Source organism: Anomaloglossus baeobatrachus, chromosome 11, assembly GCF_048569485.1.
Source record: "Anomaloglossus baeobatrachus isolate aAnoBae1 chromosome 11, aAnoBae1.hap1, whole genome shotgun sequence".
Lineage (NCBI taxonomy): Eukaryota > Metazoa > Chordata > Amphibia > Anura > Aromobatidae > Anomaloglossus > Anomaloglossus baeobatrachus.
In genome coordinates this window covers 122,851,565-122,914,687 of record NC_134363.1, presented here as the reverse complement: position 1 = coordinate 122,914,687, position 63,123 = coordinate 122,851,565, and the positions used below count along the sequence as shown (strand labels likewise).

Sequence of the window (63,123 nt, the reverse complement as noted above, 5' to 3'; positions counted from 1 at the left end):
CTGGCCCCTGCTGTGAGGTCGCCGGTCGTTGCTGAATGTCCTGGACCATTTTTTGGTCGTTGCCCTCCCGCTGTGAAGCATACGTCGCTGTGTTTGACAGCAGGAGCCAACGATCTGAATGTGCAAGGAGCAGGGAAGCAGGCTTCTGGCAGCCTGCGGTAAGCTGGTAACCATGGTACATATCGGGTATCCAAGCAAGGCGCTTTGTTTAGTAACCCAATGTGTACCATGGTTACGTGTGCAGGAGCCGGCTTCTGGCAGCTGCGGACGCTGGTAACCAAAGTACATATCGAGTATCCAAGCAAAGCGCTTTGCTTAGTAACCCGATGTGTATCATGGTTACCAGCTTACCGCAGGCTGCCAAAAGCCGGCTTCCCTGCTCCCTGCACATTCAGATCGTTGTTACACAGGTGGCTGATCTCTGATCGCTGTGGAGATCTGTCTGATTCACAGCTCACCAGCGACCATGCAGCGACGCACCAACGATCCTTGCCAGGTCAGATTGCTGGTGGGATCACTGGTTGCGTCGCTTAGTATGATGGTACCTGTCACGCTCCCCGGGTTCCGGCGCCGTCTGTCACTCACCGCTCCAGTTCCCGGTCCTCCTGCCCGCGGCTGCTTCCCTCACTCTCCCTCCTCTGCATCCTCCGTGCCTCCTGCCCGCCGGTCCCGGCATCTCCCCGCGACCCAGGACACTTTGTCTGGTCCCCCTGCATCTCCTGCACCACTTCCTGCTCTGGTCTCCGGCACACAAGCCTCGCGCATGCGCATTAGGGCACGCATACGTTCACTCACCTCTTCTTAAGCGTCCCGGAAACAGGATATGGCCAATTATAGGTACAGAGTATATTAGGACTTCCTTTCAACGTGGGTGGTGCCTGATCAACGCGTTCCCATAGCTAGGTGTTCAGGTCCCTTTATGCCTTGTCTTTGTTTAACTCTGTCACTTCCGCAAAGTCTGCCTGCCACCCTAACCCGGTCCTGACGGCTGATTCCCCAGGAAGTCTCCTGGTGACTGTCTGCTGAGGATCCCACCATCTCCCATCAGCCTGAACCCATCACCGATCCCCGACTTCACCCTGAGCCCGTCACCGATCCCCGACTTCACCTGGTAACATCAGCCTGCACGTCTCACTGGACCCAGACCCCGTCTGCTGTTCCTACCCGGCACCTGAATCCGGTTCCAGTCATCTGTCCTGCCTATGGTGCCCATTGGACTCAGAGACATTCCTGTACAGATCCCTGAAGGACTCTTACCCCGTACCCCTAGTGTTCCGGCTACCGTGCATCTAGGCCCTCTGGTGGGGTGATCGGACAGTCCCTGTATAGGGGTTAGCTCCGGGTTGCCTCACTGGGGGAGTCCGGTGCACGGCCCAGTGAATCCACCTCCAGGACGTTACAGATTGATCAGGCCATGGATTCCGCCGAAGCACTAGCGTCCCAGCTGGCCGGATTACAGCAAGAACTGGTACGACAACGCGAGACCCAATCTCGCATGCTGGCCTTTATGTCTTCAGTGGACACCCGCCTGAATACTCTTCAAGCAACAGCTACATCCCTGTCGACTCAGAACACGGCAGTGGCTTCCGTAATGGCTTCCACTGCGACCTCGAAACTTCACCTGGCTTCTCCGCCCCAGTATGCCGGGGACCCCAAGACCTGTAGAGGTTTTCTAAATCAATGCTCACTGCATTTCAAGTTGCTTCCACACCTCTTTGCCTCTGATCAAGAAAAGGTAGCCTTTCTGATGTCCCATCTGGAGGGTGAAGCATTATCCTGGATAAATCCCTTGTGGGAGAAGGAAGATCCTGTGATTACCGACATCCGAGGATTCCTGAAGGCCTTCCGTAACACCTTTGATGAACCTGGATGCACCTCCACAGCCACCTCTTTGCTCCTCCGGCTATACCAAGGGACTTTAACGGTTGGCCAGTACGCCATCTGGTTCCGAACGCTTGCCTCTGAGCTAGGTTGGAACAACGAGGCATGGAAAGCAGCCTTCTAGGAAGGGCTCTCCGGCCGCATCAAGGATGAGTTGGCCGATCGTGACGTTCCTCCTACCCTGGATGCTCTGGTCTCTCTAGCAACCCGGATTGCTCTCCGTTTCCAGGAATGGTCCAAGGAAGTATCCCGGGAGAGGCGACCGACACGTCCCGCCTCCTCTCCGCAGAGGTCCACCGCCCCTCAGTCAGTGCTGTCCGGCACCTCTACTCACGAACCTATGCAAATAGATCGACTGGGACAAACCGAGCAACGCCGAGCAGAATGGCTCACCAACGGTCTGTGTTTCTACTGTGGAAACGGTACCCACCTGCTTCGTTCCTGCCCCGAGAAGCCGGGAAACTCCAAATCCTTGGGTTGGTAGGAGAAGCCACTCTAGGTACCGGAACCCTCTCAGACCCAGTTACATGGACCGTCCAAGTGACGACGGAAGAGACCCGGTTCACGGCAGAGGCGTATCTTGATTCAGGGGCAGCGGGCAACTTCATCCAACAGGCTACGGTTGACAAGTACCAGGTACCTGTCATCCCGCTTGCAAAACCCCTTGTGATTGCTTCTGTGGATGGGAAACCCCTATCCCACTCCATGTTGTTTATCACCAAACCCGTGGAACTCCGTATTGGTGCTCTGCATACTGAAAAGATTGCTCTATATGTCCTCCCAAAACTGGCTCACGCACTCCTGCTGGGCCTACCCTGATTACGAGTACATGAACCTGTCAGTTGGCGCTCTGGAGAGATTACCCGTTGGGGCCTGTCTTGTCACGAGAACTGTCTGCAGTCCGTACGACCCGTCCATCAGCCTCCGGCACCGGAGTCCCTACCGGGACTGCCTTCCGCATATTGGTCATTCGTGGACGTTTTTGACAAGAAGGAGGCAGAGGTATTACCGCCACATCGACCCTATGACTGTGCCGTCGCCTTGCTGTACGGAACTACTCCTCCTCGTGGACGGATCTATCCCTTGTCCCCTGCTGAAACACAGGCCATGTCAGACTACATTGAAGACAACCTGGCAAGGGGGTTTAGCAGGAGATCCTCATCTCCTGCTGGAGCAGGCTTCTTCTTCGTCAAGAAGAAAGAAGGTTTCTTATGCCCCTGCATCGACTACCGGGGCTTGAACCAGATCACCGTGAAAAATAGGCATCCTCTACCTCTGATCCCAGAGCTATTCGATCGGCTCAGAGGGGCCTGTATATTGACCTTCGCAGAGCTTACAACCTGGTCCATATTCGCCCAGGAGACGAATTGAAGACGGCATTCAACACCCGTCACGGACACTACGAATACTGTGTGATGCCCTTCAGTTTCTCTAACGCCACGGCTGTCTTTCAGGAACTGGTGAATGACGTGTTCAGGGATCTTCTTTATGTCTGTGTGGTCGTATATCTGGACAATATCCTGGTCTATTCCCCGGACTTGCCGACCCACAGAAGGAACGTACGACTCGTTCTTCAAAGGCTTAGGGAGAACCGCCTGTACGCTAAGTACTAAAAATGTGTGTTTGAATGGATGTCCCTTCCCTTTCTGGGCTACGTGATCTCCGACACGGGCTTGCAGATGGATCCCGAGAAGGTGTCTTCTATCCTCAAGTGGCCCCCTCCTTCCAGACTGAAAGCCATCCAATGTTTCCTAGGCTTCGCCAATTATTATCGCCAGTTCATCCCTCACTTCTCTGCTCTGACGGCACCTCTCTCCGCTTTGACCAAGAAGGGGCCAACCCGAAAGACTGGTCACCTGAGGTTGACGCCGCTTTCTGTTCCCTGAAGCGGGCGTTTGCCTCCTCTCCCGTTCTCCACAGACCGGAGTTGAACCGACAATTCACCTTGGAGGTGGATGCCTTCTCCTCAGGGGCTGGGGCCGTGCTCATGCAGAAGTCGTCCACCGGGAAGATGGTCACCTGCGGCTTCTTCTCCAAAATCTTCTGGCACCCGAACGCAACTATACCATTGGCGATCGAGAGCTCCTGGCTGTCAAGCTGGCTTTGGAGGAATGGCGTTACCTCTTGGAGGGTGCGGTATACCCGGTTATCATTTACACCGACCATAAGAACCTGGAGTATCTGCGATCCGCTCGAAGACTGAACCTGCGACAAGCCCGTTGGTCTCTGTTCTTTTCCCGGTTTGACTTCCAACTACATTTCCGGCCCGCGGACAAGAACGCGCAGGCTGATGCCTTGTCCCGGTCTTTTGTTCCGGTAGAACAAGAAGAAGAGACGAACCAGTCCATCATCTGTCCCAGTAACGTCATTCCGGTGGCTCCCGTCACTTTGGCACAGATACCCCCAGGGAAGACTTTCGGCATGGAGAACGATAGACTTAAAGTCCTTCAATGGGGGCATTGTTCGAAAGTGGCCGGACATGCCGGTCAGAAGAAAACGTGGAGTGCTATCGTCCGTTACTATTGGTGGCCGTCCCTCCATAAGGATGTCGTCTCCTTGGTCTCCGCTTTGTCCATCCTGTGCCCGGAACAAGACGCCCAAGCACTTGCCCTATGGCCGTCTCCTGCCTCTGCCGATTCCCTCCGTTCCATGACAACACATTGCCATGGATTTTATCACAGACTTGCCTTTGTCCTCTGGACATCTGGGTCGTGGTGGATCGTTTCTCGAAGTTGGCTCATTTCGTCCCCATCGTCGGACTGCCCTCTGCCCAGGACCTTGCTGATGCCTTCGTTCAGCATATCTTCCAGCTGCACGGCTTTCCCTTGCATATAGTGTCTGACAGGGGAACTCAGTTCACCTCGCGCTTCTGAAGGGAAATCTGTGAACATCTGGGAGTATCTCTGGACTTTTCCTCGGCCTACCATCCCCAGTCGAATGGCCAAGTGGAACGTGTCAACCAGGTCCTGACTTCCTTCCTTCGACACTACGTCAACGTCCATCATGACGACTGGTCCACGCTACTCCCTTGTGCTGAGTTCTCCCATAATCATCACGTCAGTGAATCCTCCTCCAGCTCTCCCTTCTATGTTGTCTACAGTCTTCAGCCTTCCATTCCATTACCAGTATCCTCGACTTCTGATGTTCCCGGTGCAGATGCCCTGTCCCGGGACTTCACTACTATATGGAATTCTGTCAAAACCTCCCTTGAACGTGCTTCCGTCCAGATGAAGAAACATGCGGACAAGAAACGCCTTGACCCTCCTCGCTTCTCTCCTGGGAATTTGGTATGGCTTGCCTCCAAACACATCCGGTTAAAGATTCCATCTTACAAGTTGGGTCCGCGGTACATCGTTCCTTTCAAGGTTGTCAAACGGATCAATGAGGTCTCATACAAACTGCAGCTTCTGGCCACGATGCAGATCCCTAACTCCTTCCACGTCTCCTTGCTCAAGCCTGTCGTCCTTGGTCCCTTCTCCTCTGAAGCTGGTACTCCTCCTCCTCCCATTGCTGACAACGATGTGTACACGGTAAGAGATGTAGTGGCCATGAAGACTGTGCGGGGTAAGCAGTTTTTCCTTGTTGACTGGAAGAGCTACGGTCCTGAGGACCGGTCCTGGGAACCCCGGGAGAACGTTGGCACTCCTCTATTTCGCGACTTCTTGTCCCGGTTGCAGGGAGGGGGGCATGAGGGAAGGGGTACTGTCACGCTCCCCGGGTCCCGGCACCGTCTGTCACTTACCGCTCCAGTTCCCGGTCCTCCTGCCCGCAGCTGCTTCCCTCACTATCTCTCCTCTGCATCCTCCGTGCCTCTTGCCCGCCGGTCCCGGCGTCTCCCTGCGACCCAGGACACTCTGTCTGGTCCCCCTGCATCTTCTGCACCGCTTCCGGCTCTGGTCTCTGGCACACGAGCCTCGCACATGCGCATTAGGGCACGCGCACGTTCACTCACCTCTTCTGAAGCATCCCGGAAACAGGATATGGCCAATTATAGGTACAGGGCATATTAGGACTTCCTTTCCATGTGAGCGGTGCCCGATCAACTTGTTCCCATAGCTAGGTGTTCAGGTCCCTTTGTGCCTTGTCTTTGTTTAACTCTGTCTCTTCCGCAAAGCCCGCCTGCCACCCTAACCCGGTCCTGACGGCTGATTCCCCAGGAAGTCTCCCGGTGACTGTCTGCTGAGGATCCCGCCATTTCTCATCAGCCTGAACCCGTCACCGATCCCCGACTTCACCTGGTAACATCAGCCTGCACGTCTCACTGGACTCAGACCCCGTCTGCTGTTCCTACCCGACACCTGAATCCGGTTCCAGTCATCCGTCCTGCCTACGGTGCCCGTTGGACTCAGAGACATTCCGGTACAAATCCCTGAATGACTTTTACCCCGTACCACTAGTGTTCCGGCTACCGTGAATCTAGGCCCTCTGGTGGGGTGATCGGACAGTCCCTGTATAGTGGTTAGCACCGGGTTGCCTCACTGGGGGAGTCCGGTGCACGGCCCAGTGAATCCACCTCCAGGACGTTACAGTTCCCTAACTCTTTCCAAACGAGTGATCAGAAAAATGATCATTACTTGTGATGAAATTAAATGTATCATGATTTATTTTAACAATGATTTTAACCCCTTAGTGACTGAGACGATTTTAAATTGGCTCCTTGTAGACCAGTCAATAGTACAAACAGAGATATCTCAATCTATACTATGTACATTACAATCACTGTAAAATTTCTAAAGCTGGGTTTACACACTGCAACATCGCAAAGGACATCGCTGTAACGTCACCGGTTTTGTGACGTAACAGCGACCTCCCTAAGTCTCTGGTGAGTCGCTGGTGAGCTGTCAAACAGGCAAACCTGGCCAACAGCGCAACAGCGATCCGGACCTGCAGAGCGACCTAGCTGGTTGTTGGGGGCGTTGATAAGCAGCTTTTTGAAAGGGAAGTTGCTAACAAAGTCGCTGCAAAGTCTTTCACACACTGAAACTTTGTAGCGATGCTTGCTGCACAGCGGGAAACAAAGGACCTAGGAATGGTCCTGAACGATTTGTAGCGATCAGCAACTTCACAGCAGGGGCCAGGTCGCTGATGTGATTCACACACTGCAACATCGCAAACAACATCGCTATTGGGTCACAAAACCGGTGACGTTACAGCGATGTCGTTTGAGATGTTGCAGTGTGTAAACCCAGCTTTAGAAAAGTTTCTTTGACTTAGTACAAACATTACCCTTAACATTATGGAGACCATAAAGCAATGTAGGAAGAAAAGATAATCAAAAATAGGGGTCTCCATGCCATTTTTAGAATTACTTAAATAAATAATTTAATAAAATGGTGTGGTGTTCCCTATATTTTTGATAACCAGCCAAGGTAAAGAAGACAGCTGCAGGTTGTAGCTCGCAACTGTCTACTTTATCTGTGCTGGTCATCAATAAAAGCGGGAACCCCAAATCATTTTTTTTTTACATTTCTTAATTTTGTTCTTAGCAGTGTACAGGCATCTTCCCCAAGCTGAAAAGCTTGTTACTTAGCTGCGCTGCAGACTTTCATCAAAGTACATTAGCATACAAACACAGACTTCTGTGAAAAATCCATGTTTGAGTTCAAGCTCTGGTACAAACCCTGAACTTTACCGTTTGGATTTGCTCATCCCTACATGTCACACACTACGTGTCCAGAGAAGGTAGTAAAACATTACATTTACTGGTGAATATTATGTTTACCATTGAAAGCAATGAGAAAGAACAAAAACTTTACTGTACTGTAATTCTTTACTAATCGGTCTCCCTGTTAGTAAACTCTCCCCTCTCTAATCCATCCTGAATGCTGCACTCAGGATGATTTTCTTCTCCGGCTGCTTCACCAATGCCTCTGCTCTGTGCCAGTCATTGCACTGGCTGCCTATCCGTTACAGAGTCCAATATAAACTTATCACTCTCACCTACAAAAGCTCTCCACAGTTCCATACGCCCTACATTTCTTCCCTCATCGCTGTTTATCACCCCACTCGTGTTCTCTGTTCTGCTAATGACCTAAGACTGACATCTTCAATGATTCGAACCTCCCAATCCCGTCTTCAAGATTTCTCATGAGCTGCACCAATGCTCTGGAACCCACTACCAAGAACAATTCGATTAATTTCCGACATCCACACCTTTAAGCGGGCCCTAAAAACGCATTTCTTTAGACTAGCCTATCACCTCATCGCCCTCATCTAATCTAGTCCCTTTCTGCCCTTCATAAAATTTACTTCCAATTCTTGTCCCCTTGTCCTTCTGGTTCCTTTCTCTTCATGTACTTCTTTACACTCTATGTATAAATTCTGGCAGACGATTTGTTCACAAAGCTGGTTTTGAATCCCCTATTAAATCGATGACTGTAGCATATATGACAAGCTTTCTCCCCCCTTCACCTTTTGTGCCTCCCCTATTCCGTCATAGACTGTAAGCTTACGAGCAGGACCCTCACTCCTCCTGGTATCTGAATATTCTAATTTTGTATTGTTTCATATTGTATGTACATCTCCCCTCTGAATTGTAAAGCGCTGCGGAATATGTTGGCGCTATACTGTATAAAAAAAAATTATTATTATAATTATTATCAATAATAATAAAAACATAATAAAAAGGCTGCGTGTGAGCAAAGCATAAGGCGTGGAGGAGACTTTTCTCTCTTTTTTTAATTTTCCTCTATACAAGTCATTATACAGGAAAGATTACCTAACATTTTTTCCTGTAAATCCATTCTTGTTTTTGTGTGTTTTTTTGTCAGTTTAGATACATGCAGTACAGCCGAAATAGCTCAGTTGGGAGAGCGTTAGACTGAAGATCTAAAGGTCCCTGGTTCGATCCCGGGTTTCGGCAGATTATTTTTTCTTCACCCGTTAAATTTAAAGTAGAAAATAAATGAAGCATATGGACTGATAATATAAATAAGATGTAAAAGGCATCAAAGTTGTACAAATATGAGATTCTAAAGAATAAAAAAAGTTAGATGCAAACTTGTAACTTCTAGAATCAACGTTTTGTTAATAGTGACAGCATCACAAAAAGCGCATGCAAAAATAGTTATTTTAATGAGCACAAAAATAAAGAGAAAGAAAGATCCCTCCATGTTATGTCCTACAAGTGATAAAAAAGACCAAGACCGCATGTTATCCTAAATAAAAGAAAACATTGATGTCAGAAGTGGGATTCAAACCCACGCCTCCAGAGGAGACCGCGACCTGAACGCAGCGCCTTAGACCGCTCGGCCATCCTGACTTCTGTTAAAGACTTAGGATTAACTCTTTCCAAGCCAGTTGTCAGAAAAATGATCATTACTTTTGATAAAACAAAATATATCACAATTTATTTTAATACTGATTTTTAACACTGTAGTGACTGAACCAATTTTAAATTGTCTCCTTGTAGACCAGTCAATAGTGCAATCAGAGATATTTCAATTTATAGTATGTAAATTACAATCATTGCAAAATTTGTTTCATAGTTTCATAGTTTTCATAGTTTTTTGTTAAGAAAGTTCCTCTGACTTAGTACAAACATTACCCGTAAAGGGGTTGTCTACTGCTTTTACATTGATGGCCTATCGTTAGGTTAAACTAGAAAAATGACCGGCACTTCCTAATCTCATAATCTGAACTGGACAGGAGAAACAAGAAGCTTGACCATAAAGGCACTCACTCCACAAGGTATATAAAGGGTTAAAAAACAATTTTATTTGTGTACAAAATATTAAAACCAACAATAACAAACATGATAAAGTGCACAAAGTGTGATAAAGCACCAAAGACAACAAGCAATACCCAGTTGGTCTTCCTATAAAATTATTTATAATGAATTTTCCATAAGGTTCAAAGGGATTGGATCTATATAAAAATTTGAATATCAAGCCGTTTACTTCAAATCAAAAAGCACTGGAATTCAAACAATACAGTACAGACTTAATAACCTAATCATCAGAGGATAATATAGTACACTGATACTAGTACCTATAAGTCCTTGACTGGACCCCAGTTTGAGGCAGCAGCAAAAAAAAAAAAAAAAACAAATCCTGACCCAGTAGTCAAAAGATCCAGATCCACTGATCTAAATATACACAATCCCTGTAATGATAAATGCTTATAATAAGGAAGACTTGGCCCAACGCGTGTCGCTTAGAGCAGCTTCATCAGGGGCAAGGAGTGTCATATTTTGCTTGACGTGTGCACCCCCACTTCATGATCATTATCTGAATTCCTTGGCTGTGCATTCTAAAGCTGTTGTTTTATAATCTGAACTGGTGCAAACTAAACATGACATACAATATTCAAAATAGCAGTTGCACTCAAGTAAAGGGAAGGAGAATAAACAAGGATGTAGATGGTGAACATTGGACTATGAATCTGCATTACTGCCAAGAAAACATGAAATCATTTTTTTGAAAAATGATTTACTTAGCAAATAAAGGTGGCCAAATTTACTTGTGCCCAGATAGAGTAGGACCCAGATGAGACTTACAGCTTGACGTGGTATCTGAGCACAAGTAATTCAGCCACCTTTATTTGCTAAGTAACTCATATTTTTTTAAAAATTGTTTTCATGTTTTCTTGGCATTAACGCAGATTCACATTCCAATGTTCACCATCTACATCCTTGTTTTTGCTCCTTCCCTTTACTTGAGTGCAACTGATATTTTGGATACCCTTAGGTTAAGTCATCAATAGCTGATCGGCCTTGGTCTGACACCCCGCACCCTTGCCGATCAGCTGTTCTCAGTGCTGGAGGCGGCAGCAGGAAGCCAGAAATGCTCAGTTCCGGAGCTGCTCCATATAATGATAGTGGCCACAGCCGGGTACTGCACATCCCCCACCCATTGCCTCAGCAGTGTCAGCTGATCTATGACAGAAATATTTACACCCGCTATCTCCTCTGGCCAGTGCTGATTATTTTCACTTGTGCTTGGGTAGTAAGGGTCGTGGTTTGAGTTTCTTCTAGTTTATTCCCTGCTCTGGTATTTTTAATCTTGGCTTTGTCCCTAGCCTTACCTAATACCTGTTTATTCTTGTACTACTTATCTTGCTTGTATTGGTGCATTTGATCTGACTGTGGCCATTGTGCCCAGCCACCAGCCACCCTGCTATTGTCACCTGGGAAGGGCTCTGCCAAAATCCCCACCTCCAGGACCGGAAGCTGGATGAAAAGTACTCCGGCTCTTTAAGGTATACACTTGTGTGACGGCTAGTGCATAGCATGTCTGGCATACTGTGTTTGGTGGCCAGCATTCCGATCATCCCACCACTATCCTTCCATTACACCAGGAGCATGCATTCTCTCTTTAACATACATACAGCCAGCAGCCTGTATCCTCTATATTATCTTAATGCAGGAAGCTGTCACCTGTATCCTTTGTATTATATATACAGTCAGCAGCCTCCTGTATCTGTATCCTCTGTTATATATAGAAAAAGATTGTATTCTATATATATATTATACATTCAGCCAGCAACCTATACACTCTATAAAATATGTAAGCAGCCAGAAGCCTCCTGTATCCTGTATATCTAAGGGGGTGTTGGGCTCTGAAGGCTCTGCCCTGAAGACATCATTCGTCGACCACAAGACAATGATGCAAATAGTGTTTATGTATACAATGTGTTAATGCTTATTTTATATATATATATATGGCCATGTAGTGACTGGTCCTAGGTACTGCTCCTTAGCAAGGTATTGGAGGTTGCCTAGCGACAGGGGTAATAAGATGGTAGACAGTTAAAGAAGGGAACCTGTCACCAGATTTCTCCCTTACAAGCTGCAGCCACCACCAGTGAGTTTTTAGATACAGAATTCTAGAATAATGTATATAAGAGCCCAGGCTGCTCTGTGTAAGGTAAAAAAAAAAATCTTTTATTATACTCAGCTGCGGGCCGGTAGGGTCCAATGGGCATCGCTGGTCTCTGTTCAGCGTCTCCTCTCTTCCTCCAATTGCCATCCTTCTTCCCAGCTTCACGTGGATGACGCATCCTGCATCAGTCACATAGAGGTCTCCATTGTGCTGCTGTGCATGTGCAGTTTGATCTCCTAGGCTAAGGGCGGCTTTGCACGTTGCGTCATTGCACGTGCGATGTCGATGGGGTCAAATCGAAAGTGACGCACATCCGGCGTCGCAGTCGATATTGCAACGTGTAAAACCTTTTTGATACGATGAACGAACGCAAAAGCGTCGTTATCGTATCATCGTTGCAGCCTCCGACATTTCCATAATGCCGATGGTGCGACAGGTACGATGTTGTTCCTCGCTCCTGCGGCAGCGCACATCGCTATGTGTGAAGCCGCAGGAGCGAGGAACATCACCTTACCTGCCTCCCGGCTGCAATGAGAAGGACGGAGGTGGGCGGGATGTTTACATCCTGCTCATCTCCGCCCATCCGCTTCAATTGGCCGCCTGCCGTGTGACGTCGCTGTGACGCCGCACGACCTGCCCCTTTAAGGAAGGAGGCGGGTCGCCAGCCAGAGGGACGTCGCACGGCAGGTAAGTGCGTGTGAAGCTGCCGTAGCGATAATAATCGCTACGGCAGCTTTCACTAGACGGGGCGGGACTATCACTGCAGCATCGGTAACACATTGTTACCGATGTCGCAACGTGCAAAGCCCGCCTAAGGGTAGAGCATGGAAATGGGAAGGAGGTCAGCAATAGAAGAATGAGAGGAGGTGCCAGACCGAGACCAGCGACGCCCATCGGACCAGACCACCCCACAGGTGACTACAATAAAAGATGTATTTTACATTATACAGAGTGGCCTGGGCACTTATATACAGTATTCTAGAATGCTTGTTTGTGGCCGCAGCTTATAAGGGGCAAATCTGCTTACAGGTTCCCTTTAACAATGATAGTAGGCAAAATACATGGAGTTGTTGAGTAAGTCACATTAAGGGCTGCTTCTCACTTGCGAGTTTCTCGCAGTAGAGCAATGCGAGAAAAACTCGCATTGGAATCGGACACATGTTAGTCAATGATTCAGCTCGCATTTGCGATTTTTTTTCTCAGTCCAAATCGGACCGAGAAAAAAATCGCAGTATGCTGCTTTTTTGCGAGTTTCTCGCACCATTTGTCCCAATGATTTCCTATGGAAGGGGATTAAAAGTAGGATCACACACGCGCACCAGCGTTCACATTTGCGAGTGTGGCAGGAACTACGCTCATTAAATATTCAACAGCTGAATGTGACATCACATTCCCAAAGGTAAAATAAATGACACTTGTGTAATCAATTTAATGTAGTTAGGATGTCGCAGGAAATTAGCATCGCAATCGCGACACACACGCGAGCAAAATCATTAATTTATTCAAAAAAAGGATCGCACTTGCGTTGCACTCGGACCTAACGTGAACTAAAATCAGACGAGTTTTTTTCAGCCCAGTCGGACCGATTTTACTCGCATAGATGTGTTTCCAGCCTAAGAAAGTTATTTGCAAGCTTGCTGAAAACCAAAGCCCCAGAGACAAGGGTGATTGTGGCAAGGCAAAAAAAACATATAAACATATAAACTGACAAATATATATCATAAGGCACTAAAGAGTGTTTAACCTAATAAATAAATTACTGAAATAAAATGAAGTGGGGTCCCCCCTATTTTTAATAACTAGCCAAGTTAAAGCAAACAGCGGTGGGCTGATTTTTGCAAGTGTGAAAGGTATATGGATACTGGCTACTTCCCAACCTAAAAATACCAGGCCAAAGCCGCCCCATAACTGGCACTTTACCTGGCTCTTCCAATTGCCCTAGTGCGGTGGTAATCAGGGTGATGTCAACTGTGTAATGTCATCGGGCATCAAGTCCTGGGGTTTTTAATGGAGAGGCATCTATCAGACACCCCCATTACTAACCCAGGAAGTGAAAAGAAAAAAACACAGGAAAAAATAATTTCTTTGAATAATGACTCCCTCACATTCCCTCGTTCACCAATTTATTATCAAAAATGTTGCTACGTAGCTCCATCATAGGCCATGATACACAAAGGCAGCCCTCCTAGGGATCTTCTGAAAAAATGCTCAAGTTACCCATTGACTTCCATTACACTCATTACTCAAATCAAGCCCGTCCCTGGATCCAACCTGCTGGATTTGAGCATTGAGCACTAACTTGTCCACTATTGTACCACTTTAAATATGCTGTTATAAATTTCTAATTTTCCATAAGGAAAATCATTAATCTTTAGAACTGATGGTGATATAAAAATGTAAGTTTTTTTATATAATGGAACTTTTCTGAAGTTGAGTTTACACTGTTGGAGATTCCACCAGCTCACCAGACTGAAGAACGTAAGGTCCCTGGGTAAACCCTGGGTTTTGGCAAATTATTTTCACTTCACCCATTAAATTTAAAGTAGAAAATAAATGAAGCATATGGACTGATAATATAAATGAGATGTAAAAGGCATCAAAGTTCTACAAAAAAATCATGATATTCCAAAGAATATAAAAAGTTAGATGCAAACTTGTAACTACTAGAATCGACGTTTTGTTAATAGTGACAGCATCACAAAAAGCGCATACAAAAATAGGTATTTTAACGAGCATGAAAATAAAGAGAAAGAAAGATCCCTCAATGTTATGTCCTACAAGTGATGAAAAAGACCAAGACCACATGTTAGCCTAAGGGTATGTGCGCACTAGGCGTTTTTGCCGCGTTTTTAGCGGCGTTTTTTACCGCGTTTTTGTGCTGAAAACGCAGTGACATTGCTTCCCCAGCAATGTCTATGGGTTTTCATAAGTGCTGTCCGCACACAGCGTTTTTTTTTAGCTGCGTTTTTGTGCTGACCACAAAAACGCAGCATGTCAATTATTTCTGCGTTTTCCACTGTGTTTTTCACTCATTGAATTCAATGAGATGTTAAAAACGCAATGAAAAACGCATATAGCCGCGTTTCTATGACTAAAAACGCAGCTATAAACGCAAGGGGTGGGTACTACAGTGACGTGTACAGGAAGAGGATTCCTTCTGTTGGTAAACACAGAAGCATGAATCCTCCCGGTACCGTCACCGCTGCGTCCACCTCCCGTCCTGTGCATGTCAGCTCCGTGCGGCGCCATGTCTGGGCGGGAGGTGGAGGCAGCGGCGAAAACCAAAGTGAACAGTAGAAAAAAAAAAAAATGTCATATATACTCACCTGTCTGCAGGGTCCCGGTGCCATGCCCGCTCCCAGCTCCTGTCCCGGTACCGCCGCTCTGGCTGTGTGCAGTCTCCCCGGGGCAGGACCTTGCTTGCAGGACCTGGCGGTGGATCACCTGATGCAGTCACCTGACGCATCAGCTGATCGTAGTCTCGCCGGCTTTTTCGCGCCCGGCCGGCTATCAGCTGATCCTGCCGTCAGGGGACTTCATCAGCTGATAACCGGCAGCTCCTGCAGCGATCGGACGGGACCAGACTCCTGTCCAATCGATCGCTGCAGGAGCTGCCGGTAATCAGCACAGCACATAAGTGAGTATTATTTTTTTTTTTCTACTGATGCATCAGCTGATTGTATAACCGGCTTTTATACAATCAGCTGATGTGTGATGGGATTCAGGCACTTGATCCTGACACATCATCAGATCGCTTTGCCTTCCAGCAAACCGATCAGATGATATTGGATCCGGATTGGACGGCGCGGGACCCTGACCCAGGATTACTGCGGAGAGGGGTTCTTTATTTCAATAAAGATGGAGTCACTAATTGTGTTGTGTTTTATTTCTAATAAAAATATTTTTCTGTGTGTTGTTGTTTTTTTTTTTTATCATTACTAGAAATTCATGGTGGCCATGTCTAATATTGGCGTGACACCATGAATTTCGGGCTTAGGGCTAGCTGATAATATACAGCTAGCCCTAACTCCATTATTACCTAGCTAGCCACCCGGCTTCAGGGCAGCTGGAAGAGTTGGATACAGCGCCAGAAGATGGCGCTTCTATGAAAGCGCCATTTTCTGGGGTGGCTGCGGACTGCAATTCGCAGTGGGGGTGCCCAGAAATCTTGGGCACCCTGCACTGTGGATTCCAATCCCCAGCTGCCTAGTTGTAGCCGGCTGGACTCAAAAATTAGGCGAAGCCCACGTCATTTTTTTTTTTTTAATTATTTCATGAAATTCATGAAATAATTAAAAAAAAAGGGCTTCTCTATATTTTTGGTTCCCAGCCGGGTACAAATAGGCAGCTGGGGGTTGGGGGCTTGCCCGTACCTACCTGCTGTACCCGGCTAGCATACAAAAATATGGCGAAGCCCATGTCATTTTTTTTTTCTTTTTGGGCAAAAAACTGCATACAGTCCTGGATGGAGGATGCTGAGCCTTGTAGTTCTGCAGCTGCTGTCTGCTCTCCTGCATACACTAGTGAATGGAGGATGCTGAGCCTTGTAGTCCTGCAGCTGCTGTCTGCTCTCCTGCATACAATGAACATTTTGAATAAGGAAATGACATCAGACCTTTTTTATTTTTTTCATCAACAATCTTTAATGGCATTGTGCACTGATTAAAAACGCAGTGAGCAAAAACGCAGCAAAAAAGGCACCAAATCGCGGCAAAAACGTGACATGCAGCACCGCAGGTGACAGAGCAGAGCAAGTTGGTGACATGCTCTGCTCTGACACATAGTGTGCTGCATGTCACTGTATCCACTCTGGGACTTGTTGTGCAGGTGACCGGATGATACATGTCACTAACTTGCTCCACTCTGTGACTTCTGCTGGGGGTTGGGGGCTGCCCGTACCTGCCTGCTGTACCCGGCTAGCATACAAAAATATGGCGAAGCCCATGTCATTTTTTTTTTCTTTTTGGGCAAAAAACTGCATACAGTCCTGAATGGAGGATGCTGAGCCTTGTAGTTCTGCAGCTGCTGTCTGCTCTCCTGCATACAATGAACATTTTGAAGAAGGAAATTACATCAGACCTTTTTTTTTTCATCAACAATCTTTAATGGCATTGTGCACTGATTAAAAACGCAGTGAGCAAAAACGCAGCAAAAAACGCACCAAATCGCAGCAAAAACGCATGCGTTTTTGCCGCGTTTTTTAGCCGCGGGTGCGTTTTTTGAGACAAAAATGCACATAAAAACGCAGCGTGAAAAAAACGCCTAGTGCGCACATACCCTAAATAAAAGAAAACATTGTCAGAAGTGGGATTCAAACCCACACCTCCAGAGGAGACTGCGACCTGAACGCAGCGCCTTAGACCGCTCGGCCATCCTGACTACTGTTAAAGACTTATGATTAACTCTTTCCAAGCCAGTTGTCAGAAAAATGATCATTACTTCCCATGAAACAAAATATATCACGATTTATTTTAATATTGATTTTTAACACTGTAGTGACTGAGCCAATTTTAAATAGTCTCCTTGTAGACCAGTCAATAGTAGAATCAGAGATATTTCAATCTATACCGTGTTTCCCCGAAAGTAGGACCCCCCCGAAAGTAAGGCAGGGTGGGGGTTTCGGGGGGGTCCGCCAATGTAGGGCACCCCCCGATTGTAAGGCAGGGTAGCGGGGGTGCCCGGGGAATGTAAGGCCGCCTATGGGTGGTGGTCGCGGCGTAATGTATACCTCCTCCGGTGAATGGCCCCCGCAATCTCGCCGGCCTGCGGCGCGTCCCGGGTCAACGCTCTTCCTGCTTGATGCTGATTGGCCGATTAGCCTGTTCGTCACAGGCTCCCTGCTGGCCATCAGCTCGAGCTGTGATTGGCCAGTCAGCCGGCTCGCAGCTGATTGGCCGAATCAGCCGCGACGTCACCGCCTGCAGGCTCGCTCCCATTGGTCCAGCGTCCCCGGCAGAAGGAAAGTAACGGTAAGTTCCGAAACTCTCTCTCTGTGTGTGTACGGTATGTGTATGGGGGCTGTATGTGTCAGAGTGTGTGTGTGTGTGTGTGTGTGTGTGTGTGTACGGTACCGGTACGATATGTGTGTGGGTGCCGTGTGGGTCTGTACCGGTACCGTATGTGTCAGTGTGTGTGGTGGCAGAGTGGGGGGCAGAACCACTGTATGGGGAGGCTGCAGGGGGGAGGATGGGGTGGATTCCGGACTCTCAAACAATGGGGAGGCTGCAGGGGGGAGGATGGGGTTGGTGGATTCCGGACTCTCAAACAATGGGGAGGCTGCAGGGGGGAGGATGGGGTGCATGCCGGACTCTCAAACAATGGGGAGGCTGCAGGGGGGAGGATGGGGTGGATGCCGGACTCTCAAACAATGGGGAGGCTGCAGGGGGGAGGGGGGGAGGGGGAAATTGTTATTTTTTTTTTCCAATGTAAGGCCTCCCCCGAAAGTAAGGCAGGGTGGGACTTTTGGGGGTAAAATTAATGTAAGACAGGGCCTTACTTTCGGGGAAACACGGTACTAAGTACATTACAATCACTGCAATATTTGTTAAGAAAGTTTCTTTGACTTAGTACAAACATTAACCTTAACATAATGGAGACCATAAAGCAATGTAGGAAGAAAAGATAATCAAAAATTGGGGACTCCATGCCATTTTTGAAAATGATTTAACTAAATAATTATAAAAAATGGTGTTGGGTCCCTTGTATTTTTTATAAGCAGCAAAGGTAAAGCAGACAAATGAGGGTTGTAGCTCATAACTGTCTACGTTGGTTATCAACTATAGGGGAAACCTCACATCATTTTTTCTTTTAATTTCTTAATTTTGTTCTCAGCAGTGTACAGGCATCTTCCCCATGCTGAGAAGCTTGTTACTTGGCTGCGCTGCAGACGTTCATCAAAGTACATTAGCATATAACCACAGATTTCTGTGAAAAATCCATGCTTGAGTTCAAGCTCTGGTACAAACCCTGAAATATACTGCTCGGATTTGCTCACCCCTACATGTCACACACTCCGTGCCCAAAGAAGGTAGTAAAACATTACATTTACTGGGAAATAGTATTTTCACCATTGAAAGCAATGAGAAAGTACAAAAACTTTACTGAACAGTATAATACTTTACTAATTGGTCTCCCTGTTACTAAACTTTACCCTCTCCAACCATTCTGAATGCCGCAGTCAGGATCATTTTCTTCTCCAACCACTTCACTGATGCATCTGCTCTGTGCCAGTCATTGTACTTGTTGCCTATTCATTACAGAGTCCAATATAAACTTATATCTGTCACCCACAAAGCGCTCAACAGTTCCACACGAGCTACATTTCCTCCCTGATCTCTGTCTATCACCCCACCCATGCCCTCCATTCTGCTAATGACCTAAGACTGACATCCTCAATAATTCAAACCTACCACTCCCGTTTTCAAGATTTCTCATGAGCTGCTCCTAGGATGATCCTCTTGGCACACAGCTGTCTTCTTCTTGGGTCCTTTGACTTGGGACTCGTGATCATCATCTTTGTTCCCCTGATGAACCCTGGCATATTGAATACTAGGGAGAAATGCGTCAGGACGTTTTTCGTGGAAATACAGATAAGTAATCTACCTTTGGTGTGTCAATTCTGGACAGGGTCACTGTTAAGGTTGGCCTAGGGCATCCCGACGATGAATGGGGGCACCCAAAACAGTTATGGTGTCACATCCAACATTGCTAGGTAGGGATTTGTAGGGCTTATTAGGGTCATCTGCCCTTGAATATCTATATCTATTGACTGTAAGGGACTATTCCCTGTCTTACCTGCCTAGCATGAGAGTACTATATACTGTAACTGTGAGATCTTCTATGTGATTATTATTGCCCCCCTGACCTATTGTGGTACCTTGTTCAGTTTTATATATTTTATATTCTATATGTATTGTCTGTCTTGGGCCTTTTAAACTTATCTATTAAAAGTTAATTTTTAACAGGGTTTTTTCTTCCCTTTGTCTTCACTGATATATATATATATACCCTGTCGTTATCCGCTGCTGTGGCTTTGGTTTTTGTGTAAAAACCTTTTGTGCCTCCCCTATTCCCTCAGACTGTAAGCTTACGAGCAGGTGCCTCATTCCTCTTGGTATCTGAATTTTGTTATTTGTATTTTTTGGATAACATTAGATGGTATGGTAGTGTGGCGCCCTGGACAAGCCAGGACGTCACAGGTACTGCAACAACACACCCTACACCCCGGCTAGGAACATCTAAGTCACACATACAAATCCTTGTTGCCTCCCTCCAGGGGCTGATGTCCACACCAGGTGGGGTGGAGCCAGGTGGTTGGCCCCACCCACCGAGGAGTTCACAGTCCTGGAGGCGGGAAAAGGAGTCAGAGTAGTTCAGAGAGTAGTTGTGGAGTAGGAAGAGTGAGGAAGTGGTAGTGAGGAGCTGAAAGAGACTGACCATGTCCGGGTACGTGGCCCGGGCACCATAGAGCAAGGTTGGCAGACGGTGGTGACTGTCTGCAGGAGAGGCCGATTGACGCACAACCGTAAGGACCGGGGACGGGCGGTGGCCCACCAGTACCGGACCGGGGAGCGAAGAGAAGCCAGCACCATTCGGCAGGGCCTACAGACCCCGATCAGGCTTGGAGTCGCCGTTAAACCGGTCGTCAGTTGGTTTGGAAGGGGAAACAAGTGAGTGTGTACAGCTCTCTCAGACATCGATAGCACCAACTTTGGATGAAGGCAACATCATGTCTCCGCCTGCACTTTCCTCACAAACCTGCATTTTTCCAGGGACACCCTACTCAACACTGTCTACACACAGCAGCCAGATCTCTGTCCCTCAGATGTGGTCAAATAAAAGGCCCCTTCCTGCGACCCATGACAAAGCTAAGAGGTTGACTCTATCCCTCTGTAAGCTGTTGGCTACCGAAATGCTGCCTTTCCGCCTAGTGGACACACAGGATTTTAGAGACCTTATGTCTGTCGCTGTGCCCCAGTACCAGATGCCTAGTCGCCACTACTTCTCTAAGAAAGGTGTGCCCGCGCTACACCAGCATGTCGCACACAACATCACCGCTTCCTTGAGAAACTCTGTGTGTGAACGGGTGCATTTCACCACCGATACTTGGACCAGTAAGCATGGACAGGGATGTTACATGTCGCTGACTGGGCACTGGGTAACTATGGTGATAGATGGTGAAGGGTCTGCTGCACAAGTCTTGCCGTCCCCACGACTTGTGTGTCAATCCTCTGTCTGTCCAAGTTCCGCCACTGCTTCTGCATCCTCCACCTCATCTGGGTCCTCCACCTCCGCCCCAAGCCTGCCTGGTCAGGCCACCAGCGTTCTCACTGCGCAGAAGGAATCACGCACCCCTCATTACTATGCTGGCAGCAGAGCGCAACGGCATCAGGCGGTCTTTAGCTTGACATGTCTTGGGAATAAGAGTCACACAGCTGAGGAGTTGTGGTCAGCTCTGCGGTCCGAGTTTAATAAATGGTTGTCTCCACTCAACCTGCAGCCTGGTAAGGCCGTGTGCGACAATGCTGCAAACCTGGGTGCGGCCCTTCGCCTGGGCAAGGTGACACACGTACCTTGTATGGCTCACGTGTTGAACCTTGTCGTGCAGCAATTTTTAACACAGTATCCCGGCCTAGATGGCCTTCTGAACAGGGCACGAAAACTGTCTGCTCACTTCCGCCGTTCAAGCGCCGCAGCTGAGCGACTTGCATCGCTCCAGAAGTCTTTCGGCCTGCCGGTTCATCGCCTGAAATGCGATGTGGCGACACGCTGGAATTCAACTCTCCACATGTTACAGCGACTGTGGCAGCACCGCCGTGCCCTGGTGCAATACGTCATGACGTATAGCCTGGGCCAACGAGATGCAGAGGTGGGGCAGATCACCCTGATGGAGTGGTCTCAGATCAAGGACCTATGCACCCTTCTGCACAGTTTCGACATGGCGACGAATATGTTTAGCGCTGACAATGCCATTATCAGCATGACGATTCCAGTCATTTACATGCTGGAACACACGCTAAACACTATTCGGAGTCAGGGGGTGGGACAACAGGAAGGGGATGAACTACAGGAGGATTCATATGCGCAAGACACAACAACATCACCAAGGTCCAGACGTTCATCATCACCAAGGCGCCAGGCATGGGAGCATGGGGGACAGGGATCAACAAGGGCGCATGGTAGCAGGCGAGATGTTGAGGAAGGTGCAGGAGGACATGAAGAAATGGAGGACGAACTGTCCATGGACATGGAAGACTCAGCAGATGAGGGAGACCTTGGTCAAATTTCAGTTGAAAGAGGTTGGGGGAGATGTCAGAGGAAGAAAGAACGGTTAGCACCTCTATGCCACAAACACAGCGTGGACTTGGTCCGCATGGCTGCGCAAGACACATGAGTGCCTTCTTGTTGCACTACCTCCAACATGACCCTCGTATTGTCAAAATTAGAAGTGATGATGACTACTGGCTTGCCACACTATTAGATCCCCGGTACAAGTCCAAATTTTGTGACATAATTCCAGCCATAGAAAGGGACGCACGTATGCAGGAGTATCAGCAGAAGCTGTTACTTGATCTTAGATCCGCTTTTCCACCAAACAACCGTGCAGGTGCAGGGAGTGAATCTCCCAGTTGTAACTTGACAAACATGGGACGGTCTCGTCATCTTCAACAGTCTACACGTACCAGTAGGACCGTATCTGGTGCTGGTAACAGCAATTTTATGGAATCTTTTCATAATTTTTTTAGACCCTCCTTTGCAAGGCCACCAGAGACAACAAGTCTGACACATAGTCAACGGCTGGAGAGGATGATACAGGAGTATCTACAAATGAACATCGATGCCATGACTTTGCAAATGGAGCCTTGCTCATTTTGGGCTTCAAATCTAGAAAAATGGCCAGAGCTCTCCAGTTACGCCTTGGAGATTTTGTCGTGTCCAGCTGCCAGCGTTGTCTCTGAACGTGTCTTCAGTGCTGCTGGGTGTGTGCTGACAGATAAGCGCACGCGTCTGTCCAGTGACAATGTGGACAGACTGACGTTCATCAAAATGAACAAGTCATGGATCCAGAAGGAATTTACAACCCCTGTGTCATCCTGGGGAGAGTAAATGCTTGTGGATTTGGAATGTGCTTGATGCAAATCTAGCTGTGAAGTGTACAACTAGGGCACAAGTGCTGCCACTGAATGGGTGGGTGTGTGTGGGGCACAATTTTTGGAAAAAAGGGAGACTTCGCTTGGAGTAACCCTTGCTTGATGTGTTTTTAAAAGAAGCCAAGATGAACAAGTCATGGTTCAGCAAAGACTTTGCTACCTACCCCGGTGTCATCCTGGGGACGGATAAGAATGGCGTATTTTTGAATGTGCTTGATGCAAATCTAGCTGTGAATTGTACAACTGGGGCACAAGTGCTGCCACTGAATGGGTGGGTGTGTGTGGGGCACAATTTTTGGAAAAAAGGGAGACTTCGCTTGGAGTAACCCTTGCTTACATTGTTTTTAAAAGAAGCCAAGATGAACAAGTCATGGTTCAGCAAAGACTTTGCTACCTACCCCGGTGTCATCCTGGGGACGGATAAGAATGGCGTATTTTTGAATGTGCTTGATGCAAATCTAGCTGTGAAGTGTACAACTAGGGCACAAGTGCTGCCACTGAAGGGGTGGGTGTGTGTGTGGGGCACAATTTTTGGAAAAAAGGGAGACTCCGCTTGGAGTAACCCTTGCTTGCTGTGTTTTTAAAAGAAGCCAAGATGAACAGAGCTGGGATCAGGAAAGACTTTGCTACCTACCCCGGTGTCATCCTGGGGACGGTTAATTATGGCGTATTTTTGAATGTGCTTGATGCAAATCTAGCTGTGAAGTGTACAACTGGGGCACAAGTGCTGCCACTGAATGGGTGGGTGTGTGTGGGGCCCAATTTTTGGAAAAAAGGGAGACTCCGCTTGGAGTCACCTTGCGGTGTTTTACATGACTTTAGAAGGGCGTGCCATGCCTATATCTGTGTCTCTTCCTCTTTTTCCTTGTCCAGCTCTTTTGTTTTTGCATAAGTATATGTCCTTGTCACTTTCCCATGTGTTTGTGTTGTGTTGTGAGTTGTTTGGGACCTTTTGGACACCTTTGAGGGTGTTTTCTAGGTGTTTTTGATTGCCTGCCATTGTTTCCTATGCAGTTCGAGTTCGGTTCGTCGAACTCGAACGGGACCTCCGTTCGGCGAACCGACCCCGAGCCGAACCGGGACCGGTTCGCTCATCTCTATTCCTCACATTCCCTCGTTCACCAATGTATTATCAAAAATGTTGCTTCATAGCTCCATCATAGACCATGGTACACAAAGGCAGCCCTCCTAGGGATCATCTGGAAAAATTCTCAAGTTACCCATTGACTTCCATTATACTCATTACTCAAATCAAGCCCGTACGCGGATCCGACCTGCTCGATTTGAGTATTGAGCACTTAAGCATTTTAGTGTGCAAGATCATCTCTAATCCTAACTAGTCCACTATTGTATCATTTTATATATGCTGTTATAAATTTTCGAATTTTCCTTTAGGAAAATCATTAATCTTTAGAACTGATGGTGATATAAAAATGTAATTTTTTTTATTTAACAGAACTTTTCTGAATTTGGGTTTAAATTGTTGGAGACTCCCCCAGCTCAGCAGTCGAAATAGCTCAGTTGGGAGAGCATTAGACTGAAGATCTAAAAGTCACTGGTTCGATCCCGAGTTTCGGCATCAGCGAGAATGCTTTTGAAACAATTTTAACCTTTCTTATACATTGACTTTTTTTTCCAGGGCTCTGTAATTCATAAATCATAATGGCACTTAATATCATAACTTTAAAAATGGCAATCGTGGTTTACAAGTCTGTAGCATTTGTATCTGATACTGGCATCTTGTGGTCAATATGACAACTGCAACATTTTATTAAAAATTGTTATTCACAAATCAAAACTAGTAATAAAAAATTCTAAAATGTATGTGACACTTTATAATGAAAGGCTGAAATGCCTATTTTTATTTTTTTTGCTGTTATATGTACACTGGAGATCAAAATTAGAGAACAACACACAAGTTCCTAAATGTTAAGTCATTGTGTCGCCCTTTGTGATTATATCCTAACATAAGTAAACTCGCAGTAGTTTAAGCTTATTTCATAATTTAATTTATTTTAAAGCACATAATAAAAATGTAAATTAGATAAATGAAAAATAAAACGGATCAAAATTAGAGAATACTTTCTGATACCTGCAAGTAATTGGTCTTAATCTGGCACCTGGTGCTAATTTCCTTAATTATCTGACAAATCCTATGTAACTGGCAGCCTTAGGCGGACTTTGCACGTTGCGACAACGCAGGCCGATGCTGCGATGTCGCACGCGATAGTGCCCGCCCCCGTCGCAGGTACGATATCGTGTGATAGCTGGCGTAGCGGAAATTATCGCTACGCGAGCTTCACACGCAATCACCCGCCCTGCGACCGTTGCTCTGGCCGGTGACCTGCCTCCTTCCTAAGGGGGCGGGTCGTGCGGCGTCATAGCGACGTCACACGGCAGGCGGCCAATAGCGGCGGAGGGGCGGAGATGAGCAGGATGTAAACATCCTGCCCAGCTCCTTTCTTCCACATATCCTACGGAAGCCGCGGTGACGCCGGTAGATGTTCCTCGCTCCTGCGGCTTCACACACAGTGATGTGTGCTGCCGCAGGAACGAGGAACAACATCGGACCGTCGCGTCAGCGTAATTATGGATTACGCCGACGCTGCAACGATGATACGATTACGACGATTTTGCGCTCGTTAATCGTATCATCCAGGCTTTACTCACTACGATATCGCATGCGATGCCGGATGTGCGTCACTTTCAATTTAACCCCACCGACATCGCACCTGCGATGTCGTAGTGTGCAAAGCCGCCCTAACTCTCCAGTTTGCGCTAACTTTGCAAAAATGGTGTTCCGTTCCAAAGTGACTGTAACCCTCCAGCAGCAGGTTGTTCAGATGAAGGCCAAAGGGGTGACACTATCAGCCATAGCAAGTTGGTCATTCCAAGTATGTGATGTTGAGAAAATTACATCTTTTCAACATCACAAACTCTTTCAAGTCCCCCAATAAGGCTGGTCACCCTCGAAAGACAAATGCAAGAGAGGACAGAATAATGCGGAGAACTCTATGGGTAATCGTTTCAACACTGCAGCTGGACTTGCTTGGCTGTTCAGCACTGAACAGGGTAAGGCTCTGTCTCGTAATACAGTGTCACAACGCTTAATAGCATTTGGACTGAAACTCTACTCAGCAGTGACCAAACCTCTCATTACCAGAAAGAATCAAAAGGTTAGACTCACCTTTGGTGACGAGCATGTTGTGTGGACAGAGGAGAAGTGGTCCACAGTTCATTTTAGTTATGAAAGCAATTTTAATTATTTAGGACTGATGGGATACATTATGTTTGTCAACAAATTGGGGAAATACTGAACCCAAAATGTGTTAAGAAGTCAGTGAAAGGTGGTGGAGGAAGTGTCATAGTTTGTGTAATGTTTTCTGCAGCAGGTGTTGGACCTCTCATACAGCTCTATGGCAGAATGAATGCAAATGTGTATCAGAATCTTCTTCAACAACACGTGGTTCATTACTTGTGTTCATCACTCAATCAGCCAGCAATTTCATGCAGGACAATGCCCCCTGTCACACAGCAAAACAGGTAAAGCAGTTCCTTGAAACAGAAAACATTGAAACAATGAAATGGCCAGCCCAGAGTCCTGATCTAAACCCAATAGAAAACCTCTGGAAAATCCTTGGTGACAAAGTTATGGCCAGGAAACCCACAACAGTCAAAGAACTGTGGAAGAGACTGGAAGAAGAGTGGACCAAAATCCCACCAGAGCAGTGTGAGAGACTAGTGATGTCCTGCAGAGGCGGATTATAATGAGGGCAATCTGTGCTACCGCTCGGGGCCCGAGGCTCCAAAAGGCCAATGCTCTGAAAAGTAAATTGCCCCCATTATAATCCGCTTGAAACATCCGTCCACCCTGCAACACGTCGGCAGGACCAGGGTAGCTATTAGGGCATTACAACTGTGGCTCCTGTAAAGGGCCTCATGAGCAAAAGCCAGGAGGGGGTGGGGCTGCTGACAGTCTGGGCCCCTCCCCTTTCATTCCTCTGCTCACCAAGCCACAGGGTGCAGGGCCACCATCACGGCAATGAGGAGGCCTGGGTCGCTCATAGAGAGCTGCCCTCTCTGTTCCTGCACTGATCTATGTGATTGGTGCAGGACAGGATATATACTGGAACAGAACGGAGGCTGAGAAAGTGAAGGACCTTGCCTGATCACATGACTAGTGACCTGGCAGGTCCTGTCACTGTTCAGCTGCTTGAGCCTACATGCAGCTCCCAGTGGCTGCTCTCTTGATCTGCACCGATCAGGACCTGCAAGATGATGTAATGTAAGTGTGTAAGTAAATGTGCCTGTTGTAGGGCTGTGTGTGTATATGTGCATGTACTCTGTCTGTCTGTCTCTTTCTCTAGCTGGCTGTCTCTGTCTTTCTATCTTCTTCCCTGTCTATCTCTTTCCATGTCTGTTTTTTTCCCTGGCTGGCAGTCTCTGTCTGTTTCTTTCCCTGGCTGGCAGTCTCTGTCTGTTTCTTTCTCTGGCTGGCAGTCTCTGTCTGTCTCTTTCCTTGGCTGGCAGTCTATGTCTGTCTCTTTCAGTGGCTGGCAGTCTCTGTCCGACTGTCTCTTTCCCTGGCTGGTAGTCTCTGTCTTTCTCTCTGTGTCTTTCCCTGGCAGGCTGTCTCCATCTGTCTGTCTCTTTCAGTGGCTGGCAGTCTCTGTCTCTGTCTCTTTCCTTGTCTGGCAGTCTCTGTCTGTTTGCATCTTTTCATGGCTGGCAGTCTCTGTCTGTTTGTCTCTTCCCCTGTCTGTCCCTGTCTGTCTCATTCCATGTCTGTCTCTTTCCCTGGCTTGCAGTTTCTGTCTGTGTTTTTTCCCTGGCTGGAAGTCTCTGTCTGTCTCTCTCTTTCCCTGTCTGGCAGTCTCTGTCTGTCTGTCTCTTTTCCTGGCTGGAAGTCTCTGTCTGTCTCTCTCTTTCCCTGTCTGGCAGTTTCTGTCTGTCTCTTTCCCTGTCTGGCAGTCTCTGTCTGTCTGTCTCTTTACCTGGCTGGAAGTCTGTCTTTCTATCTCTTTCCCTGCATTGCAGTCTCTTTGTCTGTCTCTTTCCCTGGCTGTCTCTGTCTCTCTTTCCTTGTCTGTCCATGTCTACCAATATCTTATTACCTCATGCAGAAGCTTCTTACACTAACAATTTAGTGACAGAGAGGAGCCCGTCGTTCGTGACCACATCAGGGCCTGGCCCGCACCCCTGGCCTCCCCTCTTTATCTACTGTATATGGAGTCATCAGCCTCTTATTTCCTCTATTATATACATCCAGTTGCCACCTATAGCCTATATGTTATATATACGCAAACAGCAGCAACCTCCGGTATATTATAGTTATACAGCCAGCAGCCTCCTGTATTCTGTATATTATATATATACAGTACAAACCAAAAGTTTGGACACACTTTCTCATTCAAAAGAGTTTTCTTTATTTTCATTACTCTGAAAATTGTAGATTCACATTGAAGGTATTAAAACTATGAATTAACACATGTGGAATGAAATACTTAACAAAAAAGTGTGAAACAACTGAAAATATGTTTTAGATTCTAGGTTCTTCAAAGTTGCCACCTTTTGCTTTGATTACTGCTTTGCACACTCTTGGCATTCTCTTGATGAGCTTCAAGAAGTAATCACCGGAAATGGTTTTCCAACAGTCTTGAGGGAGTTCCCAGAGATGCTTAGCACTTGTTAGCCCTTTTGCCTTCACTCTTCGGTCCAGCTCACCCCAAACCATCTCGATTGTGTTCAGGTCTGGTGACTGTGGAGGCCAGGTCATCTGGCGTATCATCCCATCACTCTCCATCTTAGTCAAATAGCCCTTACACAGCCTGGAGATGTGTTTGGGGTCATTGTCCTGTTGAAAAAAAAATGATGGTCTAACTAAACGTAAACCGGATGGACTAGCATGCCGCTGCAAGATGCTGTAGTAGCCATACTGGTTCACTATGCCTTCAATTTTGATAAAATCCCCAACAGTGTCACCAGCAAAGCACCCCCACACCATCACACCTCCTCCTCCATGCTCCACGGTGGGAACCAGGCATGTAGAGTCCATCCGTTCACCTTTTCTGCGTCGCACAAAGACACAGTAGTTGGATCCAAAGATCTCAAATTTAGACTCATCAGACCAAAGCACAGATTTCCACTGGTCTAATGTCCATTCCTTGTGTTCTTTAGCCCAAACAAGTCTCTTCTGCTTGTTGCCTGTCCTTAGCAGTGGTTTCCTAGCAGCTATTTTACCATGAAGGCCTGCTGCACAAAGGCTCCTCTTAGCAGTTTTTCTAGAGATGTGTCTTCTGCTAGAACTCTGTGTGGCATTGACCTGGTCTCTAATCTGAGCTACTGTTATCCTGCGATTTCTGAGGCTGATGACTCTGATAAACTTATCATCTGCAGCAGAGGTGAGTCTTGGTCTTCCTTTCCTGGGGCAGTCGTCATGTGAGCCAGTTTCTTTGTAGCGTTTGCTGGTTTTTGCCACTGCACGTGGTGACACTTTCAAAGTTTTCCCAATTTTTCAGACTGACTGACCTTCATTTCTTAAAGTTAGGATGGCCACTCGTTTTTCTTTACTTAGCTGCTTTTTTCTTGCCATAATACAAAATTCTAACAGTCTATTCAGTAGGACTATCAGCTGTGTATCCACCAGACTTCTGCACAACACAACTGATGGTCCCAACCCCATTTATAAGGCAAGAAATCCTACTTATTAAAACCTGAAAGGGCACACCTGTGAAGTGAGAACCATTTCCGGTGACTACCTCTTGAAGCTCATCAAGAGAATGCCAAGAGTGTGCAAAGCAGTAATCAAAGCAAAAGGTGGCTACTTTGAAGAACCTAGAATATAAGACATATTTTCAGTTGTTTCACACTCTTTTGTTAAGTATTTCATTCCACATGTGTTAATTCATAGTTTTGACGCCTTCAATATGAATCTACAATTTTCAGAGTCATGAAAATAAAGAAAACTCTTTGAATGATAAAGTGTGTCCAAACCTCTGGTCTGTACTGTATATGCAGCAAGCAGCCTGTATCCTCTATATTATATAAGCAGACAGCAGCCTGTATTCTCTATATTATACAGTCAAGGCCAAAAGAGTTGGCATCCTTGAAATTGTTCAAGAAAATGAAGTATTTTCTCCATGAAGATTATTGCAATTACACGTTTTGTTATACACATTTATTTTCTTTGTGTATTAAAATTAGAACAACACAAAAAAAAACAGAAAAAAAGAGCAAATTGAACATAATTTCACAATTAAAACCCCAAAAGGGCTGGACAAAATTGTTGGCATCTTTCCAAAATGATGTGTAAATAACTTTGTTTCAAGCATGTGATGCTCGTTGAAACTCACCTGTGTCAAGTAACAGGTGTGGGCAATATGAAAATCACACTATAAACCAAATAAAAAGGAGAAGATGGCTCAATCTTTGCATTGTGCATTTGTGTGTGTCACATTAAGCATGGAGAACAGAACGAGAAGAGAACAATCAAAATTGTTGAAAAATATCAACAATTTCAAGGTTACAAGTCCATCTCCAGAGATTTGGTGTGCCTTTGTCCACGGTGTGCAACATAATCAAGAAATTAACGCTGGCACTGTAGTTAATCTCCTTGGACGTGTATGTCAGAGAACAATTAATGAAAAGTTGGAACACAGGATAGTTTTACCGTGGTAGCATATCCAGCTCCAAGCTCCGATCCTCATTTTTTTTACTCCTCCACAGTTTGACAGCGATCCCAAGCAGAGCAGGGGATCCATTAATCAGTGCACCTCGCACTTTTAACTTTTGTCTCATCAGTTCGTTTTGGACAGGGCCAAATTGGCCTTTGGAATAATGAGGCGCTGGTGGCTGTATTCTGGCAGGGTCTGTCCAGGAGAATCAAGGATAAACTGGCCATGCCTTCTTCCTTGGATGACCTGTTATCTCTGGCTATCCACATCGATCTCAGGTTCCAAAAATTTACCAGAGAGTCGAACCGACAGAGATCTTTGCGTCTGGCTCCTAGCTTCCAGAAACCCATTATGCCTCAATCCACGGTTTCTATTGCTTTCCCTGAGTGCATGAAGGTTGATCATGTGATGTGACCTTTACAAAGCCTTGCTGGGAGGACCATCGCACCACAGAGGGATGCTTCTACTGCGGAAATCCTAATCCTACTCACGTGAGCTGTGTCTGTCCTTTGAAGCCGGGAAACTTCCAAGCCTAGCAAGGAAGGCTAACCTAAGTTAGCGCAAGTCCTCTTCAAATCCATGTCTGTATCCTGTGGCAGCACCTGATTTACTGACTCGGCCTATCTGGACTCCGGTTCCGCCGAGAACTTCATTCAACAGGCCATTGTGGTGTGGTATCAAATTTCCAACAAACAACTTCAAGCTTCCATAGAAGTGTCATCCATGGATGTAAAACCTCTGTACGAGGCTATCCTGTTCATCACCGAGAAAGTCGAGTTCTGGGCTAGAATGCTGCTGTGCCACCCTGGCAAAACCAGGGTGTCACAGAGGTCTGCATACATCTTTATGGTGCAGAGCTCACCCTCCCTTGGGGAGTTTCCCACACCAATACACACCAGCCAATCAGGCCCCACTCGCCCCCTCCTCAGGAAAACGGGAGGGGGAGAGAGGAGCTTGGGGAGAGCAGAGTGTAGTTTCAGTCAGTCTGCAGGAGGAGAGGGGTCTGGAAGCAGCCCCTGCGTGGGTCTAGGAGAAGTGGCAGTGAGAGCCTCAGGAATAGGCCAGCCGCTTCCTGTGTACGGAGCAGACACAGACACCAGGCAGGAGAAAAACACCTGAATTACACACACTGGTGTGGGACCCGTCCTCACAGCAGCCGTGAGCACCAGTTACCAGCAACTTGGTTAATTCTTGGACTCGTGTCAGTTCTTGCCTTATACTGTGAGTACTCCTGCACCACCCGGTCCAAGCTGTGGACTGCACCCGTTACTTCCCAATCCATCACACCGGGGTCCCGAGACATCAACATCCTACCCATGGAGGGAAAATCACCACCTTGCTGCCCATTACTATCCCTGGGATCCTATGACTGGCAGCGGTGGTGCTCCATTACCCCACCGCACACCACGGGTGGCGTCACGGAACATAGACTACCAAATCTCCCCTGTATATAATGCCCCTTTTGTTGTGGTGCCTGGGATCACAGACCGGGTCACGCCACCGTGATACCTTCAGAAGCGACCCCTTGGCCCGGATCTCAGTACCCCCTATCCCTGGGCGACACACTGCATTCGGAGAAGATTGCCTTCTACGTACTTCCAGGACTGTTGCATCAACTATGACTGGGTCTCCTTCAGATACAAGAGACTGTCTTGGATTGGAAATCCGGAGATGTTTTTAGATGGGGTCAGTCCTGTCACCAAAAAATGTTTCATTCTAGTGCGTCTTGCCTGACGATCACCTTTGATGCTGTCGTGCTCTGAACCACGGGACCGGCCCCTACTGAGCAGGGGGGTCAGTGCCCAGCATGTGGCTCTCTACAGTCTGCCTGTCCTGCTGTTCCTCCTTCATTACAGCGCGCTCACTCGGATTGCAGTCCTGGATCCTCCTCCTGCTCTCTGCCTGTGGTCTGGTCATTCAGAAACATGCATGAACTGAACAGGTCTTCCAGGACCTTCCTTAGGCGACACCTGTTGCATCCTGCTGTGATTTAGGTACTCCTTAACCTGAAAGGGCCAGTACTCCTTAACCTGGAAGTGCTTCTAAACCTATTGCAGAGAGGCACTTGATATATAAGGCAGCCTTCTCCTCTGGGAGGTGCCTGAGCAATGTCTTCCTGTCCCTTAGTGTGGCGTTGCTTCCCGTCAGGTCCCTATTTCCTGGCTTATTTAACCTTGCTCATGTTCCTAGTCTCTGTACCTTGCCTCCACTCAGAGCCGACTGTGCCTGTCTGCTGCTCCAGCCCATACATAGGTTCCTGCGCTTCACAGAGTCCATACCTGTCCGGCCGTGACTTCTCCGCTTCAGCCCGCTAGATCAGATCAAGCACCGTCAGAGGAGGTCCTTACTGAGTCGCCTGCGTTAACATCTTTCCTACTAGTGGATCAAGGTCTGGCTCAGTGTTACCACCTACCTCCACTTTGGACTGGACTTTGCTGGTGCTCAGGTCGCACCTGCTGTGCATTGCCACTCAGCCATACCTATGGGTATTCAGACTATTCCTGTGCAGACTGTACCTGCACTCTCACTCTAGACTCTACCATAGGACTCTGTGTTGTTTGGCACTGGTTGAACTGTAATCATTAAAGTCCTTTCATTTCCTTAAGCTTTGCCCGAGTCCGTCTCTGCGATCAGCTGCCACAGTCCTCTGTGGTGTGGTCCTGTGGGTTCACTACTGTGATCCCCTGTGGGTAGCGCAACAGATGCCCTCAAATCCTCTGGATCTGGCATCCGCCTATTGGGCTTACGCGGACATCTTCAACAAGATGGAGATTGATACGCTACTACCACATAGGCCTTATGATTGCCCTATCGACCTTCTTCCTGGTTGCTCACCTTACACACAGCCAAATTGACTCTTTGCCCCAAGCTGAGACCCAAGCTATGTTCAAGTACATCAAAGAGAATCTGGCAAGGGAATTTATCCAGAAGTTACATAGTTACATAGGTTGAAAAAAAGACCTAGGTCCATCTAGTTCAACCTTCCTCCACCAATTCTACATTTTGTCACTAAGTCATTTATAACCAACAATGTTATGTGTACTGAGGAAATCATCCAGCCTGTTATAGTATCTGCCATTACTACCTTTTGTGGTAGGGCATTCCACAGTTTGACTTCTCTAACTGTAAAGAACCCTTTACAGCAGCCTAAGTCAGATTCTTCTTTGTAAAGAAAAAGGATGGTTCCCTTCGGCCATGTTTAGACTATAGAGGTCTCAACCAAATCATGGTCAACAAAAATTATCTGTTGCCACTTATGCAAAAGCAGTTCTACCGTATCCATGGTTCCAGGATCTTTTGTAAGCCTGGCTGTTGGGGTGCATACAATCTTGTCCGTATACAGTCAGGTAACGAATGGAAGATGATCATTAATACCTGTGATGGTCACTATGAGTATCAGGTAATGCCATTTGGGCAAAGCAATGCTCCAGCGGTCTTCCAGGAATTCGTGAATGATGTCTTTAGAAATCCTCACTACGCATGCATGGGTATGTACCTGGACAACATTCTTGTGTTCTCTCAAGATCTGCAACACACAGGAGGAATGTTCTCCAGGTTCTACAGAGGCTGAGGGAAAATTATTTATAGTCCAAATTCAAACAGTGGCTCTTTGAACGGACTTCCCTTCCCTTCTTTAGTTACAAAATCTCCGAAGATGGATCTGGAGAAGGTGTCGGCTGTTCAGAAGTGGCCTCATTCTGATGGAGTGAAGGCAATTCAGTGATTCCTGGGGTTTGCCAATTATTACTGTCAATTCATCTCACAATTATCATCTGGGATTCTCCCTATCATGGCCCTGACTTGCATGGGGGCGAATCCTAAGATGTGCACTCCAGAAACGGAGAGAGCATTTAACGCACTCGGGCAGTTCTTCTCATTGACTCCAGCACTGCATAGACCAAAGATTAACAGGGAGTTCTTGGAGGTGGATGCTTCCTGATCTGGGGCCGATGCAGTCCTCACAAAGAATTCTACTACCTGTAATATGGTAATTTGCTCTTTTTCTAAGGCCTTCTCTGCTTCTGAGCGCAACTACTCAATTGGCAACCGAGCATTGCTAACGATCATGATGGCTCTGGAGGAATGGCGATACCTACTGGAAGGGGTGGTTCATCCCATTGTCAACTACCCTGACCACAAAAACTTGGCCTACCTACAGTCGGCTAGTAGGCTGTATCCGTGCCAAGCCCGATGGTTGCTGTTCTTCGCCCAGTGTGACTTTTCAGGTCCTTTCTGTCTACCGATCAGGAGGAAGAGCCTCAAAACATTATTGAGCCCTCCAAGATGCTCATGGTAGCTCCGGTAAGCATCAAGAGTTTCTCCTACATCTGCATGAGACCTATCCCTCCCTGGAACAGGCCTCCATTCGGATGAAGAGGCATGCAGTTAAGGCACGCTTGAACCCTGCTGCATTCTGGCTCATAATCTGTATAGAAAATTTACCTCTCTTCTATATATATCCACCTTAAGATGCTGTCCTATAAGTTGGATTGCCATTTTTTTGGCCCCTTCGAAGTACTCCACCAATGCCTTGTCCTCTAAGCTGAGGCTCTCAGACTTCCTGCATGACCCCAACTCCTTCCATATGTATCTTATCAAGCCGGTCATCTTGAGCTGCTACTTCAGGAATCCTAGTATCCTACCTTCATCAATCTAATGTGGAAGATGTTTTTGAGGTAAAAAGCATCCTTGCCATGTAAAAGGTGAAAGATAAAGCACACTCTTTTTGTTTGATTGGAACGGCTTTGGCCCTGAGGAGAGGTCATGTTAGCTCAGAGAAAATATTAATGCCCTTCTTCTCCTAAAGGGATTCCTTTCAGGCCTGGAAAAGGAAAAGGAAGGGGGGCGTAAGGTGGGAGGTGTAATGTAACGCCATTGCCGGCGTCCACACACTGTTCTGCCCCTCTTCCCCAGTAGGGACGCCAGAACACTCATACTCCCGGCCGCCCAGCAGCAGCTTCTCTGGTCTCTGCTGCTCCTAGGGCCTGCGCATGCCACGCAGGTTTTGCACGTATTCTGAAAGGGCCAGCATGCCCTAGCCTATGGCTGAGAGGCACTGGGTATTTAAGGCATTCTCCCCTATGGGAGATGCCTGGGCAACATGGTCTATCCTTAGAGATGTGTTGCTAGTTGTCAGGTTCCGTTACCGTGTGCTGTACCTTAAACTGTGTTCGCTAACACATATCTGTGTCCTATTATCCGCTGTACCTGCTGCACCTGTCTGTACCAGTCATGCCTGCTGTACCTGTGGTACCTTCCGTACCTGCCCTACTTGCTACCCCCACTGTACCATGCATGCTTGATGTACTAGCCCAACCTGCTACACCCATCAGTTCCTGCTGTCCCAACTCTACACCTGCTGTATCAGCTGAATTGTATATCCCTGCCGGTACTAGCAATCCATTCTGCATCAGCCATCCTGTCTGCATCAGAGATTATAACTGTACACCGATAATTGACCTGAATTTATTCATTGTGTTCAATAAATGTCAAAGTAGACTAATATAATTGAAAAAATGACTTGAATTTATTCATTATGTTCAATAAATGTCTAAATAGATTAATATAATTGAAAAAATAGAAACTTTAATTTTGACACAGCACACAATGCAGAGAATACCCCAAAAAAATAATTGTAGAAAAGAGGGCAGCATGATTAAATGTGAATCACATGATCATATTAATGGTAATAGACCCAGGAAGATGAACAGCAACAATAAACCACAGTGTCACAATTCAATATGGAACAGAGAATTCCTATACATAAAATATACTTAGGGCACATACTGTATGTCCCAGTATAGACAAGTCAATATAATGCTTAGTATGAAGTGCACAGTAATTATTAAAATAAGAAATACCAACGCATATGCATATATGTACACAATAATCATATTGTACGGCCCCTAATTAAGGCACATAACACTGTGGGAAAAGGGGCTAAACACAGGCAGTCATTGGTGGACAGTTACAATATGTCCATAGTACCAACCAGTAGCAGCCATAGACCCAGCAGGAATCACACTGCCCTGCACCTCGATGAACATTTCACCTCAGCTCCATTGAGAGGTTATACCTGCCTGCATCTATACCCATACTGACCATTCCCTACCCTCTGGGTCATAGCACCTGGGGGCTACCTTCCAGACAAGCCTATCCTCAAGATCAAATCCTCTAGTAAAGACAAGGTAGCCACTTTATTATGCCCCTCATGTTGAGATAGTGGTGCAGCCCAGTGGGTCCATTCCCATTGGCAACAGTGAGCATAACAGTGAAAAACACAAACTCCTGACAAAGCATCTTGTGGACAGATAAGACCAAGATACAGCTTTTTGGTAAAGCACATAATTCTACTGTTTACCAAAAATGGAATGAAACCTACAAAAAACAGAACACAGATAGAAAAAATAGATTTAGACTACCTAGATACAAAGAAAAGGAAACTGATTGCGGTCAGTACAACACCCTGCCGAAAAATACCAATCTCCTGATAGTAAAAATGGCCTTGGACGTCGAACGACCTCATCCCCACTATATCAGGTACTTATGTAAATAATGGGAGAACAAAATACCAAAAAGAACACAAAAATACAAAAGTGCAAATAATCAAGTTCGACAGGGAGAATCTCCCTTTTCTTTCAGAAGAGCTAGCAAAGGGGGAACCCCGATGCTCACCAAACTAGAAAAGCAAATCCTCACCTGCAAGAAAACAGATACCAAACAAAACAAAAAGAAAAACAAACACCCTAAGGAGTAAACCAGGAAGAAAAGCAAAAGCTTGTAAACTTATCTGCAGAAGTCTTGCACAGGAAAACAGGGAAGGACAAAACTCTAAGCCAGGTTCAGAGACTGAGGAAAATTCAACTATCACTGGCACCAGCAAGGCAAAAAAGTGCTCTCCTATATACACCAGGATTGTCTGCAATAGGACTTCCTTAATTCCCAGTTAACGCCAACACCTGTCTGAGTCACAGACTCAGCTTCACTACCATTCCTGGCCACCAGAGGGAGCTCCAAAACTACACCCACACAGATGACATTCACAACAGGGCGCCTTAACTGGTTGCAAATCATCATGAAATCTTATGATTACCAAAGGATTTGGGGTGGTAATGTAGTGGTCAGTGTCAGAAAACTGTCTATATTTTTTTTATATATATAACATAATATTTTCAGTCAGCAGATGGTGATTGGTGCATAAAGGAAGTAATGTAGAATTGGAGTTTTTCCAAGAGTGGCGATGAGACTGTGAAAGGTTCGAGGGGTGGAGGTGGAATGTGGTGGAGCTTGGGTGGAGTCTCAAGGGGGACTGAAAATTTTGTCAGTATGGGGCCCTAAAATTCCTGGTGGCAGCCCTGTCTGTGTGTATATTTGTTTTGGTTCTGATCTATAGGATAGGGGATAACTTGCTGATCATTAGGAATCTGACCATTGGTCCCCCAAGAGATTCTGAGAACAGGGCTCTGCAGTCCCGTCCTGAATGAAGCAGAGTTGTGCATGCTTGGTTTATGCTCAATTCTTGATAATTATCTATAGAAAAAATAAGGACTATGCTCCGTTATTTCCATCAGTTCCAAAGACAATAAATAGAGCATAAGTCGAGCATGTGTACTTCCAACCCATTCAAGGCAGAGTAGGAAGGAGGTGGGCGGCATGTTCCGGCCGCTCATCTCCGCCCCTCCTCTGCTATTGGACGGCTGCCGTGTGACGTCGCTGTGACGCCGCACGAACCGCCCCCCTTAGAAGGGAGGCGGATCGCCGGCCAGAGCGACATCGCAGGGAAGGTAAGTCCGTGTGACGGGTGTTAGCAATGTTGTGCGCCACGGGCAGCGATTTGCCTGTGACGCACAACCGACTGGGGCGGGTACGCATGCTAGCGATACCGGTACCGATATCGCAGTTTGTAAAGTACCATTAAGTCTACTATGCTTTTAAACAATATAGGAGAGCCATATGATGATGTCATGTCTCTGGAAGGTTCTGATAGGCAACATCTGAGTTACTTAGAGACACACCTGTGGAGGTATTTTAATGCACACCAGAAACATACTGCTTCTTTGTGTAGCATCATGGGAAAGTCAAAAGAAATCACCCAAGATCTCAGGAAGAGGATTGTGGACTTCTGCATGTCTCTTTCCCTTTCTGTCTGTCTCCTTCCCTTTCTGTCTGTCTCTGTCTGTCTCTTTCCCTGTCTGTCTCATTCCCTGTCAGTCTCTTTCTGTCTCTTTCACTTTCTGTCTGTCTATGTCTATCTCTTTCCCTGCCTACCTCTTTCTCTTTCCCTGTCTGTCTCTTTCCCTGTCTGCCTCTTTCCCTGTCTCCATGTCTCTACCTCTGTCTGTCTGTCTCTGCCTCTGTCTCTTTCCCTGGCTCTCTCTGTCTGTCTGTCTCTCAGTCTGTCTCTGTCTGTGTCCGTCTCTCCACATAAATCATATTAATTAATACATACGCTTCTTATACTAAGAATGTCTTTCATTGCCTATAGCCACCAATCACTGCTCTTATTAATAACCTGTAGCTCCCAGCTCCATTGACTTTAATATAAGCACGTTTTTTGGTAAATAACTATAAAGCACAGGGTTAAAATTTCCTCTCAAAACATAGTCTATGACACTCCCTGAGTCACATGAGGTGTTTGTGTAGCACCCCACGGGACCTGCAAAGCATAACTCGTCACCGGGCCAGTGGTTTTGTGGGGTTTCTGTGAATGGCCTGACCTGGCTTCATGGCCCCGTCCAGTACAGGCAAAGAGAGAGTCAAAAAGGGTTGGGGGGTTTGCTTTGCAGCGCCACCCATGGTGCGCAGCCTGGGATTAGCTACCGCTGCGAGATGTCGATCTCCTCTGGGGCTGATGTTACCGCAGCTCAAATAGTCCAGCTCCCCACAGGTGGAGCGAGCCCCGGGGAGGCGGTGGTGACGGGGGAAGGGCTGTTGGCGCCGAAGTGAGGGGCGGCGGCACTGGCAAATCAGAGTCTCACACAGGGGCTGCGGTTCCAGGTGTTTTACTCATAGTTCGTGTGCTGTACCTGCAGAGTACCGGTCATCGCCGTGATGGACCCCAGCAAATCCCGGATGAATCAGAGGTCACCACCGGTGTTGTGAAGCATGTGAGACCTTCCTCCTAGCGCCTTGTAGTGTGGATCCCCGTGGCATGAAGCTACTTGGGGACCCCAGTGTCCTTGGATTTAGTTGCCGTTCTGTACACAGGCAGCGGAAAATTTCTTATGGACCCAACCGTGGCCGTAGCTCATGTCTCTGTCTGCTGCTATGCCCCGGGACTTTAGGTGGTGGGCAATGGGACATGAAATCCCCTTTCCCTGCAGATTTGTTAGAGTCCATGAAGGTTCCCCTAACTGAGGGCTCTGCACCCTGACTGGCGCTGGTCCCGAAGGGGCTGTTGGGGGCTCACCCTTGGGCTACCAAGTTGTTCCTCTGTCTCACAGCTCCACTCAGTCATCTCCTGCGTCTCTCTCTGTCCATCCTGTGCAAACTCAGTGCAGTATCATGGCCCTTGCTCCTGGGACTAATTCCTCCAGCCTTCCGTCCCCAGGAACAGTCTGCTAAACTCTGCTCTCCTAGGCTGTCTGCTCCCTTCTGCGTCCAAACTGTTCTGAGGTAAAACTCCTTCTAAAGTGAAACTAAGTGTGTTCGCTCCCTTCCCAGGCAGCCCCCATCTTTTTGAAGACTCATCCTGCCTGGGAATTTCCCAGCCTGGCTTCCTGAGTAATGTAAGCTCCAAGCACCAGTGGTTAACCTCCTCTTACCAGGGATAAGCATTACACCTTAATGCAGATGCAATACTCTGTGGCGACTGAAGCCTCAGGGGCGCCACATGTGTGCAACATTTCGTGATTGTAAATGTGACGGTGCAGATTCCTTTAGCGGACATATACACACACATACACACATATATACACTCAGCTTTATACATTAGATTTTGGTTCCTAATTGACCTAAAATGGGAAAGGTTTAATCTGATTTCATGAGTTGATACACATGGCACTTCTGGGGTAGTGCTCAAGTAGGGTCCAAAACCGTCTTAAGTAGGTGTAGAAACTTGGCACTCAAGATAAATGTGAATAGTGGTCTTTTGCATGTAGTGTTCGAGCGGGGGGTCCTCAGAAGGTGTAGCAACTGTTGTAGTCAGGTAGGACGCATTGCCGCATAGACAGCAGCATACCTGACTATGCCAGTTGCTACACCTTCTGAGGACACCCTGCACGCACACTGATGAAGGTCTTTGACCGAAACGTCTGTGCTTGTGCTGGTTTTACAACTTCTTCTCAATAAAAAACCACTATTCACATTTATCTTGAGTGCCACGTTTCTACACCTATTATGATTTCATGTCAGATAGTGAGAAAAACATACAGATGTGTCTTTATAGATAGTGGATGTAAACTTCTGGTTTCAACTCTATATAGTTAAATTAGGATAGGAGTAATTAGAACTTTTAATATGGGGCCCTGTGAGTTCTATGTACACCCTTGCTATGGGGGGTGAGAAAATGCAGCCGCCTGGGAGACACCTCGGTCCACCACATTAGATGGCCCTATGGCGCGCCCCTGCTGACTTCACCCAGTGCAAATACCCCTCCTGCCGACCCCAAATATGCCACTCTGTATGTGACTCATATTCCATAGTTATTAAAATGAAATATTTTGAAAATGATGTTTATATATTTTCATCATTTGCAGATCGGCAAGTGGGAATGAGTGGACTGTTCAGGTTTGCCCAAACTTTGGTTAAATATTTAGTTCGATACCCTGACTTGGCCTGAATTTTACCTCGGCCCCATGGAAGTCAATGGAGACCAGAACTTTTGTGCTATAAAATGGTCATAGTGGGGGCTAGAGGATTGAAAAGGGAAGCAAAATGGGGGTAAGAGCAGGACAATCGCAGTGCAAACAAATGTTGATAGGGAATAAATAAATAATCTTAAAAAAACGGTGTGGGGCTCACTAGCAGTCATTGTAAAGCAGTAAAGCAGACAGCTGGTAGCTGGTATTACCAAGTTGTAAAAGCCCAAGGTTATTTGGCCCTTCCCAGCCTAAACATAGCAGCCCACAGCTGCACCAAAAGTGGCACATTTATTAAATGCACCAATTCTGGAATTTCGCCTCAGCTCTTCGCAACTGTCCTGGTTAGGTGGCAATCAGGTTAATGGTTTATCGAGTTGATGTCAGCTGTGTAATGTCTGTTGGCATCAAGTCCAGGGGTTAGTAATGCAGAGACAGCTATCAAACACCCCCATTACTAACCTAGTAAGTGTAAAGTAAAAAAAAAAAAACCCAGACACAGGAAAAAATAGTTAATTTGAATAAAGACTCCTCCACACTCCTTCGTTCACCAATTTTACAAGTTAAAAAAAATCCTCCAAGTTCCGACATAATCTAATGGTATAATGTCCCACAATGTCCATCAAATCCTACAGCTTTCCATGTATACTGTGCATAGGCAGAAAGCTTCAAATCTGTGGTGGGTTTATACACAGCGCATTAATTTTCAGCACTACATGGTAACAAGTTCACTAGTCCTCTAGTGATAATCTGCTGCTACTAAAACTGTAATTTTTTTTTAACACAATTGCAGCAAGCAGCCCAGTAAGTGACACATCGCTGGAAACAGTGTTTCTGCCTCTATATAATACTACTTTTACACTAGGTTCCAAAATATGGTGACAGATTTCCTTTAAAGACAATGATACTAAATACTAAAGTGTATTTCAAGTTTTGAGCCACTGGGAATGTGATGAAAGAAATAAAAGTTGAAATAAATCAGTCTCTAATATTATTCTGACATTTGACATTCTGGAAATACAGTAGCAGACTGACATAAGAGGGAATTTGTTATAGCATAAATTGTCACGATTTGTGAAACCTATTTATAATGAGAGTGGCTAAGACCGCTTTCACGCATCCACATTTTATGGTTCAGGTAAGTGATGCAAGGACCGGCTGCAGGTCGTCTTAATTGAGCTTGAAATCTTCATGTATGTGTCACACAGAGTTTGGCACAAACTTCACAGACTGTTATGGTGGCGTTGGTCGCTGTTCAGATTGCAAATTCTGACACTCCCGATTGATGGTTTCTCTGGTGTCTGGGATCAGCACTGGCAGACTTGGACATTGACTTGCTGTGTGCTGATCGATAGGCAAGCTAGCAAGAGTTAATCTCTGTTGGCCTGTTTTCTCCATTGGTCACACGATGTGGAGAGACCTATCACAGCTGCTCACCTCCTATTTATGCTGGCTGACACCTTCCACCCATGCCAGCTTTATTCTATGCTAGTCTGAGGTGTGGTGTCCGACTCACAGGTGAAAGTTGTGCTTTTTGCTTGGAGCGGTTGTGGAGTGTACCCCTGTTGTCTTGTACTTCCTCCCTGTTCTTGTTTTCCTCCTGAATTTCTTTTTGTCTTTACCTTTTTGTGTGAGTGCTGTGTGATAGAGTTTTCGTTTTCTCTTGTCTGTCTTTATCTGTGGGTTTCATCACATTCCTGTCCCATCCCTTCCTAAGGGGAGGGGGACGGGGAATCAGATCAGGACTGGTCACGAGCAGAGTTAGGAAGGAAACTCAGGCCTCTCCACCATCAGGAGTATCTCTGAGATTAGGGAGAGCATAAGACCCCCTAGCCTGATGGACAGCTTAGGAGCCCTAGTTCCCTGCTATCTGTAATGCCTGCCTGGATCCACAGACTCAGACAGGCTATAATGGACAGGATAGAGGGAAGCCACTCACCAAGCAGGACCCCTAGATCCCTGAAACCCTTTAACCCCTATACAGGGATTTGGAATTACACAGGGCTAAAGGTGATCACTACCTGTGGAAGGCTGCAGTCCGATGATAGTAGTAGTCAGGCAGGTTCGAACCGGGAAATGCAAAACAGGGACAGGATCGGCAGGCAAGAACGTAATCAGAAAACAAAGCAGAGGTCAAATCCGGTTCGGGCAGCGAGGTACATAAACAGCAGGCAGGAGGGTAGTCAGGAACAAGTAGAAGTCACAACACCAGAATCACTAAATGGAACAGGGTGGGTCAGGAACCAGGAATACAGAACTATCTCTGGCAGTAGTCAGCAGACAGGAGGGGAAATAAGATGGGTGTGGTGTCTTCCAATTGGATGTAGCTGAATGATGGTAACTTCAGCTGGAAGACACATGCCACCTACAGTCAGCCAGTGGCACTGCAGATCCCAAGGAAACACCGACCAGTGGATGAGCGGAGCCTGCGCCCACCAGCGCTGCTGGCATTGACTCCTCTCCCATCAGCAGCACACACTATCCACAGCAGGAACATGGCGTCGCCTGGTGATCGAAGTAGAAGTCGATGGAGCGGACTCCGGTGGGGACGTAACACTATCCCATAGTCATCATGGCAATATGGCTATGAGACTGTCGCTTTCCAGGAAACCAGCATCCGGTCCATGCATAATGAACTCGGATTGTGAAACATGGATGTGTGAATATGGCCTAAGGTCTATGTAAATTTATGACTTAAACTGTGTATGATAGTGTGAATAAGCCATATCTAAGATAAAGATGACAAATAATTTACTATTTCAGTTCATTTTGAGTTTGAGAAGGCAGCAAAGTAGACGTTCAGCTAATTCCTTCAGAAAAGTAAATGACGATGAGAGTTAATTTAGGAAACATTACCTCTATAAGTGGTAAATGCCCCAGAGGACGGTGAACAGAATATTCTGTAAATCTGTGTCAAGTAATGAGGACGGTGACAGGACTGATCTGCAGCTACACAGAGCCCAGAAAGACCAGACGTGCTGTATTACAATATAATAGTATTTAAAGGGCATCCATCACCTTCTGCGGAAATTTAAGTAATTTACAATATTTTAAAAAAGGCTCAAAATAGATATTGGGTCGACCCCTTTAGAATAGGGAGGGAGCATATAGGTCATCTCTACCAAGAGCTGCAACTGTGTACACCTTGCATACAGAAATGCTATGATTAGAACGTGTAAAACTCACAAGGCTGCGGACGTGAAGCGATACCTCATGGAGACCTTCCTACAGGTCATTGGGTATGGTGGCTGCATGGAGTGGCCTCCGCTCACCTGACCTGACCCCATTGGACTTCTTTCTGTGAGGTCACATCAAACAGCAGGTGTATGTGACCCCTCCACCAACATTGCAGGACCTACAACGACGTATCACAGATGCTTGTGCAAACGTGTCACCTACCATATTGCACAATGTGCAGCAAGATACAGTATGCTGTGCAGAGTCCAGATGTGCATTGCAGCTGACGGTGGCCACTTTTGGCATCAAAGTTAAATGAGCACCATATGCGTGACCAGCATTCAATGTTTTGGGGGGATCATGGGTTTCATATTACAGCATTTCTGTATGCAAGGTATTGATTCGTATTGAATTGATGATGCCCTACAACTTTGTAATTCACTTTTTTCTCTATCTCGTTCCATTTTCTAAATAAAAATGCTAACTCTGTTGTTTTCCACCAGGTGGCGCTATAGGTGGTTTCATTGCGTATCACATGGCTACTTTACTATACCTAGACACCACTTCTATGCCTATAGCTGCCGCCGTTCTCAAGTTAATGGCGGTGGACAGGATATGGGTGGACACTGTATATTTGTTTAAATGTAATTGATTTACCTTTTGCCTTTGATGTGTAAGCCATTTTTATATTCATTCTGTTTGTTTACAGTTACCCGGATAAATTTTACGAATTTGTCCAAATGCAAATGTCTTCATGTGTTGAATTGTAGCAGAGACTTTCTGATCATCTTCACCAGGTGAACGTCATATGGCAAAAGCTACAGTGGGGAAAATAAGTATTTGATCTTCTGCCGAATTTGCAAGTTTTCCCACCTACAAATGAATGGAGAGGTCTGTAATTTTTATCGTAGGTAACTTTAACCTGTAACAGACAGAATAAAAAAACAATCCAGAAAATCACACTGTATAATTTTTTAATAATTATTTTGCAGTTTATTCTATGAAATAAGTATTTGATCACCTACCAACAAGCAACAATTCTGGCTCTCACGGACCTGTTATTTAACCACTTCATCCCCCAGTGATTTTTCTTTTTTTTCCTCCCCTCAGTTACCGGGGGGACATGACCTAGGACGTATATATACATCCAAGGTCGTGAAGGAGTTAAGAAACCCTCCTACTCTGCAGTCATTACCTGTATTAATTGCATCTGTTTGAAATTGCTACCTGTATAACAGACACCTGTCCACACACTCAATCGCACTCCAATCTATCCACCATAGCAGTTACTCTCTGCCTGCAGCTACAGCATGTACTGTAGACATGTTCCATGATCACGCGCTGTAATTTCAGACTTAGCAGAGCTGAAGCATTGTGGGACCTCGTATGGATTACGTCAGCCCTTCAGGGTTGTTTTGAGGGTTAATAAACTGGTGAAAAGAGGTTTTTTTTTTTCTTTTATTCGAAATAAAGGATTTTTTTTATTTTATTTACTTACTTTCACTTACAGATTAGTAATGGGGGAATTTCCCATTACTAATCTAGGTCTTAGTGGCAGCTGTGAGCTCACATTAACCCCTTACTACAACAAATGCCACCGCACCAGGGCAATCAGGAAGAGCTGGGTAAAGTTCCTGGATTGTCAGATCTAATAGGTGTGACAATCCCAGGCGGCTGCAGGCTATTTTTAGGCTGGGAGGGGCTCAATAAGCACAGGTCTCTCCATCCTGAGAATACCAGCTCCCAGCTGTCGGGTTTTATCTTGGCTGGGTATCAAGAATGTTTTAAAAAGCCGCATACTGTGACGCCCTGGCCTATCAGGTCGTCACAAGGGTGCCGTGCACTCTGCCCTTCTGCATGGTACCCACTCCTCCTTGGTTACGGGTCCTGTCCTTTTGGTGTTGCTAAGAACAGGTATACACAAATCCTGAGGAACACTCTGCACCACACCCACCAAACACCCATTGGGCAGCCTGAGGAGAATAGGACCGCCCAGATGGAGGGATGGTAGAAGGAGGGCCAGAAGTGTCAGTTGTAGTTAGAGAGTGTCAGTGAGCAGTGACAGGAAAAGGTCACGCTGCAGAGCTGGGCTCCTATACCTGTCCCAGGTGCCAGACGTTGGCCTGACCTGGAAGGAGCTGGAACCCTGGTTGCAGGGGGTAGTGACAGGGGGCACGGTACTGCCACAGAGGGCAGTTCGGCGGCCTTGTGCTACAACCGGGCAGGGGCCAGGGCACGATGGGGTACGCGGGCTCTAGGCTGGGAAGTAGCTTTATGCAGCCCAGTAATTCACCCGACGAGAACGGAATCTTCATGAACAGCTCTCCACCCTCTCCAAAATCAGGGTACTAGCGCACCGGAGGGATAGGACTTCCCAAAAACGTCCAAAAAATCCCAAGCGTGAACACTGAGAGCAAGCTCACCCTGCTAGCCACGCAGGTGAGCGGGACCCGAGTAGTCTTAGGCAAAAGGGATCCACCAAAAGTAAACACAGTTCCAAGGGACAAGGCTTCAGACCAACCAGCAACACCAAAAGGGCACAGACCCAGCGTGTTTGAACTAAAGCTGCAGGGCGTTTAAGACTTTGGTTTACCCGGTGTCAGTGTCAGCATCTCTGGACTGTGTGTGAGTATGTTGTGCCCCGGGACACCATCCCCTGCCCACGGAGGGGTTAACATCTCCAGCTGCCATCCCATCGCTCCCGGGCGCTCCCCCTCTCTCTCCTAAACGCAGCAGCGGTGGTATCCCACTTTACTACGACCCGTGGGTGGCGTCACGAACACTATCCAATCCACCTGTGTTCCCCTTTTGTAAATACCTTTCTCCCCCTTTTTCATTTCGAGCGGCCGCGCGACCCCGCCTCGGGTCCGGAGACCCCTCGAGCCACTGCGGATCCGGATCCGAGCAGCCCGTCTGCTGTCGCGGGGGCGGCACATATGCGGTTCCTCTTATTTAGATAAACAGCCAAGATAAGCGATGGCTGGGGGCTGCAGCCAGTAACCGTAGGGTTTATCTGTGCTGGGTATTACCCTACGCCAACATTTTTTTATTTTATTTATTTATTTTTACTGTTCGATACAGACCTGCAAACAGAGTCTGTGATGGGAAGCCGTCAGATGCTGTCACTCAGGGGCATCTGACTGCAAACAATCACAGATGCTGATGGGCAGGGAAAGCAGTGCATATGCATGAAGGCTAATGCACGGCCCCAGAAGTGAATGAGAGGCCGCGGGAGCAGTTACAGCTGCGCCAGTGACTCGATATGTACAGAGCCGCTTGCTTTATTTTTTTCTTTATGTTTTGTATTACCTGAGTATCAAATCTGGCTCAATACCTGGAATTCTGGGCCCGATACTCGGGTATGTTTGAAACCACGCGGATCCGGACTTTACAGTCTGGGTCTGCCCATCACTAGTCAAGTCATGATTCCCCAGGTCGGTATCAGTTTGTAGATACCAAACATGTATAGTTTTTGTTTTATTTCTCAAAAATAAAGAATTCTGCTTGTGTTGCAATTTTCTGAGAATGTTCTCATTTTTCGGAATCTGGGGCTCAGTTATGGTTTATTTTAATGTGTCTTGAGCGGACGTTTTTAATTTTACCATTTTTGAATAGCTGCAACATTTTTATTGCCTGTTATTGCATTGTAATGCTATATTGTGGTGACCAAAAAAAACTAATTCTGGCATTTTGATTTTTTTTTTCTTGTTACGCCGTGTACCGATCAAATTAATTTATTTTAGATTTTGATAGATCAGACATTTCTGAATGCAGCAATACCAGAAATGTGTATTTTGTTTTATTTCCAATGAGGCTAAAGGGGGTGATTTGAATTTTTGTGTTTATTTGAATTTTTCATATTTTTTTATATTTTTTTTTACACTTTTTATTGTTATTACTAGTCCCCTTAGGTGACCTAAAGCTGATATACACAAATCACTTCTGCTGTTCAGAGCGATGCTTCAGCTTCCTTATCGCTCTGTACAGCACAAATGCTGATCGTCTGTGAGGGCCGGCGCTCTGCCGGCATTCACAAGAAACACATCATGGCAGCAACAGGAGTCATCAGCTGACCCATGGCTGTCATGACAACACATCGGCACCTGTGAACACATCAAAGGGCCATCGATGAGAGCAGAGAAAGGTGCGTTCCACACCAGTGCACATTAAATAATGCTGTCAGAGATTGACAGTGGGATTTAACTAGTGAAAAGGCAGGGGTGGATGTACGATCCACCTGCGCCTGTTAGCTGCCCATGTCGGCTGATCAGATCTGTGTTAACCCATGAATTGTCACACTTGATGTGGGGGAACATTAAATGAATGGCGAAATGAGGGGACAAGAGGGAAACCCTGTCAATAGGGAAGGGGAAGATGGAGACCCATGTTGAAAGCTTACCGCTGGCCCTTTTCCCTAACATCCCTAGATAGGTTCCACACTTACGCTCCAATCAGGATACCTAGGCCCTCTCTGGCCCTAAAATATGATCCAGGTAGTGACCGGCTGGAATGAGCACTGGCCAACCCATCTAAGTTCTAAAGAACACACAAAGGAGACAAACAAGGGAATGCCAAATGGATACTTATCTCCAAGATGGCTTTGGGAGAAAGACAGCAACACACAACAACGTGTCTCCACAGGAGATTACAGGCCGATTGCTTGCAATCCGGACAGTTTAGCGGTAATTCTATCACGGGCAACAAATTAAGGGGCAATGCAGAGATATATGGACAAAGGGAGAGGAAATAAGGACTTAGAAATGAACTGCCAAGATATCTGCAGGGTCCAAAAGGGAGAGAGTTAACCTTAACAGATAAAATACAAAAATCTCCATTCCCACCAAGGAGGAAAAAATGGAGTATCAAGGAGCAGTTTGTGCAGCCAAACGCAGCGACCTTCAGAACCTGTCTAAAGATTGGTCCTCTCTCTTCTTATAACAGCTTGGCGTAAATTTAGAAAAAGTGGTTATATTAAACAAAAGGTAAGACTACCTAAAAAACCAGTCTGGTATTTTCTACTCAAATTCCATAAAATGGACCCTCTAACCCGACTTCTGACTGGCCTATTAAAACGGCATAGATCCTGTTAGCTATATTACTTGGCTATTGTGCCCCAGCCGGGAAAATATCCCAAATTATGTTAAAGAGACTATCACTTTTCTCACTAAATATTCTATTGTCTGACAGATAGACTTTCTGTTGGCTTCTAATGACGTCAAAAATGTATATATGAGAATTCCCCTGATGAGAATTTCACTTGTAAAGCGCCATGGAATAAATGGCGCTATAATAATAAATAATAATAATAATAATAATTCCCCATAAATAGGTATAGAATGAATTTCTCACTATGTAACCCAAAGAAAAAAGTGTAACCCTCAATATCAGACTCAATAAAATTTCTAACAAGTACCGGAATTCTTTTCTATTTGATGGAAAATGGTTCAGACAAAGAGATACAACAGCGATGGGGACTCCGGTCTCGTGTACATTGGACAATATATTTTTGGTTCTTTTTGAAGAAAGCTTAATCTTTAGCCTAAAAAAAATCCCCTTCTCAGAAATATAAAAGAAGTTCTTAGGAAAGTTGATGATATCTTCGAAGTGGGACGAAGAACTGAAAGAGAATTTTTGACCTTTTTTGACTATTTGAATAATGGTAGTGACACGAATGTGGGTTTCACAAGCAAATGTGACAATGTCTGCCTAGAATTTTTGTATGTACGTGTAAAATTAGAAGGAGACTGTGTAATTACTCAAAGCTATGGAAACCCTACTTCAACCAATGCACTTCTACGTTATAGCAGTTTTCACAAAAAAGTTGTCCCTTATGGCAAATGACTTTGTATAAAGGTTTAATCTCAAACTTATTATAAGGACGTGTGTCCACGTGAAAAATATCGCAGCCTGTACCCATTCCCCTCTTTAAGTCTATGGGCATGCAAAAAAAATTGGATCCGATATAGAAAATCTGTGTGACATCCGATATTTATGGGTACACCATCGTTATTAACCTAAGAATCTGTATATGATTATTTGATCGCATACATTTTAAAATGTTAATGTATCAATACGGATGTCACATGGACATACAATACAGACACACAGATGAGAATCCGGATGAAAATTGTCCAAGTTTTGTGGAGGAAAATCAGATGATTTTTCATATGCTGATCTGAACTCGGCTAAGAAGAGTAAACAGCGATATAAATGCTATTTCTGAAAAAGCCCTAGAGTTAAAAGAGAGTCTCCTGGAGGCTATCCAAACAATTTACTTAAAGGGGTTGTCAACTACTTTTACATTGATAGTCTACCTTTAGGCTAGGTCATCATTGTCTGATCGTCCGGAGTCCGACATCCCGCACCTCCGGCAATCAGCTACTTCCAAAGGTGGCAGCAGCTGAAAATGCTCAATTGCGGAGCTGCCCCATCTTCTGAGAGCAACCACAACCGGGTACTGCCCATTCACCTCCTACTGATTTGAATGGGAGGTGGATGTGCAGTACCCTGCCGCAGCCACTATCAGAAGACGAGGCAGCTCCAGAACCGAGCATTTCTGACCACCAGCTACTGCTGCCACCTTTGGGAACAGCTCATCGGTGGGGGTGCAAGGTGTCGGACCCTGGCAGATCAGACATTGATGACCTATTTCATTTTTTCTATAAGGAGCATGCAGACACATTTCAGAATAGCTTCAGATCCATTATATCATCAGGTCCCCTAGATCACACGTGGACAAAGTGCGGCCTATGGGCCACATGTAGCCCTCTGGATATTTGACGGATCAAGATAGCTGAGGGGGCCCTAGGTGGTTAATGATGTTGGGGCCATTGGAGTGGAAAGTGATTCTCTCCATGGGGTAGCTGGGGCTGAAGTGGTACTAGTGCCTGGCATATGTTGGAGTTCAGATCACTGTAGAGGCAAGACATCAAATCTGTATCTTGCGGGGTCCGGAATAGCCCACATGATCAAACATATTAAGGGCAGCTGGTAGTAGCTTCTTTTGCTTCAATTGTTGAGTATTGTGGTCTGTCACAACACTTGCTGGTGTGGGATATTGTCTTCTCCACACTTCTCTTACTAGTGATGTGTCGGTCGCGAACGATCAGGCACAAAAATCCGGCTCCCTGCTGTGAACGACAGGAGCCGGATCACCAAAGTGAGCCACTAAAATTGCTAAACGGCTCTTTTCACCGCTGAAACCCCGCCCACCCGTGTCTAAACCCCACCCACTCCGTGATCGAATTGGTCCCTTGTAAGTGGGCGGGGTTTAGCCGCGGGTGGGCGTGGTGTCAGTGGCGTCATTATAATCTTAAATATGTGTTCACCTGGGGTGAAAACATATATAATAAGGAGCCGAGAACGATCTGAATGAGCCGTCTCTTTTTGGTGAGCGGAGCAATGGGAACCGGATCCCCAAAAAGAGCCGGATTGTCCATCACTATCTCTTAGCAATGGTGTTTCTCCGGGGGAGAGAGTGCAGTCTTTTTCTTCAACCCATCCCATCAGTGGGCGGCTTCTCAGTTTCAATTGGTTCTACTTGCAGGTGGGTAGTACCTTCTTTTTAGGGGCTGTTCTTCTCCAGACATCTTGTATACAAAGGGTTGCGCTCACCTTCACGCGCATTAGGACACACTCACTCAAGAAAGGATGAACTTCTCTTTAGAACTGCACAACAGTTCGCCATTTTAAAACACATAGCGGCTATTTTAACTCCTAAGGACACAAGATCCTGTTCATGATGCAAAGATGTGCATGCGTTGTGTGGAGGATACCCAGTACACAAGCAGAGTGTCATGCTAGGTACAGTAATGGAAGGCAAGAGCTGTGGAGGAGAAGTGCAATAGGGTCTTACCAAAATAAAAATTAAGTACGTAAAAGTGAAGAACTCGCCTATAGAGGTTGTGCCAGTCACAAACCCTATATCAGCAGAATGTATAGGCGAACAGCTGCAGCCCCGAGTGGAATATAGTAGAAGTAGAGAAGGAACCAGGTATTCAGCTGCGCTATCACCACACTGGAAGGGGTCGCATCCCCCTTCATCAGGACAACAGGAAAAAACATAAATGAAATGATCTCGACAAAGATGAGCCGGTATATATGCATACTCCAATGACTTCACAGGTCTGCCCACCTTTCAAATCTTCGCGGGATTCTTCACAGTTTGCACAATGGTGTAAAATTTACAAGAGAAACTTTTCAAATTACATCAGGCTTCAAAATGAGAGAAAGGTTTTTAAATTATTGCAAAACTTTTCTCTCATTTTGAAGCCTACCTGCTCTTGCTTTTCTCCTGAGTCTCTCATTGTTAGTTCCTGTGTGTTTGCAGTTCAAAAGGTAGTAATTTTTTTTTTTTATTTTAGAAACACATGAAGTTAATCCCAATGGTCTCAGATTTGTGGAAATTGAAACAGTAGACATGCTGCTAACAGGTGGGAACAAATATGAAGCTGTCCTAAAATGTGAGGCAAAATTGATGATAAAAACAAATGGTCTAGGGACATTAGGTCTTAACGATCACAACGACCTTAGAGGTTTTTTTTGTAAAATCCTTCCGTAGTAATTGATAATTTGCATGTTTGTCTGTATTATTTGATTTGTATGTACTTTTAATCTCCTGCCTTTACACATCTGTACACTTAGTGGTGCTAGGAAGCAGATTACTATATACTGCCTCTTTGAAAAGTCTTAATGCCAAATGTGCGATGGACATCCTCAGATATCATCATCACACAAATATGGGGCTCATGAGGCCAGATGAAGTGTATGTAAGGTGAAGAGGACATCACCTCTGGGCTCCCTCCCCACTAATACTGCTGCTTATACTGCTGTTAAAGGGAACCTGGCAAGAGAATTTTAGCCCCAAACTAATGGCACATATGTACAGGGGCTTTCCCGCTGATTACATCCTTACCTCAATTGTAGAGATTCGTTGTGACATTTCTGTAAACTCTAGCAATCAAATTATTTGCAAACGAGCCACAAGTGCCCTTACATCTCTCCTAGCCACTCTCCCTATTGCCCACTCATCCTCCTGCCTGCCCTCCCTATTCCCCACCTAACCACCTGCCCGCTCTCCCTATTGCCCACCCATCCCTCTGCCCTCCCTATTGCCCACCCATCCGTCTGCCCTCCCTATTGCCCACCCATCCCTGTGCCCGCCCTCCCTATTGCCCACCCATCCCTCTGCCCTCCCTCCCTATTGCCCACCCATCCCTCTGCCCTCCCTCCCTATTGCCCACTCATCCTTCTGCCTCGTCCTCCCTATTCCCCACCCATCCCTCTGCCCGTCCTCCATATTGACCACTCATCCTTGTGCCCGCCCTCCCTATTGCCCACCCATCCCTCTGCCCTCCCTCCCTATTGCCCACTCATCCTTCTGCCCGTCCTCACTATTCCCCACCCATCCCTCTGCCCGTCCTCCATATTGACCACTCATCCTTGTACCCGTCCTCCCTATTACCCACCCATCCTCCTGCCCACCCTCCGGCCTCCTAGGTGTGACAGCAAGGTCAGGTAGATCTCAGAAATACATGCTCTAACAGGTTCCTTTTAATAAAGAGGGAACAAAGCAAAGGTTTTTTTAGAAGATTTTTCTAACCTCCTTGAATTTTTAGAAAGCTGAAACAGTTATAAGACCCTCAAATGCCTGAACTTATGAGCAGCGAGAGGTTGTAACAAAGATATAAACAGGAAGATTCTTTTTAGTGTTTTCTGAGTGATTTTTCAGTTGGTTGTCAAAGCAGAAACCTCATTAATGCCTTCAAACATGTTTTGTGAACATAACTAAAATTGGTAAGAGTGAGGAATTAGTGCTGCAGCCCCTTCATTCTCTGGCTGGGGGGATTATAGAGGTCAGACTCAGTGCTGCAGCCCCTTCATTCTCTGGCTGGGGGGATTATAGAGGTCAGACTCACTGCTGCAGCCCCTTCATTCTCTGGCTGGGGGGATTATAGAGGTCAGACTCAGTGCTGCAGCCCCCTCATTCTCTGGCTGGGGGGATTATAGAGGTCAGACTCACTGCTGCAGCCCCTTCATTCTCTGGCTGGGGGGATTATAGAGGTCAGACTCAGTGCTGCAGCCCCCTCATTCTCTGGCTGGGGGGATTATAGAGGTCAGACTCAGTGCTGCAGCCCCCTCATTCTCTGGCTGGGGGGATTATAGAGGTCAGACTCACTGCTGCAGCCCCTTCATTCTCTGGCTGGGGGGATTATAGAGGTCAGACTCAGTGCTGCAGCCCCTTCATTCTCTGGCTGGGGGGATTATAGAGGTCAGACTCACTGCTGTAGCCCCTTCATTCTCTGGCTGGGGGGATTATAGAGGTCAGACTCAGTGCTGCAGCCCCTTCATTCTCTGGCTGGGGGGATTATAGAGGTCAGACTCACTGCTGCAGCCCCTTCATTCTCTGGCTGGGGGGCTTATAGAGGTCAGACTCACTGCTGCAGCCCCTTCATTCTCTGGCTGGGGGGATTATAGAGGTCAGACTCACTGCTGCAGCCCCTTCATTCTCTGGCTGGGGGGATTATAGAGGTCAGACTCAGTGCTGCAGCCCCCTCATTCTCTGGCTGGGGGGATTATAGAGGTCAGACTCACTGCTGCAGCCCCTTCATTCTCTGGCTGGGGGGATTATAGAGGTCAGACTCACTGCTGCAGCCCCTTCATTCTCTGGCTGGGGGGATTTTAGAGGTCAGACTCAGTGCTGCAGCCCCTTCATTCTCTGGCTGGGGGGATTATAGAGGTCAGACTCAGTGCTGCAGCCCCTTCATTCTCTGGCTGGGGGGATTATAGAGGTCAGACTCAGTGCTGCAGCCCCTTCATTCTCTGGCTGGGGGGATTATAGAGGTCAGACTCACTGCTGCAGCCCCTTCATTCTCTGGATGGGGGGATTATAGAGGTCAGACTCAGTGCTGCAGCCCCCTCATTCTCTGGCTGGGGGGATTATAGAGGTCAGACTCACTGCTGCAGCCCCTTCATTCTCTGGCTGGGGGGATTATAGAGGTCAGACTCACTGCTGCAGCCCCTTCATTCTCTGGCTGGGGGGATTATAGAGGTCAGACTCAGTGCTGCAGCCCCCTCATTCTCTGGCTGGGGGGATTATAGAGGTCAGACTCACTGCTGCAGCCCCTTCATTCTCTGGCTGGGGGGATTATAGAGGTCAGACTCAGTGCTGCAGCCCCTTCATTCTCTGGCTGGGGGGATTATAGAGGTCAGACTCAGTGCTGCAGCCCCTTCATTCTCTGGCTGGGGGGATTATAGAGGTCAGACTCAGTGCTGCAGCCCCTTCATTCTCTGGCTGGGGGGTTTATAGAGGTCAGACTCAGTGCTGCAGCCCCTTCATTCTCTGGCTGGGGGGATTATAGAGGTCAGACTCACTGCTGCAGCCCCTTCATTCTCTGGATGGGGGGATTATAGAGGTCAGACTCAGTGCTGCAGCCCCTTCATTCTCTGGCTGGGGGGATTATAGAGGTCAGACTCAGTGCTGCAGCCCCTTCATTCTCTGGCTGGGGGGATTATAGAGGTCAGACTCACTGCTGCAGCCCCTTCATTCTCTGGCTGGGGGGATTATAGAGGTCAGACTCAGTGCTGCAGCCCCTTCATTCTCTGGCTGGGGGGATTATAGAGGTCAGACTCAGTGCTGCAGCCCCTTCATTCTCTGGCTGGGGGGATTATATAGGTCAGACTCAGTGCTGCAGCCCCTTCATTCTCTGGCTGGGGGGATTATAGAGGTCAGACTCAGTGCTGCAGCCCCTTCATTCTCTGGCTGGGGGGATTATAGAGGTCAGACTCAGTGCTGCAGCCCCTTCATTCTCTGGCTGGGGGGATTATAGAGGTCAGACTCACTGCTGCAGCCCCTTCATTCTCTGGCTGGGGGGATTATAGAGGTCAGACTCAGTGCTGCAGCCCCTTCATTCTCTGGCTGGGGGGATTATAGAGGTCAGACTCACTGCTGCAGCCCCTTCATTCTCTGGCTGGGGGGATTATAGAGGTCAGACTCAGTGCTGCAGCCCCTTCATTCTCTGGCTGGGGGGATTATAGAGGTCAGACTCACTGCTGTAGCCCCTTCATTCTCTGGCTGGGGGGATTATAGAGGTCAGACTCAGTGCTGCAGCCCCTTCATTCTCTGGCTGGGGGAATTATAGAGGTCAGACTCACTGCTGCAGCCCCTTCATTCTCTGGCTGGGGGGATTATAGAGGTCAGACTCACTGCTGCAGCCCCTTCATTCTCTGGCTGGGGGGATTATAGAGGTCAGACTCACTGCTGCAGCCCCTTCATTCTCTGGCTGGGGGGTTTATAGAGGTCAGACTCACTGCTGCAGCCCCTTCATTCTCTGGCTGGGGGGATTATAGAGGTCAGACTCACTGCTGCAGCCCCTTCATTCTCTGGCTGGGGGGATTATAGAGGTCAGACTCAGTGCTGCAGCCCCCTCATTCTCTGGCTGGGGGGATTATAGAGGTCAGACTCACTGCTGCAGCCCCTTCATTCTCTGGCTGGGGGGATTATAGAGGTCAGACTCACTGCTGCAGCCCCTTCATTCTCTGGATGGGGGGATTATAGAGGTCAGACTCAGTGCTGCAGCCCCTTCATTCTCTGGCTGGGGGGATTATAGAGGTCAGACTCACTGCTGCAGCCCCTTCATTCTCTGGCTGGGGGGATTATAGAGGTCAGACTCACTGCTGCAGCCCCTTCATTCTCTGGCTGGGGGGATTATAGAGGTCAGACTCACTGCTGCAGCCCCTTCATTCTCTGGATGGGGGGATTATAGAGGTCAGACTCAGTGCTGCAGCCCCTTCATTCTCTGGCTGGGGGAATTATAGAGGTCAGACTCACTGCTGCAGCCCCTTCATTCTCTGGCTGGGGGGATTATAGAGGTCAGACTCACTGCTGCAGCCCCTTCATTCTCTGGCTGGGGGGATTATAGAGGTCAGACTCACTGCTGCAGCCCCTTCATTCTCTGGATGGGGGGATTATAGAGGTCAGACTCAGTGCTGCAGCCCCTTCATTCTCTGGCTGGGGGGATTATAGAGGTCAGACTCAGTGCTGCAGCCCCTTCATTCTCTGGCTGGGGGGATTATAGAGGTCAGACTCAGTGCTGCAGCCCCTTCATTCTCTGGCTGGGGGGATTATAGAGGTCAGACTCAGTGCTGCAGCCCCTTCATTCTCTGGATGGGGGGATTATAGAGGTCAGACTCAGTGCTGCAGCCCCCTCATTCTCTGGTTGGGGGGATTATAGAGGTCAGACTCAGTGCTGCAGCCCCTTCATTCTCTGGCTGGGGGGATTATAGAGGTCAGACTCACTGCTGCAGCCCCTTCATTCTCTGGCTGGGGGGATTATAGAGGTCAGACTCACTGCTGCAGCCCCTTCATTCTCTGGCTGGGGGGATTATAGAGGTCAGACTCACTGCTGCAGCCCCTTCATTCTCTGGCTGGGGGGATTATAGAGGTCAGACTCACTGCTGCAGCCCCTTCATTCTCTGGCTGGGGGGATTATAGAGGTCAGACTCACTGCTGCAGCCCCTTCATTCTCTGGCTGGGGGGATTATAGAGGTCAGACTCAGTGCTGCAGCCCCCTCATTCTCTGGCTGGGGGGATTATAGAGGTCAGACTCAGTGCTGCAGCCCCTTGATTCTATGGCTTGGGGGATTATAGAGGTCAGACTCACTGCTGCAGCCCCTTCATTCTCTGGCTGGGGGGATTATAGAGGTCAGACTCACTGCTGCAGCCCCTTCATTCTCTGGCTGGGGGGATTATAGAGGTCAGACTCAGTGCTGCAGCCCCTTCATTCTCTGGCTGGGGGGATTATAGAGGTCAGACTCACTGCTGCAGCCCCCTCATTCTCTGGCTGGGGGGATTATAGAGGTCAGACTCAGTGCTGCAGCCCCTTGATTCTCTGGCTTGGGGGATTATAGAGGTCAGACTCACTGCTGCAGCCCTTTCATTCTCTGGCTGGGGGGATTATAGAGGTCAGACTCACTGCTGCAGCCCCTTCATTCTCTGGATGGGGGGATTATAGAGGTCAGACTCACTGCTGCAGCCCCTTCATTCTCTGGCTGGGGGGATTATAGAGGTCAGACTCACCGCTGCAGCCCCTTCATTCTCTGGCTGGGGGGATTATAGAGGTCAGACTCACTGCTGCAGCCCCTTCATTCTCTGGCTGGGGGGATTATAGAGGTCAGACTCACTGCTGCAGCCCCTTCATTCTCTGGATGGGTGGTCAGATGCCAAACAATGAGTGCTGCAGCCACTTTACTCTCTGGTTGCAGGTCCTGGAGGTCGGACTCCATACACACACAGTGCTGCAGCCCCTTCATTCTCTGGTTGGTGGGTCTAGAAGGTCGGACCCCATATACTCAGTGCTGCAGCCCCTTCATTCTCCGGATGGGGGGTCCAGTAGTCGGACCCTACAGACTGATTGCTGCAGCCCTTTCATTCTCTGGTTGGGTAGTCCTGAAGGTTGGGATCCATACATTCAATGCGGTAGCTCCTTCACTCTCCGATTGGGGGGGGGGAATTCCATATACTCAGTGTAGCAGACCCTTCATTCTCTGGTTGGGGATCCCAGAGGTTGGACCCCACAGACTCAATGCTGTAGCCCCTTCATTCTCCATATGGGGGGGTCCAGACCCCACAAGATAAGTGATGCAGACCCTTCATTTTCTGGTTGGGGGTCCCAGAGTCCGGACCCTCATATAGTCAGTGCTGCAGCCCCGTTATTCTCTGGTTGGGGTCCTGGAGGTGGAACCCCATATATTCAGTGCTGCATCCCATTCATTCTGTAGATGAGGGGGTCTCGGAGGTCAGACCCCATACACTCAGAGCTGCAGCCCCTTCATTTTCTGGGTGGGGTTCCTGGAGATCGGAGCCCATATACTCAGTGCTGCAGCCCCTTCATTCTCTGATTGGGGGTCCCAGAGGTTGGACCCATACACTCAGGGCAGCAGCACCTTCATCTTCTGGTTGGGGGTCCAGTGGTCGGACCCCACAAATCACAATGATCACATTCCCTAGTGATATGGTATCTCCCTTTAAGTAGTGCACACATGTGTTTGGTACCAGTCCCGTTCTGGCTGATGGGTCATGGATGATAGATAGTGGCTGATGAATGATTAGTCATGGATGATGGATAGTGGCTGATGAATGATTAGTCATGGATGATGGATAGTGGCTCATGGATGGTAGCTGATGGATTATAGATGGTGGCTGACAGATAGCAGCTGATGCGTCATGGATGATGGATAGTGGTTGATTGATGGATGGTGGCTAATAGGTCAAGGATGAGTGATAGTAGCTGATGGGTCATGGATGATGGATAGTGGCTGATGGATGGTAGCTGATGGGTCATGGATGATGGTTAGTGGCTGATGGATGGTAGCTGATGGGTCATGGATGATGGATAGTGGCTGATGGATGGTAGCTGATGGGTCATGGATGATGGATAGTGGCTGATGGATGGTAGCTGATGGGTCATGGATGATGGTTAGTGGCTGATGGATGGTAGCTGATGGGTCATGGATGATGGATAGTGGCTGATGGATGGTAGCTGATGGGTCATGGATGATGGATAGTGGCTGATGGATGGTAGCTGATGGGTTATGGATGATGGATAGTGGCTGATGGATGGTAGCTGATAGGTCATGGATGGTGGATAGTGGCTGATGGATGGTAGCTGATGGGTTATGGATGAAGGATAGTGGCTGATGGATGGTAGCTGATGAATGATAGATGGTGGCTGATAGATCGCGGCTGATGGGTCATTGCTGATGAATAGTGGCTGATGGATGGTGGCTGAAGTCTCATGGATGGTGACTGATGGATGATGGAGGGCCTACACTGGGGACACCTCTCTACTATAACTCTCTGCCGGGTATCGGGAAATGTTTTTAATCCTACAAATGTAAAAACTGGGGAAACAGTGTCTGGTATTAACTAATGGAGAATCCGTCTTCTTCAGTCTGAATGAACAGTTGCCCGGTCGTTATTTCTGGCCATATTAGTAAAAAGGTCATTATGATGATCTAAGCTTCATCACTGCAATACAGATAATTAGTTTCATGAGACAAAGAAAAGAGCACAAAGCTGTGATGAACATTTGCGTGGTGGGGTGTTATCGTCCTGCGCGCACAGTCCGCGGCTGTACAGCGTCAGGAGATCGCCCGAGCAGCATCGCTAGGATCCTCACTCCACGGACTACTTTTCCTTCAAGGAGCATGGCTACACAGTGACGTCCGTGACGTGATCGCAACACACCCAACGGCAGGCGTTGGGCGCATCACAGAGCTCCCATTTATGGTCAATGGGCGGAAGGATCTGTATTCCCAGAATGTGGATCCGGAGTAGGTGAAGGATGCAGCTGGGAATGTTGTGTGCTGGAGGCTCCCGGACTTGGTGATGTGCGCGCGGTGAGTATGGCGGCGCCGGATACTGCTCCTCCCGCTGCTGCTCACCTGTCTTGTGGCCGGTTCCCCCTGGTTACACGTTACCCCGGGGCCATAGCCGTCTGTGCGCGGAGCGGGATGTCAGGCCCCGCCCCCTGCCTGCTGCAGAGACAAGGCCCGGGTGTCAGTGCCCCAGTCAGGAGCAGCAGCATCCTCCGGAGCATCCGCGGCCACGGCCGGCAGAGGAGGCGGCGTGTGCGGGAGTGTGCCGGCTCCACACCTGCTGTATAGAATGGGTGCACTGTACAGCTATGTATATAGTCATGTATCCACACAGCCCTCCTCCTGTATACACTGTATATGCTACAACTGTGCAAACAGTGCATATACCAGGCTATACCATGTATACATACTGCCCGGCTACTGTGTATATACTGTGTATTCTCCGTGTGCGGCTGGTCATACACAGTCATGGCCGAAAGTGTTGGCACCCTTGAAATTGTTCCAGAAAATGAACTATTTCTCCCCAATAATTATTACAATTACACATTTTATTATAAACATGTTTATTTCCTTTGTGTGTATTGGAAAAACAAAAAAAGCCTGAGAAAGCAAGGCAAATTGGACAGAATTTCTCACAAAACTCCAAAAAGTGGTCCTGGCAAAATTGTTGGCACCCTCAACTTAATATTTGGCTTCACGCCCTTTGGAATAAATAACTGCAATGAATCGCTTCCTATAACCAGCAACAAGCTTCTTCCTCCTCTCACCTGGACTCTTCTCTTCTGCTCCAGGTCTCTAATATTAGGCTACTTTCACACATCCGGTTTGAGCCCTGCGGCTCAATCCGGCTGTGAAAACTATGCAACGGATGCGGTGAAAACACCGCATCCTTTGCATAAGTTTTTACATGCGGCCGGTCCGGTTTTTTCCGGTTGCGGCATGCTACTGAGCATGCGCAGTGGAGAATACCGCATGCGGCGACCGGATGCGTTTTTTTCCGCATCGCGCCGCATCCGGCCTCCATAGGAATGCATTGAAAAATGCGCCGCAGCGGCCGGATGCGGCGCAATGCGGTGTTTTTTGCCGGAGCAAAAAACGTTGCAGGGTACGTTCGATACGGCCGCCGCATCGGCTAAATCTGCCGCATGCGGCAAAAACCGGACCGAACGCAAGCCCCTACGGCACAATGCGGCACTAATGTAAGTCAATGCAAAAAAAAACGCAATCGGCGTTACAAAAGCCGGTTGCGGTTTTTCTGCAGAACGCCGTATTGTGCCGCAGAGCAAAAATCCGGATGTGTGAAAGTACCCTTAGAAGTCGTCTTCTCCCAACAGCAATCTTCTGATCTCTCCACTGGAGTCAATAAGATTTAGATCCGGACTCATTGCTGCCACTTCAGATCTCTCCACTGCTTTGTTTCCATCCATTTCTGGGGCTTCTTGAAGTATATTTAGGTTGGTGTCCTGCTGGAAAACGCATGACCTAGGATGCAAACCCAACTTTCTCACACTGCAACCCAAAATCCTTTGATAATCTTAAGATTTCATGATGTCTTGCACACAATCAAGGCACCCAGTGCCAGAGGCAGCAAAATGACACCTACATATCTTTAAACCTCCACCATATTTGACTGTAGGTACTGTTATTTTCTTTGTAGGCCTCATTTCAGTTTTGGTAAACAGTAGAATGATGTGCTTTACCAAAAATCTCTGTCTTGGTCTCATCTATCCACAAGACGCTTTACCAGAAGGATTTTGGCTTACTCACATATTTTGGCAAATTGCAGTCTAGCTTTTTTTTGTCTGTGTCAGCAGTGGGGTCCTCCTGGGTCTCCTGCCATAACATTTCATGCTAATGTAGACTGATAGTTCATGCTGACGCTGATGTATCCTGTGCCTACAGGACAGCTTGAATTTCTTTGGAGCATGATTGTGGCTGCTAATCCACCATTCGGACAATCCTGCGTTGCAACCTTTTATCAAATTTTCTCTACTGTCCCCAGCCAGGGAGATTAGCTACGGTGCCATGGGTTATAAAAATCTTGATTTTGTTGCTCATTGTGGACAAAGGAAAATCAAGATGTGTAGAGATGGACTGTTGACCTTGAGATACCTGTTGATATCAAGTCCTCACACAGTTCTCCTCTTTCTGTTCTCCATACTTAGTGTGACACACAGAAACACAATGCAAAGATTGAGTCAACTGCTCCCCTATTTATCTGGTTTCAGGTGTGATTTTCATATTG

The 63,123-nt window shown here is 47.2% G+C and overlaps 1 protein-coding gene and 3 non-coding genes across 4 annotated transcripts in view; 2 read left to right on the top strand and 2 right to left on the bottom strand.

Annotated features, from left to right (window-relative positions):
- Window positions 1–8,670: 8,670 nt before the first annotated feature.
- TRNAF-GAA (transfer RNA phenylalanine (anticodon GAA)) lies at window positions 8,671–8,743 on the top strand. The gene has a single exon. It is a non-coding gene; the product is annotated as a tRNA-Phe (tRNA).
- A 316-nt stretch (window positions 8,744–9,059) lies between these two features.
- On the bottom strand, window positions 9,060–9,142 carry TRNAL-CAG (transfer RNA leucine (anticodon CAG)). The gene has a single exon. It is a non-coding gene; the product is annotated as a tRNA-Leu (tRNA).
- A 7,856-nt stretch (window positions 9,143–16,998) lies between these two features.
- On the bottom strand, window positions 16,999–17,081 carry TRNAL-CAG (transfer RNA leucine (anticodon CAG)). The gene has a single exon. It is a non-coding gene; the product is annotated as a tRNA-Leu (tRNA).
- A 43,675-nt stretch (window positions 17,082–60,756) lies between these two features.
- Window positions 60,757–63,123, top strand: part of LOC142256667 (uncharacterized) — a 143,859-nt gene continuing 141,492 nt past the window's right edge. The window contains exon 1 of the mRNA XM_075328487.1: window positions 60,757–60,899. The gene's annotated coding sequence lies outside the window, so the exon portion shown is untranslated. The remainder of the gene's footprint in view (window positions 60,900–63,123) is intronic.